General features: G+C 33.4%; 5 protein-coding genes across 7 annotated transcripts; 2 read left to right on the top strand and 3 right to left on the bottom strand.

Moving 5' to 3' along the window:
* The first annotated feature begins 6891 nt into the window (after positions 1 to 6891).
* LOC123308659 (homeobox protein H17-like) lies at positions 6892 to 7378 on the top strand. Its single transcript, XM_044891419.1, has 2 exons — positions 6892 to 7100; positions 7204 to 7378. The coding sequence occupies exons 1-2, from the start codon at positions 6966 to 6968 to the stop codon at positions 7369 to 7371; spliced, it is 303 nt and encodes a 100-aa protein (XP_044747354.1). The 5' UTR covers positions 6892 to 6965; the 3' UTR covers positions 7372 to 7378.
* A 454-nt stretch (positions 7379 to 7832) lies between these two features.
* Positions 7833 to 17763, bottom strand: LOC123308247 (O-acyltransferase like protein-like). 2 transcript variants are annotated; one of them, XM_044890836.1, is made up of 13 exons: positions 17650 to 17763; positions 14278 to 14587; positions 13630 to 13775; positions 12618 to 12835; positions 12156 to 12229; positions 11202 to 11404; positions 10896 to 11068; positions 10449 to 10617; positions 10202 to 10395; positions 9623 to 9770; positions 9390 to 9564; positions 8473 to 8615; positions 7833 to 8151 (listed from the first exon to the last, which is right to left on the bottom strand). In XM_044890836.1, exons 2-13 carry the CDS (start codon positions 14336 to 14338, stop codon positions 7972 to 7974), a joined length of 1884 nt encoding a protein of 627 aa, XP_044746771.1. In that variant the 5' UTR covers positions 14339 to 14587; positions 17650 to 17763; the 3' UTR covers positions 7833 to 7971. The 2 variants fall into 2 exon arrangements, with proteins under 2 accessions (XP_044746771.1, XP_044746770.1); XM_044890835.1 differs by lacking the exon at positions 17650 to 17763 and having other exon boundaries at positions 14278 to 14622.
* A 3185-nt stretch (positions 17764 to 20948) lies between these two features.
* Positions 20949 to 24344, bottom strand: LOC123307321. The gene is made up of 2 exons (XM_044889576.1): positions 24118 to 24344; positions 20949 to 22068 (listed from the first exon to the last, which is right to left on the bottom strand). Exons 1-2 carry the CDS (start codon positions 24269 to 24271, stop codon positions 21488 to 21490), a joined length of 735 nt encoding a protein of 244 aa, XP_044745511.1. The 5' UTR covers positions 24272 to 24344; the 3' UTR covers positions 20949 to 21487.
* A 575-nt stretch (positions 24345 to 24919) lies between these two features.
* On the bottom strand, positions 24920 to 26252 carry LOC123307573. Its single transcript, XM_044889937.1, has 2 exons — positions 26051 to 26252; positions 24920 to 25600 (listed from the first exon to the last, which is right to left on the bottom strand). The coding sequence occupies exons 1-2, from the start codon at positions 26193 to 26195 to the stop codon at positions 25029 to 25031; spliced, it is 717 nt and encodes a 238-aa protein (XP_044745872.1). The 5' UTR covers positions 26196 to 26252; the 3' UTR covers positions 24920 to 25028.
* Positions 26253 to 31677: 5425 nt separating this feature from the next.
* Positions 31678 to 58860, top strand: LOC123307588 (putative phosphatidate phosphatase). 2 transcript variants are annotated; one of them, XM_044889957.1, is made up of 6 exons: positions 31678 to 32023; positions 39123 to 39274; positions 46608 to 46921; positions 47684 to 47741; positions 47932 to 48108; positions 58491 to 58860. In XM_044889957.1, the coding sequence occupies exons 1-6, from the start codon at positions 31954 to 31956 to the stop codon at positions 58599 to 58601; spliced, it is 882 nt and encodes a 293-aa protein (XP_044745892.1). In that variant the 5' UTR covers positions 31678 to 31953; the 3' UTR covers positions 58602 to 58860. The 2 variants fall into 2 exon arrangements, with proteins under 2 accessions (XP_044745892.1, XP_044745893.1); XM_044889958.1 differs by lacking the exon at positions 58491 to 58860 and adding an exon at positions 55306 to 55488.
* The last annotated feature ends 447 nt before the right edge of the window (positions 58861 to 59307 follow it).

Genomic DNA, 59307 nt, shown 5'->3' with positions numbered 1-59307 from the left:
CAGAATAACTATCTGAATCTGTGACACTACACATCTGTGAATCTTTTAAAAAGAGTCGCATTTGGTCGAAGTACCCAATTTTTCGAATTTCACAGATATTTTTTATTTTTGAACATCAAATTACTCAATAACGGCGCATTAAACGACAAAATATGAAGAATACTTTTATTTCACAAAACGTCCAAATATTCATTAGATAGCGTACAAAGGTTCAAGAGTTTGACTCTTTGAATTTTTGGTATTTTTATGGTAGGTAATGGTCATAATGAGAAAACTGGAAGACGTGATATCTTGTGTTCGAAAAATATTTGTACGAGTCAAAGACTCAGCCTGTATAGTGATTAGGTTTAGGTACCACCCTCAATATCTCGGTCCACATGCATGCAAAATCAGAAAAAATGCAAAGAAGGTACATTTTTTGCGGTTGGTATCAAGCTCATAGGATTGATTGGAACCAACCTTATAAAAGGTGTTCCTATACGGACCAAACATTTGAACTCTTTGAATTATTATTAATTTTGCATGGTTGCCTAGATATTAAGGGTGGTATCTTTTCAGAATGACACTGTATGTTCTCTTATGAAACCACGTAAATAATTCAGGACAATTATGATCATCATAAATCATTTTCCATCACAATAATTACTAGGTTTATATCGAATTTTGATATTGCTCTTTTGGAAATTGATTGTAGAAGAAGTATCACATTTTCAAGCCTTGAGTTCTCCCAAAAAACTGTTAGTTCGATCAGAAATAATTAAAATGATACTCAGACTTTTCACATAAATTCACTAAAGGATTTTTGTTCTCGAACAATATCTAGCAAATGAAATGTCCATATAGAAAGTCATATAGATATCTGCCAATAATCCCGTTTTTTATATTCTACCAATTTATTTACATTAAAATTTGGGATTATTCAAATACATTCATTAGCTCTTTCGAGGGGTAATCCCTTTGATTAATGATCACAGTAAGCATTATTTTATGGAAAACGTTAAATGCTTTTCTTTACCACAATTTTTTCCTGAAGAAGTCGCAATGGTTCTTATGCGAAAGTATTATGGAGGGATGTATTTTTTCACCCTTGTGAATAGAAATCGCTAGATAGCTATTGATGTACCACATCCATTACTTGGGAGGTAATAGGCTCTATGTGTTTTTCTCAAATTCTCTATAATAGAAGAAAAAACTCATAAACCTGCAACTTGGAGGCCATGCTGTTTTTGCTAAAAAATTATACCATGAAATCTTTTGTATCGATGAACAATTTCCTGGCTTTTCATCCAGAGTTTTAGTTGGTAGATGAGTTATATAACAATATCTGTTCTGAAGCCCCGAAATATACCTATATAGATGAGGTTATCTTTATTCAAGCCAACACAAATGTAAACGGGTTTTTTCGGAATAGAACGATGGCTTTCTGGTTAAATGGACGGGAAAGGGACACAATCAGATCGATACAACTGTCCATCTTTTTCCACTCCTGGAAAGTCCTGTCTGGCTGAAGTGGCGTTTGCGATACAGTTTATTGAGTTCCAATGAGATAATGAGTTCCTTCGATTTGTTGTTCACTGGTGTTTGAAAACATTCTTTGTTCATGTTATCATAAACCAATCTGAGATGTTATCTAACCACATCTACTCTGGATGACGGCTGACAGCATTCAGCCGTACGTTCTCGAATCGTCAAACCCATGGACCCTTCTCGCTTTAAGGGACCATCTCAGTGACATTTTCGAAGGAAGGAATTTCCAGAATGAATTAAAATTTCATCGCACTGCCATCGCAAAACATTTAGAACATTGACATCATGGCATTAATAATAATAACCAACTGTAACCATCAATTTTTTTTATTGTTTTCTCGCTCTTGTAGATTGTCCGTTGAATTTTATTTCTGTCAGTTTTCTAGTTTCATTTAAAATTGCTTTTCTGGTGCCATCTTTAGGGAGCTGCAGATAAACAAGGAATGCTCAAAAATCATTAAATAAAAGACTCAGACTATTCTTTGACAATAGGAATCACCTCTTAAAGTTTTTCGCAACCATTCATTTACATCCTGTATAGAGTAGCTTCCTGATTTTGTAACTGGATTATCATGCATTCCTTGAAAATCGAAACCAAACGAGTTCAATTTTGGAGGACTATTTCTTTGGAAAAATTGAACCTACAGAACGGTAGAGTAGAGACCAGTTCACGCATTTCAAACCTTTCCCGAACCTCCCTGTGAAGGATTTAAAAGGCAGTCGTTTGTTTTGACCTACGCATCAACAAATGTGAAAATATTTCACATGTATCTATACAGTACAAAACTGCAACTCAATCATTCGTTAAACCGCTAGAAGCAAGCTTGAAAAGTATCGTGTTTCTCAACCCTTTCCTCACAAAGATCAATCCATTCTTCTATAGGGTTAACATTAATGCGCATTATGTTTTGTATAAAAGCAACAAAAGTTGGTCATCTGACAAGGCAATTATCTTACAGGAGCATCTCTGATTTTTCGGACCACTTAACAACAAGCTGTTCTGTGGTATGGGGATTAGGGCAGATTATGGCGGACTACTGAAAATTTCTGTGCAATGGATGCTTATGCGGATATGGTCCACTTGGTGGACTCTATGTAATTCGATGGATCCAAGAGAACAGTTCGAGGTCTTCTATTTGTCGATCAAAATTCTGTATGTAGCTTTGTTCATTCTCTATTATTTCTTCATTCCCGATTCAAAATAAAACTCAATCGAATTGATGTAGCCGATACTTGATGAAAAGCCATCTACAATTATTACTATATAGTTATAGTAGGTACAACTAATCATAAAGCAAAAATGATGGTACTCAGTTTCTAGTTTAATTCTTCTTTTGTTACGTTTTCTAATCTCTTTATTATATATTCTATTGACACTATGTTTATCTGTAGCTACATATTTCTCACCTTAATAAAAGGTGATTCTAAAATAGGGGATGAAACATTGAGAATATATATTTTTGAATGAGTAAAAATGAGGAAAAATGTTTCTCTCTTTCCTTCCAAGAAAGATACAGCCTCTTTAATATGAGTCTCAAAGAATGGTTTTGATTTACCACCTCCGATCCTTGATCCTTGATGAACTTGATAAAATGCAATAAAAATTATCACAAATAATCTAACAGTAGATTCTGGAGGTCAAAAGAAACACTTTTTTCCTTTACTATTTTTCCCGAATCGGCTCGGTTTAAAAGATACAGGCTGTTGAAAGACCTCATAAACGGTTTTATCGAATGAAATGAATTTCGGAATACAGTTTTTCATTTATTTGATGAATATTTTTCGAACATAAGATATACATTACCCACGTCTTCCAGTTTTCTTATTATAACCATTGTAATGTATCACAAAAATACCGAAAATTCAAAGAACCCAACTCTTGGAACTAAGTTGGACGCTATCTAATGAATATTTGGATATATTGTAAAATAAATGTATTCTTCATATTTTCTCGTATAATGCGCCGTTTTCGAGCAATTTGATGTTAAAAAATTAAAAAGTATCTGTGAAATTTGACACATTGGATACTTTGGCTGAATACAACTCTGTTTAAAATATCCACAGATGTGTAGTGTCAGAGATTTTGCTAATTATTCTTAAGGTAAATTCCTTTTTCCGGGGGTGGCAAAACAAAATGGCTGTATATTTTATCAGATCCGAATCGGAAAGAGTGATACTTCAAGAATCTACTGTTAAAATATTTGTCAAAGACTCAATCTGTATAATCAATGCCCTCTTATTCATAGTGTATCTATCTATATTCAATCGAATGAAATCATCACTATTAGACATTATGTGAAAACGCAACGTATAAGTGTCCTGATTTGGCTGAATGGATAAATGGTTTTATCGATCTTAAATAATATTTTCTACTTTTCAACATTGCCGCTTTTATACCTAAAACTTATATGAACTTTGGATGAAACACTGTGTATATTTAAACATTTTCGAATGTATCTTAAATTCCCAAGTTGATTTCATTTACTAGGTACTTCATAACATACCTATATCTGATGGTTTTCGAGTTATCCATCCATTTTTCTAGAAAAAATACAGATGAAGACTTGTAAGTTGTAAGAAACTTTTCTCAAGAATGCAATGTTGAATCTCAGATTTGTTTGAAGAAATTGATTACCAAAATAATACTCAATGTTGTTGGAATAAGAATAGAAAAATAGGTAGAGTCATCATTTTCATTTTGAAGATATTTGTGTTATTGTGTTACTTCAAGGCAAATTATCGATTTGTGTCTATGTTCATGTTTTATTTTTCCCTTTTTTATTTTTTCCCATTGTTTGAAATATCTTCTTATGCTTGCTTAACTATATGTTTCAACATGCAATATGTAATTCTAAAATTAAAGCCTGTGCATTTATAAAAAATGCCCCTAAAAAAACTCAAAAATACGAACTGAAACGAAGTTTGTCTGAAATTACATTTATATTTTATAAACAATATTATTAAATTATCCTTTCTGCAGGGGCAGATTGTGCAGAAAATCATACAGAATTGTCATATTACCAATGAAAATATCCTATCAACTAGTTTTTGAGTTTTTTTTTTATTGAAACGACATATATATTCTGAATCAAAAAAAGCTATGGAATTGGAAAATGTGAAGAAAACATAGGGATTTTAGTAAAAAAATAACTTCGACTATGCTGAATTCCACATAAAGAGGATAATATAGGGATGCGGTTTTAGCCAAATGGGATCGATTTTTTCCAAGCATTTACGATTACAGAGCTGCCATTCAATACCATCGAATTTTGCCCATCCTGTACATTCAAAATGTTAAAATAAACATGTCGGCTCCAATATCTATTCAAGTTTTCAAAATTTTCAGAACAATTTTACCTTGAATTTTCCCAAAACGCCTAATAGGCCATCCACACCGTCACAGCCTGTATATGCGAGTAGCCCCTTTAGTATTACCAACCGTGAACATAATCATGTAATGAGATACTACCAAAATACTTCATATTCCGCATTTAATAAATTGGTTTGATACATCTGTTCCCTATTCCCCAATATCAGTTTCACCCAATTATTCATCCCCTTCAGGCTTCACGAATGGCCGGTCTTTTTTCTGGGCGGAGTGTAAGAGCCCCTGTTCAACCAATCTGTTACAACAATAACATGATGCTACCCGATAGTGTTTATGTTGTGGGTAACCGAATTAGATCTTCTGGTTCTTGTTCTTCCGCCTAATTTCACCCAAGATCGGATCTGGCTCTAATCTTCGGACCACGCGAAGGGAGGGGCTATATAAAATTAGGCTAACCCAATTCGGGCAAGGAGAGTTCTTTTCCGGATGCCGAAAAGTCCGAACCATGACCACGAATAGAAGAAATAGCGAAAACGCGGATCGACCAGCTTCGACGAATTCGAATTTTACGAATTTCAGCATAGATCATATTCTGAACAGGGCGGGGGAGAATTGTAAGCCTAGGGGCAAAGTAGAGTTCAACGAAGGTGTTTTCGAGGGTGTGAAGTTGAGTTTTGATCAGTTTTCGTGGTTGCAATGTACGAGGTATTGTCCCCCCAAGATTCCAAGTAAGTTCGTTTTTCATCTTTATTTTTTGCTTGTAATCTGCTTCACCAATCTTCTCTTATTTTCATTTTGTTAGAAAATAGCTGAAGCCCATGATTTCACGCTCTCAAGAAATATGAAATTCAATCGGTTTTATGATTCTTGCTATTGCTATTGGATTGCATCTTTCATCTTTGTAATACAGCTAGTCTCCAACTTATCGATGATGTCATATATTAAATTTGGTACACGCTGTATAACATTTTCTTCCATCAAGAAAGGCGCAATTTAAAACACTAATCAACCTGTCCGAGTATATTTACTTTGATTTACTTTTCCAAGCTAGGGACTTGCAATATTATTGTTCAGGGTGATCTACTACAAATTTTGTGAACTAACGAAAACATTGAGTTGAAAATTCGTAACAATTTGGTCACTATAATCAACTGATTAATCTATATAACTAAAATATGCTCATCTTTTCGTTGATAAAATTGAAAGGCAAAAAGATGTTTCGTTAAAATTTTCGATATGTTGATATTCTTCTTCTATCCCTTACTAGTAGCAAAGAGCTGGTAGTGTTACTAGGGGTTACCAACACTTAAAACCACCTCAACTCATCGCAAAATGCAAATTCGTAGCTGAATCAGAAAACCTGCAAAACCTTGGCGTATTTGTCGAGGTACTCTTGGTCTTATGCTCTGAACTCTAAACCCAACCGTAAAAAAATTACCTAAAATTGAAAACAGCCTTGCACATTCTACGAACAGTAGGATGACCATATTTTCTTGATGATGAGATGAAACAATGCAACATGCAACCCCGTCTGATGAAAATTTCTGTTTCAATTTAGATATTCCTCAGAAAATCAGCTTTAGTTGAGATCTATATAAAAGTGTTTTGTGGTGCTGCCGTTTATTATTATTACCGATCTACATTGCTTGTATTTATTTCTTTCCCTGAAGCAGATTTCTGTCGCCTGGATCTTGGGAAACCGAGACCAATCATCAGAAGATCTCGAAGTCTTTCTGCTGGTAACGCTCACCCTGTAAACTAAACCCATTACAAAGCATTATGAAGGAATATGTGTTAACATATCGAATATCGAAAGTTTTAATGAAATATCTCTTGCCCTTTCAATTTCACCCAAGTGAATGTGAGAGAAGGTCCCATTTTGGCACCCCATATCGCATCTTCAGTGAACATCCTGTATAAAGTCATTGAGTTAATACTCAATTATATAGCGCAGTACTTCTAAAATTTATTTTAATGTGGCTTAAACGTGTCAAGGTAATGACTTGAATAAGGATGAGAATTCATTTCATATTTATTTCGTTTTCAACGATTGAATGAATGTCCTTTGTGCGTAGGAAACCAGAGAAAAGAAGCTCCCCAAAAGCGTCAAATGGGAAGACACCCAAGGATACCTTTCACGAGTCAGCAGCTGAATATTTTGGAAGAAAAATTTCAAAAAACCCCATATCTAACCGGTGATGAAGTAATGGAACTGGCAAAGCGATTAGAACTTGCAGATATAAGGGTGAGTTTTTTCATTCTGCTTCATCCTTATTATGGGTAGATATCTTTCTACAAATACTAATACTCAGATCAGATAAGATCAATCTTATTTTTTTATGTTGTAGGTGAAAATTTGGTTTCAAAACAGGAGAGCCCGTGATAGAAGAGAAAAATTCTCCTCTGGAGCCAATAACTTGAGTCCATCTGAGTCATCTGACTCAGCTAGATCCAGCAACTGTGATGTTCAAAATTTGCCTTCATTCTCAAGTGATTTTAAAATATCCCATTCGTAGAACAGAAAGACGCCAATTAAAAGCTGACTTTACCTACATTCTAATATTGTAAAAATGTTTATTTAAATTTGTAAATAACTGTAAATACTTTGTATATTATTATATCGACGTATGATGAGACTGTTGAGTGTATTAAATTAAATTATTTTAGCAAATTTTTTTTTAATTTTATCGAATAATATTCACCATATTTTGCGCCGAATGTTTACAATCACCTAATTACCCTTTGAAAATTTCATTTTTTTATAATACTTCACTGTCGCTATACTAAAATCAGGAAAATGCTCATAATGTTGAACAAAATAAACCTGGTGTATGATTGAATTTTAAATCATTTCAAGAAAAAATGTTTCGTAATATGTCTATTGAAGATTATCCACGAAAATATACTGGATCATGTTTTCTTTTATATTTCATATCAAGTTTCGCTTTGTATATCTCTGTTGAAAGATAAGACAGTCTTTGTTTAAATAATTTATTAATAAAATTCATATAACTACTTAAAATTAATTGAACTTGAATATGTACATAATGTTTGGTCAGACTGAAGCTACAAAAAAGTAGCCTTTCGATTTGGACTTCGATTATTTCCTCAAATAATCAAGCAGAAATCGTGTTTACAGTTTTCGTTGGTTTTGGCGTTTCTTCTATGCTTTCCTTTTTCGTTTTCACTTGCGGAAGTATCAATTTCTGTAGTTGAATAAAAGGATGTTCCACAGCCATGTACACCAATGCACCAAACGAGAAGGAGAGTGTGTAGTCGATTAATGTGTATTTTGCCTGAAAAATAAGAAGGATGAAGATCACAACTTCTGTTATAATTATATTTTATCAGTAATGCATCAAAAACTAATTAGCTATAAATTTTAAACCATATCTATGGATGAAATTATTCATATTTGCAATTTTTCTTTGAATCTTCAGAAAGGAGAAAGTGAAAATAAATTAAATGTTCTAATATCGGGAAAATATATTTCACCCAATGAATAACTCATTAGTTGGCTCACTAGAGCTGTTGCCGAGTGGGCTTATCATAAAAAAAAATGCTAAAAAAACACAAAAAGAGGAGGGAGATATAAATAAATATATGTATATACTCACTATATAAAACATGGATAAGTCTACAATCTCATCTTGACGCAATATCCTCACGAACACGAATGCGTAATGGGATAAATATACACAATAGCAAAAATTAGCCAGAAATACTAAAGGTTTCAGTTCTAAAATTATTTTTATCAGACCTGAAAAAAAAATTCATTACTCTGGAGTATGTAGCGCATCTGCAGAATTTCATGTAACAGAATAATTTGAGACTGTTACGACAATCATTAAAAAATTACTCTCCCATTGTTATTCAAAGTTCGATTTTTATGAGCTGGATTTATTGATAAATTTATTCATTTGAGTATTTAGTGACAATCATGTAATAGAGTTTTTACTATTTATTTTTAACACTGTTTTATTACTCTATTATATATGTTCATCAATTATCGGCCATATCCATTGAATACATAAGCAAATAGTGAAAAACCACAAAATCAACAATATTATGCAAAGTACATATGTACCAATATACCACGAATAATTTAAAACTATGGTCAATGTTAAGAACAATAATAATTCAGTTATATTCTAGAAATCTTAATGGAGGTGACGTCAAAAAATAATTCTGCGAATACCTCAGGAGATTTAAATGAATTAGAAAAAAGTTTATGAGCTGTTTTCAAACTTGTTTCTTTCGGTAATAGTCAACGGAGGATAACAGTAACGTAACGAATAGGAAAAACTCATTGGAAACAGAAGAAGTGAAGGCAGCTAAAAAATCTATGAGTAAATATGTGAAACTTTCATTTAAGACAGTTTTAAGCGGAATCAAATGAACAGAAAAACATATATTTATTTTTCTTGAAGAATCGGTTTGTCTGAAAAAACATAAAGTTGTAAAAATCCTTCAAAATATGAATACGAAATTTTTCATTTGATTTTCTTCAACTCTTTTGATTATAATCTCTTACCACCAGTCCTGGTAGCCATCCCTAAAATTCCAATGCCAATTCCAATGCCAAAGAGGGGCCTGGCAAGAATTGAAACCAAGATTTCATAGATCCTGGTTTCATATTGATAAGATGCGGCTACCAAAGCCAATATTGGGAAGCCGAAGAAACCCAGGAACCATAATATCTTCTTGTGCTAAAAGTTAATCATCATTGTAAAGTTCGAACAACCATAGTGTTAATATATGACTCACGTTTTCTTCGAACAATTTTTCTTGTTTGTGTTTGAAATATATTGTACCGAATATGACTCCTACCATGTACGTTATCGAATTGCACCAAACTGGGATGTACGACCAAATGAAAGCGTTTGACACCATCATGTCTTCCAGATTGGCAGTCCTATAAAATGAAAAAGTTTATAGCGTAGCCATAGGTAATGTTGAATTATCGTACATGGGTATAAAAAGAAATATATCCCATATATCACTCGCTTAATTTTACTGTTACATTGTTAGATTTTATTTGCTCTTATTACTTCTTGATGGATTTTATATGGCAATTTGAGGAGTAAGTCGCCTTTAGTAATTCTACTACTACTACTACAGATATCACATTTACAAGAATTGAATATCTTTTTTGTCAGCTATTCTTTATACCTCAGGTCTTTTATTATTTTAACTCTTCAGGGCCTTTATCATTTCGAGGTATCCTTTTTAAAATTTGTTATTGGGAATTATCCAATTTGGCAACCGACATTATTGAAGATAATCAACCGAAAATAAATTTTGTGTAACGGCAACAAATATTGCATGGAAAAATTAGAAACTCACCTTGGTATAAGCCTCATGAAGCCTTGAAAATTTGTGTTTGCTATTACACCAACTTGTGTTGCTACAGTTGTAATTATTGTGAGTCCAATCAAGTATTTTCTGGAAATTTTCAGTTTTTGGCCCACGTAAAACAACCCTAGAGTCAGAAGATAGAGTTGGTAATCGGTTGCCAAATACCAAGTGACACCTGAACACTAAAATAGAAGAAACATATCGAAAATGTACTTGGACCTATTGCACCACTCACAATTTTGTCTGATTCATAAAAATTTTGTATAAACAGTAAATTTTTCCACCAGTAGTATCTGCAAATTTCCACTTCTCTCTCTGCAATGTCCTCATTTATGTATGATATGACATCGAATGTGAGATTACTTCTTAGAGCCAATAGTAATACTATAATCACAGGTAATAGTCTGAAAAAAAAACACAATATTTTCATGTTGTTGACGTGAAATAATTGACGAAGGAAAATATGTAGGATGTATAATCCTGTTTATCTTTCACCTAATTGTTAGTGGGTGAAACTCAACAAAATTGAATAAGAAGGATATTGTAGGTATGCAAATTCATGGAAAAACTATTGTTGAATTTTTTGTTTCTCTAACTAGCATTCATCTGTTGAATTCAATAAAATTAGGGATCAAAGTAGTTATATTTGTTTCCTTTTGGATTGGTGTAGGGCGATTATTACCTGAAATATCTGTTTATTCCCAGGATGACTACATCCTTGAATGTGAGATCACCATTTTTCTTTATGATATTGCTCAGCTGAATCGTTAATAACCAGGCTGATATTAAGAAAAATGTTTGTACCAAGAAGGTGAAAATTGTTACCAAGCACCTTGTGATGATGTTGGAGTAAATCTAGAAAAATTAAAATTATTTTGCTTTCATAACATTTTTTTATAACGTCGAAGGACTAAATCGAGAAAAGCCTATATGGACGCTCGGTTAAAAAAATAATCAGCACATGATTCCTCCAACTGTACATACTTACGTTCTCCACATACTCGGGGTTGTTCAAAAATGTGAACATATTCCCATAAAAGGCGTGCATTGAAATTATAAGCATCATGGTCAATGTACGAAGTCCTTGTATGGACTTCAATTTCTGAAAATCCTCGTTCAATATAGGTTTCTTCAGTTCTTTCCATATTGTTACGAAAGAAAAGATCGATAATATTTTCACCAGAAAGTTATCTGGAAATAAAAAAAAACATTAATACGAACAAATAGTTTCATGTACCAAAGAAAAAATTTAAAAGATTTCACTAATTTTTTTAATGAAAGATAAAAATAATAATAAATTCATTTATCTTCTGTTTATTTTAGATAGAAGTTTTCTGACGGGTTTTTTCAGAGATCTCAAAAATCCCATGATTCTTTCATTATGGAATTCGATTATTTTCAAGTGTGCATACATGAATTTTCATGTAATTAAAGCAAAATAACCATGCAATAATATTGAAAATAAACAGAGTATATAGATGAATAGTTACGAAAAAATTTTAGTGATTGCTTGTCAAAAAATACTGTGGGTCTTTCATATAATTTTTTTAGCACCCCTGCTTAGATGCAGTCCCCTAAAGATGTTATCTGTGAAGCAATTTTTAAATCTCTTCTTAAAAACCTAGAACTAAAAGGAATTAAATTGAGCTGACCTTCTATGGCGGCGAGAAGGAAATCAAAAAAATTTGGTGTTTCCTATAATTTCAAGGGGTAGAAAAAGCCAACCCTAAAATTTGTTTCTCGAGAACCTTTTTTCCTCATTCAAATTATATTATTGAAAAAATTTTTTTTTATAGATTGATTCATTTGGAGCAAAAAAGGTCTCTTGTAATTTCTTGCGGAAAGTAACGGTTATTGAGAAGAAAATTTATTTATCATCCGGTTCGTAGAGTGTGTCGTATATTCTGGAATTTATCTATTTTCTACATGTGTTCATTCTTACCCTTCTCATGATCAGCCAGGTATGTATACGTGGTAGCACCAACCATAAACAATCCATATATAACGGCAATCGATCTGAAGATAAGAAAGCAAGGATAATGAAATTAAAAGCTATATAGGCATTTAAATTAGCTGAAATGAGCGGTGACCACAAAAACACTCGAGAAGTTCAGTAAATTATAATTACTAGAGTAACGCGATGTTGGATCTTGGCATTTATTTCTGCAATAGTAGTAATTTTTCAATCAATTGTCACTTTGGAAAATTTTCCTCTAATTGATTGGGATTTTCATTTTATATTGGAGCTTCGTAGGAACCAGTTTTTGTTGATTCGATCTTTTTTTTAACCATAATCAGATTTCTACGACGTTAATGTGGACAGTTTATATCGAAAAAGGTTTTCTACTTATTTGAAGGAGTAGTAACTTATCATAATTTGTGAACTGAGTGAAATAGAACATACCCAAAAAGTAGATCCCAGTAGTCTACATCGTCCAGTATGAGACGCCCTTTTTCGAAGCATCTGAAATTGTTCACAATTCCATGGAGACTTTCGTTTAGGTATCTGGTCGAGTATTCTTCCTGCAATGCCTGATTCAACGTTCTTATCTGATACTTTTTGAAACAACGACCATGAAGGAGTTTCGCTCTATCAAAGTAACGAAAATCTTGTGAAGTTTCCTGAAATAAAAATTTTGAGAAAACATCGAACTTTTGCTAAAAAATGCACGGAAGAATGGGAAAAAATAAATTGAAACACTCATGTGCAATAAGATGAAAAAATATAGAAAGAAAAGAATTAAGAACAATTATTGGAATAAAATAATCGTGAAATGAGCATTTTTCTTCTTTGGAATTCTGAAGGAAGATTTGAAAATAATCGTTGATTGAACGATTGCATAAATATATACAGGGTGCCTCAGAATTAGTTGTCACTATTTCACTACATGCAGTATTCTACGAATGAAAATATTGGCGGGGAATTCAAATTTTTATTTTATTTAATGATTCTAAAGGTGACAGAAAAATAATCGTAGATTCAAATGGGACACATGTTCTGAAAGAGCAATTCTTCTGGTAATAAATCTCAAAATTTGATCGAATTCGGCTACCGTTCGATCTTGACGAATTTTAAACTGAACCCATCTTTTTGGGAATTTTTCGAAAATCAAATTTCGCACGAGCAATAATTTTCATAGTATGCTATGCTCACATTTCTCACAGTTGTAATTTGAGCTTCCAGATGCATACCAAATTACGTAATTTCAACTGTGGTCGAAAATAAAATCAAGCTGAAGGGCTGTATTTCTGTAGGACATTAGCTCCGTCGAAAAAAATTATTCGAAAAAAATACTACATATTTGGTCTTCCCCGAATATTTTTGACCGTAGAAGGAGATTAATTATTGACCACTATTTTTGAAAAAAATTGACAGATAGATTTTCAAATTTAATTTCAAAAATAAAAAAAAATACCTCTACTATTTTCCAAGCTCTAGAGTCGAAGGTGCTGTTGTGTGGAACAAGGGTGACTGATATTTTGCAAAATATACCATTATTTTCGCTACACTTATCTGGGTCGTCCAGTTCATATTTTCTCACCACTATAGGAAAATTTTCCTCTGCAATAAAAAGGACAAGAGAATAATTTACTGCAGTGATAATGCTAAGAAGCTTAACTTGTTCACACAATCAGAATATCATTTCAATCTAATTCAAATGAAATTAAAATTTCTTCAATTTAATCAAGAGAGATTACCTGATGTTCAAATCATCCACAAAATCAATGATGCTAATCCATAAAAATCAATATTTTGATAATAGTTTTGATAATTCGATTATATCCGAGATGCCAAATTTAATAGTCAGAAGAGATGTTTAAACTCATTAAAATTAAAATTAAATGGAAATTTGAATACATGTATTGCAATTTTGCAATGTTTCACCCTAATACCATGAATTATTTGATTTTTATGGACTGAAATACAATTATTATTGTATTATATTTTATTATTAGTCAGTATCATTATCAACCTATCCCAAACACGTAGTTGAGTTCCAAATATTGTCGTGTATCATTGAGAAAATTGCCAATATCCAGCTAATAATCAAAGGAGTATTTACCACATTGCACGAGGGATGAGAGCGTAGACAGGAACAGCACAATTTTCAATTTCACAGCCATTTTCACTGTCCGCACCGGGATTCGAAAGCCTCGTTATTTATATTCACTATAAACTAGTTCAATTACTGCTAGTGTAAACATGAGGGAAATTAAGAGTCGAGCTGGTATAGCCCTCAAGAGTCCAGATGACGATTTTAAAAAAAGTTGCAGTTTATTTCTTTCGCCGGGGACACAAGTTAATGTCGATCTTGATCGATCGATGGGTTCGAGACTTGCGAGAGATTTTTCATTCTTAGCGCAGAACAAAAACTGGAATGTTAAACGATTAAAACTATAATTGAAGTAATTTCATCGTTTATATAGGTACGTAATATAGATGGGGTAAATTAGAACCGAAGGTTTCAATAAAAAACCGTCGTTTAATTGTTGAAGAAAGAACAGATTCTTATTTGAAATTTATATGGGTACAAAGGTACCTACAAGGTAGCAGAATGAGAATAGTGGTCTAGGGAAAAAAATTGAAAATTCAAGCTTTAAAGGAACGCCGAGATTTTAGTCCTATCATTGTAATGAGTTGTTCAAGAGATATATATTCTGTGAAAAATTTTTGAGAACCATTAGAATGCCTTCATTCTGGAAGATAAACTCCCAATAAAAGTTTTTTATAAAAAAAATCCAATTTCAAAAATCTGAAATAATTTCATTTATCCTACATCTCGGTTATTATCAAAAATTACGAAGTGAGGATATTATTAATTGATTTATCAATGTACGTAAGTATACAATGTATATATATATACTTGGAATCAATCAAAGACAGTTTGTTGTAAATATGTTCGGACAAATCGATTAGTGTTTTAGATGGAGTTCTTTTTGGTGTGAGAAAATTTTATACAGAGTGTCCCAAATTTCAGATATGACTTCTATGATTTCTTCAACTAGTTTTATAACTATTCTGGAAAGGTATATTATTTCACTCTGAAATAAATTCCTTCATTTCCGAATTAGTCAATGTTTGTAAAATATCTTTTTAACGACAAGGATTGAAAATTTGATATTTGGTACTAATGTGTAACTTGATTCTACAATAGTTTGATTTATTAAATTTATTTGAAGTTGCAGACTCACACCGTGGTTACATCAATTCATACTCGTCTTCATTATTCATTTTTTTTAGATTTTACCTTTATATACGGTGTTCATATACTTTTCATATGTTCTTTTTATTGAGGCTGTATAGTGTGCAATAATTTTATCTTGATACTGTCCGACAAAATTGATGTAAAATTCATCAAGCATTATTCTGAGGTATTTTTACTACTGATGATGAATGTCAACTAATTATGGAGAGTATTCTATATACATATTTGAAATATCTAATATGTATAATCCCAAGTTCTGTGGGGTATAATTCATTGATTCCCAAAAATTAATTAAAAGTTTGCGATAAATGCTTTTTTACCAAAAAATAAAGAAATAATTCGATGGAATTTGCTATGAAACTTTTATGATATACCATCGAAACTAAAGACGAATAATTCTCTTGCATTAGCTGACTAAGGTATCATGGTTCTTTTCAATATATTGTAATAAAAAGCATTTTACCTACACTTTTAAGTTCTTACAAGTATGAGAAGCTTCATTAAATTGTTTTATCATGTTTTAACCTTTGCTCTGAAATCTCATTTTCATTTCATAAAAACCTTAAAATGGGACAAAATTATTGGCCAATTGAGTACCTAATTGACACTGCTTTCACACAAAAATTCCCCGATTTTGAATAAAAATACATACCAGCAAGCACTTTGCTAATTTTTAAGAAGAAAGTTGAGAACACCCAAAAGTTTTTCATTTCAATTCACAAAAATTTACTGGATGTTCACTCCAGAAAATGAACAAGTAGAATGAAGAATCGGATTAAGCTACCGTATAAAAGTTATTTCGAATGAGAAATAATCCCGTTTATTCCTAACCAACCTTTAAGAGTTTTTGCGTTGAGTCAAATTAATAATTCACAAGTTTTTTTTTGAGTTCATCTGATCATAGTATAAATAATGTAATTTGCGAGATTTACGAGAATGATGCCTTCTAATTACACGCAGTCAGATTTAATACAATTTATTGTGCAACATAAAAATAATAATAAAGTATTTCTGTTAGGATAATTTCCGTCATATAAAGAACAAGTCCTCATTCTCATTCGGCTAATTATGGACATAGTTCATTGAAGTTACTCGGTACATACGCTGAAAATAATCCGGAAGTATTAGTTCCTCCCACAAAAAATTAGTGAAATCAAATCTATATAACATCGATCAATATACCTATAAATGTGTAGTTGCAAAAAAATTTAAGTGGTAAAATTGTGGCTAGTGGACTTTGATTATGAGAGAAGTTAATTGAACCCAGTTGAATTTTTTCGTTGTTTCGGACATTTATTGTTTGATATTCACTTTCGAAACAATGGGGTTAACGTAAATTTAAAGGGTGATTTCTTGTCAAGAAATACTGTGGATCTTTCATATAACATTTTATTTTGAGCAACCCCTGTTTGGATATACCCCCTAAGAGTTAAAAAGCAATTTTTTTCTTAGAAACTAGAAAACGCACAGAAATAATATCAATCATTTTGTGGGAGCAAAAGGGATTCGAAAAAAAATTACTATATAGGTAAATTTAAGATATTTCCAGCCTGTATACGACTTACTCTACGACCCTGTTGATGAATTGTTACAAGAGATGTTTTTTGTTAAATTTGACCTTTTCTACCCCTTGCAATTATAGAGGAACATCATAGAATTTTTTTATTACCTTCTCGCTCCTAAAGAATGGTTTGTAAGAAAAAAATATGAAAGATCCACACTATTTTTTGACAAGGAATCACCACTTAAATATTTTGAAAACTTTTAAGAGAATTTCATAAACACTTAAAACATTGCTCGCAACTAGATGAAACTTCACTAAAAGCATCTTATTCTTATTTCGTTTAAAATTAGTGTTTATTCTTTAATATTTCAATGGAGATCACTTGGGTTGATTCTTTAGCCCCTTGTTGCTTCAAACAGTGATCTAATAATCCTCAGAAACAACCATTATATTATCTGTAGTAATCTGCCAAAACATTAATTTAAATTTGTTCACAGTTGAGCTAATGAATGAAAAAAAAATTCCCTTATATTCAAAGGGCTGCAACTTCGAATTGAATGGGTTTTGACCAATTTAAGATATGACATTTTCTACTTTTAATTTCTTTCGCATTCATTCAGAAACATTCGTATTTCAAATATTTCGGTTATAATATATGCTTCGAAATTTTTTTTAGAGGCGATGAAATTGCCTCTATGATACTGGCCTAAGGAATCAATCAATACCTGAATTGATTGGTTATTCTAAAAGACACATCTCTATAAAAAATCAAAACCAACACGAAAATCACGGACCCATCGCAAAACGAAAATTCGACCGCATAATCGTGATCACATAACTTCCTCACTACCGGTCTCGACAGCAGCCACTTACTGTCTCAACCAGAGGCTCTATGGTTATACCCGATTCTTATTTACAAACATAACACTTGCAGATACAAGAATCCACTGCTATAACAGACTCACTTTCTATTCAACTTCTCGGAAGTGTCGGAATTCATATTCGTTACTCAGGAATCAGGAAGATCACATTCACTTTTCTTCGGTATCTGCTATCAGTATACGATGTGGTCTTACGAAACTGAATCAATTTATGGGGATTTTATTGTATCACGTTTTCAGAAGACCTAGTCGGCCGCATTTCTCGAGAATTTTTCCATTTGAGGCTCTGTCTGACACGGATACGTAAATATGGGGTATTCCTGCTCCACTTTCATTGTCAACCTGAGTCCAATAACCCCTAACCCAGAGATAAGAAGACCTGGATTAGGAGCAGAACCTATCTGACCCAGGAGTTGCTGCTTTTTGAAGCTTGAAAAATATAATAAACGAATAGAAAACAGGAAAGAAAACAAATGGATACTTGATAGAATGATTTTCAGAATAAGGACCAAATAGGCAAATGAAAGGTTCTAAGAACATGTGGAATTCAAGGAGTCTAATTATTTCCAACCAATATTTGATTAGATTCTTCAGTTTATTGTGCTCTAATCACAAAAAACAATTAGGTCAGGGAACGATTCAAAGGTTTATTATTCAACGCAGTGATACGTTCTTGATCGTCTGCGAAAAAAGCAGAAACATTAGCATCAGTGTTTGAAAACATCTTCCCACCAATTAGATTTCAATTAGAGCCATTACATCAAAGTTATGTTAGTTTTGAGTGACACGTTTCAATAAATCAAAGGAGAGTAAAGTAAAACGAGATGAATTCACTTCAATCACAGTGTTTGAAAATGATGAATATAATCAAAAAGTATAGTGGTCTAATTTTTCTATGGATTTCAAACTTAATTGTAGAGATAATGTATGACAACAGGTGTAGGAAGCTTTTCGTAATTGTTGTATACAGATAGGAAATGGAGCATTCTGTAGTTGAGACGTTGAGGGTGAAAATGGTGACATTGTTTACGTTTGAATTTCAGGAGTAGTTGCAGAATGGCGGAGGTTCGAAAATGAAGCGTTTTCTATAAATGGCCAACTGGGTATATATTTTTGTTTCGGAAAAATCAGGATGTGAATGCGTTGATGCTAATAAACTAATTTGATTTCTCACATATTTTCAGTTAAAGAGAGGGGAGGTTCTTTATTCATAGACTCCCTTTCCAAATAATATTACATATAGATGTATGTGTATTATTTGGAATTATACCAGAACTACCAACTAAATTCAGCATAAAAGATCATCATTTCATGCTAACGCTTCCAAATGCTTGTTTTCATGAAAGAGCACTTCTATGACTTCAAATAATACAGAAAACAGGTTCATGTCTCTGGGAGCTAATTGACTCTTTTTCACCGAAACGTACCTTATTTGCTAACGCAAAAATTTTGATATGACTGATGAGACATAAATCAGGCGGAAATTCCAATTGCGACTCCTGCTATAAACTGGAGAAATTTTTCAACAAGACGTTTATGAAATGTGTTGTTCATTTCGCGAATAGATTGGGAATTTGCCAATATATTATATACGGTAATTCCGTGTGAGTGTGGTTTTACTGCTTATGTAAATATCATGCAGTAAATGATGAAGAAGCTATCCATCTGTGAATTATAGGCATATACAGAGTGATTCAGCAGGAAGTTTCTCAACTTTTCATTGGATTACCAGTTATCAAATTCCACCTTGTATAGGAATGCCGTTTTGTTGCCCATTTCGTTCTTCTTTTGAACAGTTGTTACTATACAGGCTTAAGATGAAGTAACTGAGTAGGTACTTAAGTAGATATCTTCAAAACGGACGCTTTTCATAGAACTGTGCATGCAAGTACGATGAGGCATAAGAGTTACTTGTCACTAAGTCAGTATTGAATTCTGAATATACAGGTTGAGCGTACTTCCACTAAAACTTTGAGAACAGTAGCTACAAAAAATATCGAATCAGATGCGTTATGCGTTGGTGTATTTGCTTGCAAAGTTTCGTAAATATTGTGCTTCATCTCTTAGTTGTATATAAATATCAACAGGGTTCATCAAGTTCGAATTTTGCAATGTCACAATGATCTTTTTTACACGTTAATTCTGCTAATGATAGAATGAATTCTAATTGGTTTTTTTTCTCGAATATCTGAGGCACGCAGGAATTATTTATTTCCGGTTGCTGGCCACTGAGCTGTTACATAATTCTTCTGTTAGGAACATAAACATTGGACAACGTAAATAATCATATAAATCTTACTCATGAATAATTCAACAGGTCCTATTTATCACTGATATGACCGTTTAAATTCAAGAATCCTAGATTTTGTCTGTTTTGTAGGCGAGTACTTTCTCTGGAAAGTTAGTGGAACGTTCGTAGGTATATGGATCGACCCATTATGTAAGAGTAATTGGATCTGCATAAATTCATTCAGGTGTGATTTTTGTTCATGAGGACAGTTCGTTATTAGCGCTAATTGAGTGGTTGTAATGCAACGTTACTGCTATTTTCCTGGAGATTCTTTTCTACTTGGTGTTAAAAATAACGATAATGAAATTATTCATTAGCGTAGTTGGAAATTTCTCGCAGGTAGTTTGCAAGGTAACACATATAGATATTATATCTCCTTTGACTGCCAATGAAACAAACGATGTTCATTCAATAATTAAAAATAAACTACCTTATTCATGAAATAGTATTGAACAAAAATACTTATTATCCCCATTAATAATTCCCGAAAGTAGTAGTCATAGAGTAGTAGTAGTAGTGACTACGCTACTGACTATATGTATATAGATCTAAGTGAACGCCAGATTGTACTAATAACTAGTTTGTTACATAGTAGTTTCAATTAAAAATAAGATGCAACTTCAGAATTGATTATTATTAGAAATTAATGTTGTTTGTTGTTTCCCAGTTATATAAATAAGGTGAAAATATTTCAAAATAAGGAGACTTTTTATTTGTGATGAATCCATCTTAGAAAACACCCTAATGAGTGGGAGGTAAAAAAACACTTTCAGATTTGGGAGAGGTATACAGTTTGCAAGTTGTACCAATCTGATTGATATGTCAACCGATACAAGAAAAAAAAACACCGATCGTTTGCGAAAATAATATATTTCTGGTATCTACATCACAGAAGGCCATTCTAAGAAAAAAACTTAGTCCCCAAGCAATTTTCTTGCTTAGAAAAAGAGAAACACAGAAACAGATAATCCAACATTTCTTTCACAAAAAAAAACAGACAGAATGAGTGAAAAATAACGCAAAAAATTTACGCACCAAATTAATATCTTTTGGTATCAACTATTCTGTAGAAAAATGCTCTGTCAGTTTTTATTTGAAATTACACAACTTTCCATGCATACGTGAGAAGTTTGTCATGCGGAAATGTATAATCCTTTTATTAACGTACCAAATTCAAAATAAAAATTGAGCTATTCGAGCATTTTTCTACAAAATAGTAAATTCCGAAGATATGAATTTTGTGCGTTACTTTTTACTCCATTTTATGTATTCACTCTAGAAATAACATTCCTATTAATAAAAATTTTAAAAAGTTTCAACAATAGAGTATCGAAACGTTCAACATGATTTTGACAAAAAAATTTTCATGTTTATCCTACAGTATGTTCCGAATTACATGGGTGAGTAATTCGAGTTTTCTAATATATTCTGATTGTGGCCATCCAATATTTGCTCTACTGTCTCTAAAACGCACTTCTTAAAAAACCTCGTCTGCTGTCCATTCATCAAGTACAAATCCGGTAACAGGCTCATAAGAAACGATTTTTTCGCCTCTTCTTCCTGTTTCTTCCTGCTACTGATCAACTCCATCTCCGTTTCTTGCATTTCACAATGCTCCTCGGACATATTTCTATTTTTATTTTGTACCACTGTCTCATTATTGTATGTGTGGTCAATTAAAGATGAATTATTCTGTATTTCGAAACTAATGGTGGGACTGGAGCACTTCGTTGATGTTTCTGCTGTTTGAATTTGAGGTTCTGCTAAGAGCGGATCTTCATCTGTTGTGTTTTGTACGATATCGCTGACTGGTCGAGAAACGTATGTTTGGGGATCATTCACCTTCATGAAGGGTATAACAAATCTTAGGTAATCGTATAAGTAATACTTCCTTCTCCTTTTGATGACTCCTTTCCTGAGATGGCGTTTCAAAACGATTTTCATGTTTTTCCATTTCTCTTTGCACTTGTAGGCTGAAAAAGAATGGTTATTTCAATCAGGAATAATTCCATTATGAGTGGGTGGAATACAGTATTTGAGAAATTTCAAGTGGCAAACGACAAAAAACCAATACATAGTAGGTACATAAGGGATATAATTCTCTGTCACTAAATAGTTTTTATTGTAATTTTAAATCATTTGGATTTTCCATTGATTATATTTTTGTGATGAAACACTGTGGGTGTACCAAATCGAGGAGAGAAAGTGAGCATAATTCCGGGTTATTTCGAATCTGCAGGTCCGTACTAAGAAATCTTATCTTTTTGTTTAACGATTATTGGTACCACAGTTCTTCAGTGAAAAATTGGGGAAAATTTGTTAGCGAAATCCGCACTTTCACGTTAATTTTTTCATTCTTCTATTCCTTAATGAAGTTACTAATCAAAGGTGATGCATGAATATGAATAGCTTATTACAATGTTTGTTATTATTCTTTACAAACATCATATATAGGTAAGTAGCAATTGAACTCTGATCAATCAGTAGAAAGCATAAATTAGAGATAGTAAATAAAACAAAATTATCCACCTTCGACATTCCAGTGACGGACTGAGCAATAAATTAATTTCGTTAAGACTGTGATATACCAGTTTTACCACCCTGTATTTTTTTCGTTTGATAAGAATAAAATGAAACTAAAACCTTGACGAGCTTGACAACTTATAGATAGCCCATTCATATCGATATATAGTTATGAATGGTTTATTTCAAATTTCAATAGAGCAGATCAGAATCGAACTCGAATGAATATAGAATAGCGCATCCACCATAATATAATGGTATACCGAATTGAAGCCAAAAGAGCTAGATTCTTCCACAACTTACAGAGAGAATCTGTAATCTGTGGATTCTTCTAGATATTTCAAGAACAAGATTCTGACGTATAAGTCGGGATTTAATCATAAACATACATTATATATTGATATGGGATCTATTAGAAGAATTTCACAGCTGAATATGAATCCATTGGAAAATGGAAAAATGACATTTTCAAAAATAATTTCACGTCCTTTGTGACGTCATCGTGAGAATAATTCACCTCATATAACAATCATAAAAAATTGAGCTCATAGTTGAAATCTGAGAGAAAAATCCAAAAGTTGCTGACACCATTACGGTTATAACTGAATAAAATAAATAAATTATATGAAAAATAAATTATTATTTTCAAAGTTTTCACCCGAAGAAAGTATGAACCATGAGAAATGGTAGGTAATCAAAAAATAACATTGTTTTTACTTCAATTACTTCGTAGAAAAATTTCATAAAATACTCTAAAAACCGAAGATAAAATTCGAATCAGGACCGGAATGAACCTTTCTTATGTTGTACTTGCAAGAAAACTAATGATAACAATTACAAATACTAATCTGATCGCAGATTCGCAATCTGCGAAAAAATTGTATGAAAACTAGCCCAAAAAGGACAAAAAGGTCTCAATTTTTCGTAAAATATGTATATCTGCTTATTGAAAAATTTGAATTCATGAAAATACAACACAACGTACCATAATAATCTTTTGTACAATAATGGAAACAAAAATTCGTCAAAAGCTTTTACATTAGTAATATTAATAACAAAATGAAGTCCTAGTGAACACGAAGATACATATATAGGGACTAGTCACTGACTTTCGAATTATTTGGGGTGTACGCAAAAGTCTCAATAGTCAATTGATTATTTATCATGGAATAACTGAAATGGTGGCAGAGTCACCAGAAAATTTTACATGAAAAAATGTAAATGTCCACAACCGAAACGGTTGACAGTATTGGCACTAACGATAACCCGAATAGTTTCGGTTTGATCACCGGACACCCTGTATAAGGGATTGAAAATGAAATAATTCCGCGAACCTTCTACGATTTCGAAAAAAATTAACAACTCTTCGATGAACGACTAATTCAAGACCAAACAACATCGCTGACGAATCTGAAATCAATAAACTGGTTGTAGTCGAGTGTCTAGTCGGTGAAAGGTATTTGTTTGGTACGCCAGCGTCCATGATACGACTCACTTACCGTTCATGCCCGTCTCCTGTGCAACCTCTTCCCATGCTTGATCGGTAACGTACTTTTCCGAAAATTGCCCCAAAGTGTAGTCGTATAGACAAGGCCGTGCTTTAACAGCTCTGATCAATCTAACACAGGTCTGCTTATCTTCCATTGAAGACATTAGGCGTAAAAAATACCGAACTAAAAATGAGTATACTAGTCACTGGAACCGTAGCTTGGGAGTGAACTAGTCCAGTTCGAGTTTGCGTTTGCGCCTATTGTAGATCGTAGTGTAGTAAACAAACTGTCAGGTTTTTTCCATGAGCGTAGATAGCAGGTTGGCATCAGGGAAATTTATGAAAATAGTACTTCTAATAACGAGTATAATCATTCTGACCAAATTTCTTCGATGTCCGAATTAGAAGGCTGTAAGTAATCATTCATGAATAATTAGTGGTCAAATTCAAGTCTGAGTAAAACCTTCAACTTCCGAAAGAAAAAAGCTAGAGAAGTCGATAAAATTCCCAGATTTTTCACCAAAAGAGTTACATGTACCACTTTAAGCTCTACGATGATTTTTTTGGGAGATACGCGTGTCGAAATTTGAACTGTCGAAAAAGATGGGGTCCTTTAAAAATTCGTCAAGGCCAAACGTTTGAATTGAGATCTATGAAATTTTCAGAGGATATCCTTGAATAGCTTACCTAACTAGAGAAAAATCGAGAGTTCTCTGCGAAGATTAGTTTTCACGTAACGAAGTCGCAAACTTGGAGAATGCAGGTGCGTCTGTTCTTAGATGAAAATTTTTTTTAAGATCTATAACTGAAGGAAAAAAATTACTTTTCTATTATTTTTGTATTATACATAGTATTCGTCAATATATTAACAGCAGTTCTTCTGGTTTTTGTTCGAAAAATAACTGCCCGATGAAGAATCATCTATCCTGGTCCATGGCTTCTGAATATTCCATCTACTATTTCCAAGACGCGTTTTTTGAACCGGCGTGTCTGTTGGCGATCCATGAGATTGACATCAGGTAACAAACTCAGAAGGAAAGCCTTCTTCGAATCTTCCTCCAGCTTTCTTCTCTCCTCCGATATCTCTTCATCCGCAGATAAATTTTCATTCCTTTTTCTCTTATTTGTTGATTGTCCAACGCGTGGAGACTGCGTTGAAAAAGCTTCAGTTTGATAATAAGTTTGGAAGAGGTCGTTATGCTTCACATCTATATCGAGAGTATCTGAATGGATTAGTTCCGTTTTGTATACTATATGATTAGGTGGTTCCGCATCATTCAAGCTATCCTTTGGAGGTGAAGAGGTATACACGATTTGGATATCATTGCAGATGTTAGGTTTGTCCTGAACGACTACAGGTCTTTTTATGAAGGGCAGAAGGAACTTCAAATCTTCGTAATAGTGATAGCTTATGTTCGAGTTGAAGTTGGTTTTCTTCAGGTGACGCGTGAAAACGGTCTTCATATTCCTCCATTTGTCCTTGCAGAGTCCAACTGAAAATATAAGCAAGGATAAGTTTGCGTCTTTAGGCATTGGATCGAGGACAAAATACAATTATTATTGGAACAAAAATTTTATATCAATCATCCATCATCAACAGATGGTTTCTTGAAAAATCAATTATGTGACAGAAAGATGTTTGGGAGTTTTGGGACATCCCGTATTAGCCTTTATCATTCTATATATTTTAGATGATTCTGGTGCAAGAATTCCAAATCGTTTTTGAGTTACATCGTATTCTTTAACGCTTGAATCCCAAATAATAAATAAAATCAGTGAAATCAAAGATTAGATTTAATTTTTGATGAAGTGAAATCAATATTGTCCTTAGGAATACAAACGCTAAGCAGCGCCATCTATGGCTATTGGTAGAAAATCTCTTGTTCAACGCCGGAACAGAACACTACAGAGACCAGTCAGAATTGTTAAAAATGGAGACTCACCTTCTCCCCCTATTTCCTCGGCGACTTCTTCCCAAACTTTATCGGTTATATTCTTAAGCCCGTAATCTTCCTCATTATAATCGTATAAAACAGGTCTCGATTTCACTGCTCGTATCAATTTCAAACAAAATTCTCTATCGGTCATGGTGATACTAATACGGAACGTACGATTGCATCTGCGACAGTTGCAAACTGGTTGTTGGTTAGTCGATGCGATTGAAAAGCAAATATGCGACGTTGTCGGCGTAGAAGCAACGATCAATAAAAAAATGATAATATGATAATAACTTAATTGTTCTTCGGCCATTTCTTTGGTGAATGGCAGCGTAAATAATTGATATAGGTATATACGAAAAAATTGTAATTTTCTAATGTGTTCATCCATTTTTCAATTAGTGTCTTCAAAATGAGTTGATATTTGCGGTTTTTTTTTAGTTTAATTTTTTATGTCGTCAATATCACACTTATAATATTATTTAACATTTTTGAATACATTCTTGAAGTTGATCAGAGAGCCATCCATAGCTTACTAGAGTTCTTCGAACTTCTAGTAGGCTATGAGCCATCATTCATTCTCACGCATTTGTTCAGGCAACCGATGATTCACGTAGTTGTTTGACGTGTAGTCTACATTTACCTCACGAGGGGCACTGTGGCATCCAAACTACATTTTTAAATGATATATTTCCGTTACAATACAGTCAAAACAGTGAAAAACTACCTGTGGTGAATCAATTAGGCAATTACGACGTTGAAAATTAGTCACTTGGGTATAATTTGTTTATTTCCACTTTCAAATGCTCCCTACATCAAAAAGTTGAAGGATCAAAATATTCAGTTGGATCACTGAATTGTCAACGGTCATTGTACTAGTTAGTGACTAACTAGTATGAATAATAACAACTATAATTTCATGTAATGCTTGGCCAAATACCTTAAAACGCGTTTATGATTAAAATGTTGCTCAATAATGGCCTCATATAATTAATATTTCCAATCAGAATCCAAACCATAATCATTTTTGAAAGTCATTTTCGAAAACTTCGAAGGGTGACTTTGAAATCACAAAACATGAGGTCTAGGAAGGCAAAAGACTGAAGTTGTGAGTTATGACCAGTTATGAGCAGGGGTGGCTTGTGGAAAATGAGAGGAGAATATTTAAGGGAGATTTTCCTGATATAAAAAAAATATAACTGTACAGAAGTCTACAGAAGCGAAAATGAACCCAAACTCGCAAAGCGTAATCAAACAAACAGTAGGTACCCGAATCAGGTGCATTAGATTTAATAGATACTAACATTTACATACCTATAATATATAATACCATGGTGATAATGAATTATTATCAATTCATATTACATCATGATTTTCAATGTTTATCTCTTCGTAGGACGAAATATTTAGTCGATCATTCATTCCGTTTATCTAACACGAAAAATAAGATATCAAATTGTTATGACTTTTTCGATGGAACATAAATGGAATGCATTGACTTCTAGACGTATTAAACCCTTATCTAAACTTATTTTCACAGGATCCTCAACTTAGCGATTCTCATGTGTGATAGAAGAATATTGTTCATCAATAAAACAAACAGGACACGAATTGTTATGGCTATTATAGATTTAAATCCTTCCTTTCAGAAGAGACTCGATGAAAAAATTCGTAGTGACGATCTTTACATTCGAAATGAATGAAAGTATTGTTTGGGAATGGGAAGATTTGACAACAGAAGTCTTCACACATTTTGTTTCATGATTCGTGTTCGAAAATGTACAGGGTGGGCAAATTTCGATGTTTTAGCACTACAACTTTTAAACCAGTTGAGATAGACAAAATCTGTTACCCCGTTCTCTTTTTCTGAGAAACTAACAAGAGTAGTAGTAATTTTTGGCCACCTTCTTTTGTTTTCGAGTTATAAGCGAAAATTGAAAAAGTGGCGATTTCGAAATACATTTATATCTCCGCTAATACTGATGATAGAGCTCTGAAATTGAAACATTATACAGGCACTTTTTTACGTAGAATCCAGTGGCGTGCTCGCCTTTTTAGCAGGATTTTTAATTACGAAGCTATTACCCAAAGTTATGTTTTTTTAAATGGGAATACTAGATTTCTGTGCCATTTTTTTAAAGCTTAATTTTTACTGATTCCAAAAATATATAACATCATATGGTTTGTATCAATATAAATAATAGAAAACGGTCGAAAACCTTTTTTCTCAATATTTCTATGGTTTAAACTTTTGACGAGCACAGAAAAATAGAGCTTCCTATAACAAGAGCAGTCTCCTTCCGGCAATGTCATTTTTTCTATGCTTTTTACCAATTTTCACAAAATTTGAATCTTGAAGAAATTAAGTAAGAAGCATAGAAACGAAAGGACTAATAGAAGGAGACTGTGGTAATCATCAGATTCTACATTTTTGTATTCTCATCAAAAGTAGAAACCATAGAAATATTGAGAAAAAAGGTTTTTGACCATTTTCTTTTATTTATTTTGATACAAACAATATGATGTTATATATTTTTGAAATCAGTAAAAATTAAGCGTTCAAAAAATTGCACAGAAAACTAGTGTTCCCATTTAAAAAAACATAACTTTGGGTCATAGCTTCGTAATTAAAGATCCTGCTAAAAATGCAAGCACGCCACTGGATTCTACTTAAACAAGTGCCTGTATAATGTTTTAATTTCAGAGCTCTATCATTAGTATTAGCGGAGATATAAATTTATTTCGAAATCGCCATTTTTCCAATTTTCGCTTATAACTCGAAAACAAAAGAAGGTGGCCAAAAATGACTCCTACTCTTGTTAGTTTCTCAGAAAAAGAGAACGAGAAGTGGGTATCAGATTTTGTCTATCTCCTCTGGTTTAAAAGTTGTAGTGCTAAAACAACGAAATTTGCCCACCCTGTACATACCAAATTATACGGGGTGTATCTGAATAACACCGAAATAATGTAAGGGGAGATTCCGTATTAAAAATTAAGGTGGGTATTTGGTATAAACACCCTTCTAAAGATCAACAAAAAAAATTGTTGGGTCTCTTCAGTCACAGGAGGGCACGCACAGTCGTAAGTAGCCCTAGGAAGTTAGGGTTTGATAGCAACGATTTTTTTTTTCAATCTTTTTGTAGGTTTATTGTAGTTCCATATTGTTTTATTTGTAAAAGTCTTAGCATAGTAGTAGAATTATTCTTTGGTTTTCTGTTGTTCAATAAAATGCTATTTAACATGAGCTTGCAATACATTTATGTTTTTCTCGTAAATTCTTGATTCGTCAAAAAAACTTGTTGAAATCGAAAAGTGATTATACGAATTGGGATTTCCAGCCACGTTTTTTGAAAAGGAAGATTTCATCCAAAACAAAGTTGTGAGGAGAACTATCTTAGAGGTTTATTATTTCAACCCTTTCTGAGCATTATTCAGGGTTGAAAAAATTACAACCTGTGTACGTCAATCACACTGTATTTGACAAAAATTTTTCATGGCGATCCAGAATCCCTGGAAGTCGTCCATTTTCCTTCTTGAGGTTCTTGAACTTCTCCTCTAAAGAGGGGGCAATTCAGCCAAGACTTACGCTCACATAAAAATAACACCTCAAAAATTCCCTAGTCTATTCAAAACCTAGATTTTCTACTTGTAGATAACTTCAAGAAATAACTAATGGAACCATGTAGCAGGGTCGCCTAGAATTATTTGAATTCATTGAGCAAAATTAAAAAGTGAACCATCGAAATGATACTACATATTATATTTTACGGACTATCCAAATATACTGTCGGAAAAAATGAACACTAAATAAAAAGGTAGGATCTAACCAAATAATGTGGATGTCTTTCAATGACGGTGCCACTATCAATTGTGGATTAATTCCTTACGATAAATTTTATATTTCGTCATTTAATCACTACGTAAACGAGGCGTGAAATTCATGTCAGTAATATGTTGTAAATCAAGCCTGGGAAGAAGGGGTTAACGTCCCAACTGCAACCGAACAGTACTTAAGTAATTTGAGAGGTTCTTATCTATAGCGCCTTCATTATTATTTATCAACCGACTGTGATTCGGCCACTTGTAGATTTTTTCAACATTTCTCAGAAGGCTGGACGTGCCTTTACATCGAATTTTCGAGGAAACGGAGCTTCTGGGTTAGGCTAGCAGTCCAGATAATTCTGAAAAAAAATTATTTGGTTATCTGAACAGATGAGCGAGGTAACTCATTCGTTTCCAATAACGTGATCCTTGTTTTCTGCAGTGAAGGTATCTGGATATTTAAATTTTTTTCGCGAAAATTTCAGATACATACAGTTACAAAAAAATGCGAACGTTTTTAGGTGGTGATTCTCTGTCTAATTTCGAAATATGAAATACCTCAATAGGGAAAACTCCTTCTGACGAAAATGATTAATTTTTTATGAAATATCTTTGTAACGTCACATTTTGAAATAACCATTTCAACCGTTTCCCAAAAAAAATTATTTTAAGCACTTAAAAATTAAAAATAAAAGTGGGTATTTAAAATAAAGCGTTTCATTTAAATTGCATGAGTTGGCAACATCGACTGAAATATGCCTTGATAATAAAGGACAACAAATACATTATCTTGATGAGATAGACAAAGATGGCTGTCTATAAAGTCTGCGACGAACGAGAAAGGTCGTAAAATTTTATGGGATTTTTATGGCCGGTTGCAGTTGAGGCTCGCAAGTGAGTACGCGCCTGTGAATCAACAGCTGTTATTTTATAAATAAGCTGATCGGACATTGTTCTGTTTATTTTATAGTAGGCGCTGTTGCCAAATCGTAAACTTGAAACCAAGCGATTTAAATTTTGAAGAATGATTTTGAATAGTTTCCTCGGTGCATTTGAAAAAATCATCAATGAAACTCATAATTATTCAGTTTAAACTTGCATATGCAGTAATAACCCAAATTGAGGAGACTTCCCCATTGTCATAATAATTTATCTGTTTGTTTTTGACGTAGGGCACTTTTTCTGAAAAAAAAGTTGATGTTTTCAACTAGAGATCATATCCTGAAAACCGTTCGAGATAAACGTATGGTTTTTTATAGTGAATTCGCGAAGAGTTTTGCAGTTTTTCGAATCAGTCTACTGTTGGCGATTTTTAGAAAATAATTTCTAAGAAATGACAATAAATACCTACATTTTTTCAAATGGCATGCTTTGAACTTTTTTGTATGTTGAATATCCTGACCTTCTGGATAATCTTCTTGATATGGAAACATTTAAGACCTGAAATTGATAGTTTCTAAAGTTCATTTGAGGCCTAAAATGTTTGGTTGGGAAAGAACTAGAGACCCATTTTCCTTACTTTAAACGAGTCCACATAGGTATAAGTATACATTTGTTTCCATCCAAAAAAGTTGGATGGGGTAGCGGATAAAGGGTTGAAAAACAAGACATAAGATATAACAATTCATTGCCAGAAAATGGGGGTAATAAAAAATCATTTGAGGGCTCTAAGCTCTTTCATTTTGAATTACTGGTTGTAGGAATATTATTTTTAGTCCAGTCTTGTGTACATCAGATTGAGCACAGCATGAACTTCAGTTACAGAGAGCGCAAGTTTCGTCCACTTTCATTCAAAAAGATCACGGAGTTTACATTGATTCAGTTCCCGCTGTATCGCGGCCTGGTTTATGTGCACGTAGCATCATTGTCGTTCTGACAGCTGGCACAACGGGACAAGGTGTCACATCGGGAATCATCATAACTCTTCCTCACGTTCAGTGATTGCTTCCATTGGATAATTGATCACTTCATGTCCCTTGATTTATGCTACGAATGCCCGACACGATTCAGAGCGTTGACACCAAATGAAATCTGCGTGCCCTTTCTATTGCTTTATTGAATGACATGAATTAAAAGTAATTGGACTGATGGCTTCCGTCAATTCGGTGGAGGTGCCTGCGACCAAGGTGGTTCTGGATGTGGTCCTACTGTTGTGTGGTAAGTGCCGAGAGCGAATTTGCTAAAAGCTAGGTTAGGTTGTATTATGGATATCTGAGCCAAGAACTGGGTCACTAGGATCTCGTGTGACACTTTTATGTTGATTGTACCTTGATTTGGAGGATTACCTACTAATCTTTCCTACGTTTAAAAAAATCTTTCGGAAATTGCTCTAGCCTTTTCGTTTAATCTTCTGACGAAGTATACCTTTTATATAGATGTGCTCTATAGCATCAGTCCAATAAATGAATGGGTTGGAAAAGATATGTGGGATAGGGAAGAGTAGATTTGGTATGGAGATTTTGGCGATGAGGAGGTCGATGATTTGAAGAGTCTTCATTTTCTCATCCTCTTGAAAGGTTGAATCATAAAAAGGTAGCGAAATTGCTATCAAAATTTCCTCAGAAGTTGACCCTTGATATTATCCACACTCCCACACTCAAATAAGTAGTATCAGTCATATTTTTCTACTCCACGTTTTTCCTGCTCGTTTTGGACTATTTTTGGCTTACACGTTCGGTTTAAACCGCCACCTTTGATTGAGAAACATTTTTTCATGCCTCTTGCACTGTCTTATTGGAATTCACCTGGGACTGGATAAGGAAGAAAGTTTCTTGCGGAACAAATTTCAGAGTTGGCAGGGTTTGCATCATAGGAGAAAAATACCAAAGTTTATTCATTTCTTGCTCTCACAGAATTTCGTTTCTGTCAGTTTTCTAGCTTCTAAGAAAAAAATTGAAAACTGCTTTTGAGCCACCATCTTTAGGGAGCAGTATCCAGGCACTTTTTTTTGACAAGAAATCTTCCCTTGACTTTTACACCACGTATATTGAATCACATCTGTATTTTTCCAAAGACATTATCCAAGGCCTTTGAGATTTTGTGGGACATTCTTCAATTACTCACCATGTAATTGCAACCGTTTCCGATAATATTGAGAACTTTCACTCTTCATACCTTTAAATACGACATTAATATTACAGTACATACTTCGTTTGGGAATATTCAAATCATTAAAGAAATGTTTTTTCAATCATTTGGTGAAAATGATCAAAAAAGCAGAAAAGAGAACTTATATCTACATTTATAGTGGAGATACTTATGTACGTATGTGTAAATATACAGGCTGGGCAAAATTCGTTGTCTACTGAGGGGATCTCGAGAACTAGAGCAGCTAGAAGAAAGCGGATGGCACATTCTCGAGCTCTTTTTTCCTGACTAATCCAAATCTGAAAACAGAATCGGCCTATCAATTTTAGATTTCCAGTTATAAAAAAAAATTGAGATTTTGACGATTCCGAAAAGTTCTCATAACTTTTTTGTCTTTGAAATTACAGATATGAAACTTGAACCTTCTTAGGCACTTTCATACGAAGAATCTACTGACAAAAGATTTTGTTTCCAATTCAAAAATAACAAATTCAATGAAAGTTTGCATTTAAAAAAATGAAAGTTCACCTAATGATTCGAAATGAAAAAATATTTTGAGGTCATCAGTGAATTCTACGTAAAAAAGTGCCTGTAGAAGGTTCAAGTTTAAGATTTCTAACTTCAGAAACAAAAAAGTTATGAGAACTTTAGGAAGGTGTGAAACTCAAAAACAAAGTATCGTCTGCGGTTTCCAACATTCTTTGTTTCTCCGAAAAAGAGCTCGGAAATGTGTCCGTTTTCTTCTAGTTGTTGTAGTTCTCGAGATCCTCTCAGTAGACAACGAATTTTGCCCACCCTGTATACGTATGCAATATTGCATACAAGTGGACCAACGAAAATAGAAAAATTTATACTTACTCTTAATTTCCGACTGTAGAATGAAAATGAGGAAAAATGTTTCATGATATGGGATTTTTCAAACTCTCTTCACATAAAGTTAATTACAAACTGATTCCGTTTTGAATAGAAAATATCGCTCTGAATATTTTTCAAATATCCACGATTCTAAGCCATATTTTCGTAAATACTAACACTATGAAAATTTTCGCAGTATATAAAAAATCAAACCGCCAATACCACGAGTCGAAGATTTTACCGAAATGTGATGAAAGAATGTCAAAAAAAAATGAAATCAAGTGCTATAAACACAATTTTTTTTATTATAGAAAAAAAGACGCTGTAACAATAATATTATGTCCTTTGAATTCAATTGAAAAAAAACAGGTCTTCACTTGAAAATCACAACAGTGAATGCTGTAAATGTTTTTGAATGGAGACAAGATATTACTTCCCCTTTAAAATAATCTCTCTAATGCAACGCTTGTGCAATGAAAAATTGAAAGGGATGTGAATTATTGCCAACAGACGAATGAACTGTCGATTGTGCATTTCGCTAAAGAAGTGTGAAGAAATTGGTTGATCAACATTTAAAATTCACATTATGAATCATATTTGTCTTTTGACAGTTTGAAAACGCGTGGGGCTATTCTATTACCCTAACTTCAGCGTAATAATTAATCTATATATCGCAAATCCGTTGAATCAGAATCAGAAATCGACGAGGTGACTAAACCAAATAAATATTCTCCACTTCACCATTCTTCATGATAAAAACACGTATACAATTCAGGTGCCTCGCTAAGAGATTGGCGTGGGTTGGTATTTCTACCTGTTCGCGAAAAGTAAATAGTTTATATAGTTCTTGTATTCAATTCAGAAGTCAAAGAAAACGAATATCCTTTAGGTTCTCTCTCAAGTGGAGTAGAATTTGTGCCACTCATATCTTTCACCGCACTCCCTAAAAAACGAGAAAATTGTTCAAATCTATTAATTATAAATTGTCTTAAATTCAGGACCAATACTGCTTGGCTCTCAGAAAAAATATTTTGTTAACGTATTCAAACGTATAATATATAAATTCTATCAAGTTCAAAACTGATGCGATAGGTACTTGACTCTAAAATCTTATCTTATCGACAAAAATATTTCAGACTCTGAAATAATCCAACAAACTGAGAAACTGGATAAGACCAAAAACACATTTTTATTTTTTCCATCATATGCTTACATTAAATTATAGGTATTATTAGAATTAATTGATAATTTATACATGAAATTTTTTTACTCATTTTCAGCATTTATTTTTTTCCACATTCCCAAAATACACTATTCCTTTCAATTTTCTTGTCCATTATCTCTGTAAACGCTCCTAATATATGGGAATGTCAGTTGGAAATCCATGATGTAGGTCAATAAATTTGGCCACCCTAATACCTGTGACTAATTCAAATTTCCTCAATCCATTCATGTTTATCTTCCCCTTCGTGATTCTTTTGTCCTTTACCCATGCAGTCAATCTAGTTACCTATGTCCGGTGGGAATGAATGAGGCTTTCAACATACAAAACGTTACATGTGTAGAACGTTGATAGTGTTGACAAAGAACTTTCGATATGATAATTTTGAAGTTCTGAAAAAAAATTAAAATCGGTCTTCGATGATGGCAAGGATACTTCTGAATCATTTCTTCATCTGGTTCCTTTTTTCCTTTGTTCCATAAGTTATTATACAGGATATCCCAACGGAAACACTGCAACTGTCGCAACTGTAGTCACACAAATGATTTTTGCATGATTTGATGAAATTTCACTTCCCAAATGCCCTTAACAAGCTTTTTCGTCCAATGCCACCCTCTTTAATAAAAAACATATCAACCAAAATCTAAAATCCCGATAAATAATGTTGATCAATAATTTCCTAAAATTGAATAGGTTCTTTATATTGGAAAGTGCATTTCTGAAATGTAAAGAGGAAAAATGTTGCTTTGCTGTCAATTATCTGTTTCCATTTTTGATATTTCTCCATGGAAATTCCGAATCTCCCTATAATAAACAAATAATTATAATTTTGCCACCTTGGCTAGATCACACGAAGTTATAATGATAGTTTTAGTTACATTGGACAATAATGTTTTGAAACTACGGAATTTTCAGCAATTGAGTTTCCTATTTAATTTAAATCTGTTCTAAAAAAGCTGTGCAAAAGTAAGTGGATCATGTTACCTAATCGAAAAAATATCTGATATCATTCAATGTTGAGGAGGTGATGAGTTCAAAATAAACATAACGTAGCTTCTCTAAATGTATATAGGTAGGTAACAATTATACACCGTTAGATTATGGCAATACTCGATCTAATCATCTCTCTCTATAAATAAAAGCGTCATCATCCGAAATTGTCGGTTTTGAATCTGAAAATGTGTGATTATCCCATAAAATTGAACATGGAAGTGTGAGAGCGTTAATGGACCAAATAATAATGGAATTGATTGAAATCTTACTCAAGTTACCTTAAAAAAGTTCATGAAGATTTGTTTATATTTTCCAAAAGGCCTGTTTTTTGTTTCTCTTGACTGGTGTTTCTACAGCAGTTATTTCACCAGAGTGAAGAAAGATACCAATTTAGTGTCACAAAATCTAAAATCTGCATTATTTCATAGAAAAATTTCGGACGCAAAAAACTTCCTGGACGCTTCCTTATTAAATGAAAAACGCCACGAATTTCATTTTCACGAATGATAAACGAAAAATTCGAATCCTTTTCGATTCTAAAGATTTGAAGAGAGATTGGAAGTTTCTTCCATGTTGCTATTGAATATCTCGTTCTAGGATTCCTATAATTCCGTACCAAATTGATTCATATCTCTGTTGCTATCTCCGAGAAAAAAAACACTTAAATTTGAGGGTTACGCAATAGAATTTACATTGAATGGAATATGGTAATGGACAACTGATTTATCCAATGATAACCGAATATTGGACCAATTTGATACGGAAAATCCGATTTCCGTGATGTCAACGTAAAAAACTTTTAGGAGAAAAATTCTTTTCTTCTTCTGCTTCTCAGGTAGCTTCCACTCATGCTTAGATGGTTTTTCTGTTTAATTGTTTCCAAGAACAAATGTTTTCAAGCAAGGACGAACAAAATTATAACATATCCTCAAATTTTGTCAGCTTAAAAATTAGGAAAAGTATACATTTCATAAAACGAATTGAAAAAAATATACTATAGAGGTAACTCGATAAAAATTGGCAGAAAACTATACAAAGTATACCATCCCACAATGGTGTGTTATTAATTTAAATTTTGATTTGGAAGTAGTAGAAGAAATTTTTGGCTGGCTACTACATTATTACAGAGAATCAAATTATTTAGTTGAGTGCGAGATATGGTTAATTATGACAAATGAGAAATACCAGTATCCCTTTCCATCTACAATGGTGTTCTCAGGTAGTCAATCCAAAAATCCAATGCATTCTTCCATTCGAATCCTTTTATTTCTACATGCTAATACGGAGATTGTACTGACCTTGAAGAGACCTAGCTTTTTGCCAGAACAGCTCTTGTAGAACCTTGAATACCCAAATCAAGAAAAGTTTTCGCTAACGATTTAATGAAAAATAATTGTGACTTCATGAATCACACGAGGAACCTGTACAAGTGAAAATACTGTAGATATTCAGAAGGGAATTGTGATTTTTTTTCACTGAAATTCATCAAGATACATATCCAAAATTATGTTATCGCTTGCCATCTTTTGCTCATTTCTACAATTATATTCGGAAATAATTCATTGTTTATACACGATTTTTGATAAAAATTTAGATTCAAACTACAGACACAAAATTTCACAAAAGAATAGCCGAAAACTATAATCAAAATGAATTTTGTCTTATGGTCTTCCTATGAATTTGTTAAGTTTCATTTCGAATAATGGCTGATCAACATATGCTAACCATGTTTGGTAATTCTATATTCTGTATCATTGTCTCTTTTTCGCAATTGATGTCATAATATGACGTCAGGGCATTTATCTATGTAGTCTAAATTGTCAACACCTACGATAGCGAGAGCAAAAACCATTTAGTTACACAACTTCAATAAAACCCAGTACATTCTTAGATTTTATTTATTTCTAAGGTCACACAATATTAATCAACCTCATTTTTATTTTATACTCTTGATGTTTACTATAGCATACGTCATATTACCTACGTTCATAAAAATGTCAAAGACTCACCCTGCATATACATATTTGATTTTGTTGTCTATTCGAATGTCGAATGAAATATAGTGTGTTCCATTTAAAAAAAGGTAACTCTGTACACAAATGCGATAGTCGTATTGTATTAGCGAATGATTGAAGACCTATTTATGCAGAACAAATTTTACTAGAAAATTTTCCCTGTAGCTGCTATAGATTCGTATTTAAGGTATAGGATCTTTTTCTGGCGAACACCCTGTACATATTCTGCATCACAACCTTCGAATATGTTTGGGGATTATGTCGTTCTCCATCATCGTTTCTGATCTTTTGATTCCAGCAAGGAAGCAGTCCTGTTCTTCGAATGATTCCGAAATTATTTTCACACACTCCTCCAAGAATTTACATAACTATCTGACAAACACCAATCGCCCCATGTGCCGTCGTTAAAATGTTTCGCCCTCGATGTTATATTCGATTTCATTGTTCGTTATGTTGATTAGGCAAAGGCGATACATTTTACTTCATTATTTTTTATGTGTAATCCAGAAGCCGACTGAGCAGAGCCTTGATCTTTGTTTTGTTTTCGATGTAAACGTTACTTCTCTGATTTATGACGAGGAAGTTGCATCCGAGTTACGTATTTGTTTATTTTCCTGTATTATCGATCATATCGGATTATTTATGTTTCGGTATAAAGAGGATTTTATTGATGTTTTATTTGTTGTGATATTTCGGTAGCTCGTGGCACTACAAAATAATGATATGACAAAATAAACAGAAGAGAGAAAATACTGGGATTCATAAACTTCGAATGGCAATTTTCTTTATTAAATTTTTCTTTTCATTTCGAACTGAATACTACACTAATAACCCTGTTCTTTTCCTTTAATCTACTGAAAATTTGAAATTTCAAACGATTTTCGTCGATCTATAGCTAGCAAAAATGTCTAACGATCTTTTCAAATTGTTTCAACTAATCAATTCTCATACAAATTTCCTCCAATATAGCATAAACATGTCTTTTTGCGATATTGTTGATATACTTGAATAATTAATTTATAACGTACATTATGATGTATCGATAATTTGCAATTTTTCCCATTTTTATTTTTTTCTGTTTCAGTTGGATTCCCTGTTCTATTCCTGTATCTTTGGGGCACCGCCTACCAAAGAGGTTTTTTCTGTGATGATGAAAGTTTACGACACCCTTATTATCCTTCAACGGTACCGAGTGCTTATCTTTACATAGTGGGCATTGGAATGAACTGCACGGTGGTGAGTCAACTTTTAATTCTTCCAACTTTGCCTGTCTCAATTTTGGGGATGGCTCATAAATTGGAGTGATAAATTTTTTTACCTGGTTGGCTTTTAAAAATAGTGATGATTATCTTTACTCACATTCATCTGGCACCAATATCTCGGCACACTGGATTAAAACCTTTTCTTCAATCAACATAGTGGAATATTATAAAAGGCCTTTTATAATATTCATTTATGTCCTTTTTACTAACGTGTTATTGTATTGTAGTTCTCCTGATGAAGAAATAAAAAATGAATAATCTCGAAAGCTCGAGCAAAAATGGTATAATTCAATATTATTGTTTGAAAACATGTCTCTGGGGAGAAATAAATATAGTGAAAGGGTTAAAAATTGCTGTGTCCAATCAGAAGCTGCTCAAAAAATTTATATGAAAGACCCACCCTATTTTTTGACAAGAAATCACATCTTGAACTTATTCTTCTCTATCAACATGTATCATGAGTTTTAAATTGTGCCATTCAAAGGGGGTTAAAATTTTTTTCCCGTTATCGATTTCAATTGTTTGTTATCGGAAATAATACTCCGAAACCTTCTGTTTTGAGTCCAATATCCCACGATCGTTGTTTAGGCCAAGTGTATACATCGGGAGCACGAACTCTTTATCGCCAACGAAACTCGTTGCATTGTTTGCGAATAAAACAATATTTTTTCGGGGAATTAAGGGATCATGTTCACGGTCATATTTATTCCATTTCTTAAACTGACTGGCGACTGCGTGCCAGAGTGCTAACGAACTCTTATTGAGGAATGTTGGCGCCAAGTCCAACATTGCTTCGATTCTTCGAGGTTGTTCGATTGTTTGTTCTTTTTTGTCGAGCAATGGTTGAGATTTAATTGAGTCAATAAGCTGTCACTGTTTTGTATGATCATTCGATGGAGTAACCATACTTTTATGGGCGTTTTTTCGAATCATTCACCTCTTATATGGAAATGAAGGATGCGATAAAATATTCATTCTTCCTATGGAAAATGTTTGTCTGAAAGTGAAGTCTTGTCATTAATTTCGTAAAGTAGATGGTTAAAAGTGGCGCTTCAGAGTCTATAACTTTGATCAGACGATTAGGTCAGGCTACTTTGACCGGCTAAGGCCCCCATTGAAAAGATTGATGGATGAAGTTGATATTTCCAGATTTTTAGAGTTTTGAATCTAGTTATGCAAAAAATATTAAAGAGTATTGCCAACGTAACTTCTCTGCACAAAATTTGACGTGAATAATTTGCCGACATTGAATAATATACATGTACATGGTGAGTTTTTGTGTTTTACACAAAAAAAAACAAAATTACCTTCAGAATAACAAGCTAAATCTATGAAACTACACATCTGTGGATCTTTTAAACAGAGTTGTATTCAGCCAAAGTAAACAATTTTTCAAGTTTCTCAGATACTTTTTAATATTTCACCATTTCAAATTACTCGAAAACGGCGCATTATACGAGAAAATATGAAGGATACTACCGAGCTGATTCGAAAGAAATGGTAAAAGAAATCTACTGTTAAAATTTCTGTACGAGTCAAAGACTCACCCTATATAAACGGAAATAAAAGAACGATTTTGTATATGTACCAATATATTTAAGTTAGGTGTCTACATACGGTTAACCTGCCTGAAAAGGCAATAGTAAGCCCTGACTGCTCTAGAGCGACAACATGGTAGAAAAATGAGGATAATGAAGATTCAACCTGGTGGTATAGTAGCATAGATGTATAATACTAACCTACTACTAAAGTTGGTATTATAGGTACATGTATAGTAGTAGCTCATCTTGAGCGACGGTTGCAGCTCTTTCTCTTCCACCCTCATGAGTGTATGCAGGATAGCTATTCCGCATGGCATGTAAAGCAATACTGAAAATTTGATTCAAGTGCAAAGAGTGCCTCTTTTCTCGAAATTGACTGGGCAGTGTACTCATAATCTTAATTAAATTGAAGGTTACTTGATCTTGTGTTTAAATTTTTTTTCCATTAGGAAAAATATGTCTTTATAAAACTTTTCTTCATAATTGTTCCCATAATTCTGGATAAGAACATATTATATGAGAGTTTATCTAGCTTTTTACTGGATATCTGTTTTCGTTAAGGCGCCAAAAATAAACTACTCAATATAATTGAAGGTAACTGCTCAATTACGAATGCTATCTTCAAAAGTCCATTTTCCACAATTATCAGTAGTCCCTAGTCAGTAGGAATTTCCATTTCGATAATTTGCTTTTTTAAAGCTACTCCAAGTGATAACACGGAAAGTAAAGTGCGAAAGTCGACCTTAAATGTTAGTTAATTGCATAATACAGCACAAATTCTGATATATTTTCCGATCCGTTATATCGTTCGTTCATGTTTGTTCCAATATTGTTATGTTTGAAAAATGTCTCGTTACAAATAATGTTTAACTTCTAACGTAGGAGCATTTTCTACAAACGACAATTTTAAATTTTATTCCTTCTTTTTCACATGATGGTACAGAAAACCCATAAAAAGTTTCCTTCTAGAGAAACATCCCCTAATTATAATTCAAGAAAAAAATATATTCGTATTAGTTAATCTAATATTTATAGGAAAGAATTTAAAGGATTTATAAGAAGAAATTTTTTTTTTCTTGAAAAGTAGGTACATACTTCATTAGAAAAATGAGAAGCGGATTAATTCAGTCCTTCAGAAATCCCAAGTGAAAACAATAGTGAGAGGCTTTCAAAGTTTATGCCTCGATTTGAGAAAATCGAAAGGAAAAACCGAAAAATTGGAGCGTTCTGGATCAACAAATGATATCGGATATTGGTTCAAATTATCGAGATTAATCTACCTTATTCTGGAGTTCCCATACATCGAACTTATTATCATCATCAGGATACGTGGGTATTTTTCCGACTAAATTCCGAGGCCTGTAATCAGATTTTATATGTCTTGTTTCGCTCGGAATCTTATTTATAAGCGACATTAGAATAAGGATTTTGCTTCGCGCAAAGGAATCCTGATTTATCAGATACAACAGTGTGAAATTCAAGAATAGAAGAGAACAAGATTTACTCACTATTACGTACGCATCTGTTTGTTCTCGTTTCTGGTAGGGACCCTGTTAATTTAATTGAATTGTGGTGTCCTGGAGATTTCTCGCATACCTTTTGCCCAGAACCTGGAATCCAGGATTTGCTGGACTATTTTTATGCAGAGATGTTCAAGAGTGTATTTCGAGACTCATTGAGAGGGGGGTAACTAGCCCCATTACCACCCCTTCAAAATTCCATTTGTTCATCTTGCTCCTACTTTTGTATAAATCTAAAGCTTCATCTTTGAAGCAACGTAACCCTCCATGGGAACATTTCGTCTTATTTTGAGGTTCTGAAACGATATCCAAATTTATTCCCATTAATCCTGGGACACCCTGTACAGTTATGTAACAAATAGTACAGGGAGTTGAAGTGTCCCTATACCTTATTGTGGAAACCAAAGGATCTAGAAGGAAACGTTGAATACAAAACTTATCTCTAATCGTTTTAACTTTAATTTTTTATAGCCCACCTTAATACAGGGTGTTTTTTCCCTGTTGGTATCAACTTTCTTATTATGAATGGAACAGCCTGTATATTTTTGCATTTTTCAATTTCTTGTCAAATTTTAAGGTGACTTTGTTATGACAACCATGGGTCTATATAGCACCGATTCTGAGATATTCGACTTTTTCCTAAAATATCAACAGCTATAGGTGCTCACTAAAATAGCTGATATTAGTTTTCTAATGAATATATCAAAACCAAATTTTGCCCAGCTCTTGCCAACATATTGGATATGCTACATCCCTATTTTTAGCAATCTGATATGCAGGGTCTTCAACAATTGTTAAAATTCAAATAGAAGTTCAAGCAAAATTTGATTATTCCGAATGGCAACCTATTTGAATTTTAACAATTATTGAAGACCCTGTATATCCGACTGCTAAAAATAGAGATGCAGCATATGATCCAATATGTTGACAAGAGCTGGGCAAAATTTTATTTTGATACATTCATTAGAAAACTAGTATCAGCTATTTTAGTGAGCATCTACAGCTGTCAAATTTTTAGGAAAAAGTCGAATATCTTAGAATCGGTGCTATATAGGACCATGGTTGTCATAACAAAGTTACCTTAAAATTTGACAATGAATTCAAAAATGCAATAATATACAAGCTGTTCCATTTAAAATAAGAAAATTGATACCAACAGGGAAAAAACGGAAAAGCCTGTATTAAGGTGGGCTTTGAAAAATTAATGTTCAATCGATTACAGACAAGTTTTGTATTTACTTTTTTCTTGTAGCTCCTTCAGTTTCTACAATAAGGTATAGGGACACTTTAACACGGACACCCTGTACAGGCAGATTTGGTTAGTGTAGTTTCAAGTCAATGAACAAGCAACAGACATAACATTGATGAAGTCTCCTCCTAATCATCCTTCAGCTGTTGAATCAGAAAGATGTAGACAGATAACACATGGCTGCAGGAATCGATATTGAGGAAAAAATCGATACTTGGAAATACGCGAACCTCTCGCAATTCGCCACATTTTCACGCAATTAACAAGTTGCCTCCCATCGGTCTCGAAGAATGGTATGGGTTATAATCTTCACAAGAAGTAGGCATTCTTTTATTTATCGCGAACTGAAATATGTATGATTATCGCAATACCTTTTCGACTGAAAATAACACCAATTAACAATTTTCACGAGTCTGCCCCTATGGATATTCGGTATTTACACGGTCTATTGTGTATAATTTAGCAGGCTGCTTTTTTATTAATGGCGGGAATGTTCGTCCTTATCTTCCACGAAGGAGTATCTTCGAATTGTTGACTTCGTATATGCACATTCTGCTGATAAGTTTCTTTGTCTGGAATTGTTGAGTTCTCAACGCAATTTGAAGTTTCTGTAATGAAAAAACGATCTACACGTAACCAACAATACTTATTTGTAATACCCAATTCCTACTTTTCGTTATAAACCCTTTGATATAGTATATATAGTATAAGCTATTAATATTGGAAACATATGAAGGAGGCTCCACCAATTAATATTTTTTTGTACACTACTTCGTATTCGTTTTTTCTATCGCACTCTAATCTAATGAAATTCATTCGTTATAAATACAAGTTTTGAGTGATCTTTGAGCGTTTGCTCAGTTAATATACTTTGAGAAATAGGAATTTAATCTTAAAATGAGACTGTTGAACTTTTTCAGCTGATGTTCGATTTCATTATTGAAAATAACAAAAAAATTTCAGATGTGAGTTAAAAAGGAATAAAAAGAATGATAATCAAGAAAACAGAACCAACTTCATTCCCATAATATCTCATAATATCTTTTCTTTTAGGAAAATTTGAAGGTATTTTTCCACTTTCAATAACTCACCGATGAACATACAAAAAGTTCAGCTAGGGTTGATATAATGATAACCTCGATTCTGGTGCCCTGGTTCGTCTATTACTCTGTTATATTCCTTCCAGAAGATGTGATCGTAATTCAAGTGATCAAGGTTCGGTTTCTAAAGGGAAAGGTAAAAGGAAATAATGTTTCGTTTATATACAAAGAGTGGTCATCAATTGAATACATTCACGTTTTATAGCATAACCAGTTTGCATTTCGCGTTCGTTTATTATCCGAGATGTGCATCAATTTATATCCATCAGGAATCCAGGATGGGAATTTCATGGAAAGGTGGGATTTATAGGTAGTGCTGGATGAAATACCTCTAGATTTGTGGGTGTGCATGTTTTGGTGACGGGAATTGACGATAGTTTCTTAGGATGTGACTACCCTTGACACTAGGGGTTATATGAAGCCGAAGGTTTAGGTCAATAAACCCACGATGACAGGAATTCAAGGTCGAAATGATACTATGTATCAACGAACTTACAGTTATTAACAATTGTTGAAAATATTTCATGGATGACAATGGGTACAGTTTAACCAACAAAAACTGAATTTAGCAAAACACGACTATCCATCAATAATGAAAAAAGTATCCACTTCTAACAATTCTAGCGTCATTTGTATTTCATGAAACATTTCTGAATATCATAAATTCTAGTACCTAGTTCTCGAAACTTTTGGCTCAAAAATAGCTGCTTCGTTATTCGTTATTGCCAAAATAAATTGAGTTTATTTCAGGCAGTTCAGTTCCTCCTAATCCAATCTTGAGGAAAGTTGAAAATTAAAAATAATGGTTGTCTCATGAGTTTCTGTTCGATAACTTTTGGGTCACATATTCTATCCCAAAATAAAGTATTGGTTGACTAGCTCTCTTACATCCGAACTTTTAATTCAATGCTATATCGTGGGAGTTACTCCCATACTGATTTGTCACAAGTATTTATGTGGACTGCATCAACTCTCATCTTAAGGAGAAATGAGTCTCATATATAACCATCCTACGTGGACTGTCTATATCCTAATTGGATAATCTTTTCAGAAAGTGATGTTTTAATTTATATTCCATTTATATATATATGAGTCATTCATAATGGTAGAAGGTTTTTACCTTTAGCAGAATGCATGTTCTATATTCATCTGAATTCACCACTTTTTGAAATGAAATTAATGTTTACTTTTTGTCAAACTGATCCCCAACAGACCTCAGAAATTACATCTACTTTTCAATGATCAAGAATTTACTATCTACCTATAGATTCTGGAGACTTGGGACAGTTCTGTAACTTGGGGACAATTACCCCCTTGCAGATTTCTTTTTTCTTACCATTTATGAGTGAAGGGACAAACTAGGAGATTGTGTAGCGCCTTTTCTGTTAGTTTAACAATTAATTCCTGTTGAGTTTGCCGTGACCAGAGCGTTTGAATTGACAGGAGAGTAACGGCGCATTTGTGTAGAAATCTTCAAAGGATTCTGTTGTATGCAAAGCAGTAGTTGAATGTCGACCTTGCCCCGTGAGAGCTTTATCATAATATGAGGTAGTTATCAATACTAGCAAATTGATACTTTGATAAACTGACTCATTTACATGATGTAAATGACGCCGAAGAATAGATATATTACAATTTATTATTAATACGTGATCATGCTTTTTTATCATACTAGGAACAATGGCATAATGAAAAAATCATAACGAACGATCACGTTTTTCCGTTTTCATTGTTATTTGTTTCAAGAAAATACAATAACCGAACCTAACCTAACCTTTTCCCCAACTATTGAGTGCTGATATATTCCCCCAAATTTTGTTCGCTTGTATTGTAGTATAAGATGATTCATTTTAGTACATATAATAGCTACATATTAAGTATCTCGTTTTTTTTTCAGATGATCCTAACAGAATACTTCAACTGCCCCAAAACCAACAAGGAAGTACGATTTCTAGGTAAAATCATACCAAACTGGCTGGTCAACACCTACTGCGTTCTCGGCATCTTCGCTTTTGGCATGGCTTGTTCTCATCTGATGACCGATATCATGAAATACACTGTTGGAAGGCTGAGACCGCACTTTTATACCGTTTGCCAGCCTAGTATTGATTGCACGAGCGATTTTTTGAACCACAATCATACGTACCACACGGTTTTCACTTGTACGAACGAGCTTTACAGACATAACAAGCACATTATGAAAGAACTAAGGTGAGAAGTGCTTTCAAGTGATAATTGTAGAATAGCTTCTAATTCACTCTGCTAATGGCAGAGTGCAATTTAAGAATCACATGATTTTTGCACTGATGCATGAGGAAATGCAAGGTGTTTCAGGAAATGTTCAATTATTACTTGTTGGATATGATAAAAATAAGTATACTTTCTCTAAAAGCAGCTTTTGTCTCACGAATGCGAACAAAAAGAGCGTATGATCATCAACATTATGCCTAATTTCCGATGATATGAGTGTACACTTTCACCCTAATTGAGAATATACATTTTAAAGCTAATGAAAAGCAAAAAACATTCATTCAAAAGGAGAAAAAGATTTGAAATATTATGAAGATTATAAATGATGACCTTTGCTGTATAATTTTTTCCGTTTGCTATTCGTTTTCCTTCAACATTTCTGCAATAAACTTTTGAAATTTAAGGTCTAGTTGAATTTTTGTTATAATGTTAGTTTTCGACAGTTTATTATTTTGATTGAAAAAAAAATTTAGAGAAAGGTTGTTCATTTCAAATATCATCCTTTTTTTGTTCATATAATCAAACATTCAGAGCAGGAGTAAATTGAAAAATTATGAATAATAAATCGAAAACTGAAATTTGTGGTATTTTCCTATAAAGTTTTTGAAACGTACAGTGTGAATATTCTAGGGGGGTTTTACCCCCCTTTTTTTTCCTTACTTTGAGAACTATTATTTTCTGATGTCGAGATCAATTTCCCTAAACCACTTCTCTTTCTTTCAGATTATCCTTCCCATCTGGGCATTCATCATTTTCCATGTTCACAATGACATATTTTGCGGTAAGTCTGCGTTTTCCTCCATCAATTCCATATATAGGGTTGTTCTTTCTCAATCACCCAGAATTATGAGTAGAACTACAAGAGATATATTCATGAAATTCGTTTGAGATTTTCATTGCCTTATTTGGCAAAAATTGTCTTAGACAGAATCAATATCGCCTGTAATAATTTCTAACTTGTTTCATCGCAGATTTACCTACACAAGCGAATGACCTGGGACGGTTCCAAACTGTTGAGGCACACCCTCCAGTATCTGGCAGTATTGGCGGCTATTTTCACCGGAATGACCAGGATATCCGACTATAAGCACCACTGGAGCGATGTATTAGCTGGACTCAGTTTAGGGTGTGCTGTAGCAGTAATAACGGTGAGTATTGATCAGAGGGCCATTCATATACCTGCCATTCACTCTCACCAGCCTGTGAAATGTTACGTGGTTAGCGTGACGAATGATTAAAGGGCTGCGATTGCAGGGAACGCGAATTTCTTCATCGTTTGATATGTTCGATTAATATTTTTTGCGCGATATGGGTCGATTCATCACGTCTGAATGTGAAAAAGCATCAGTAAAAGCTAAAATAGCATTATCAAACTATACCCAAATTCGATGTCCAGTGAGGGGAACTCGTAAACTAAGAGAGTTGAAGAAAAACGATACGATTAAGGCAAGTTCACATAACTTTTTTGTCTTTGATGTTGAGAACTGAAACTTCTACAGGCACTATTTTACGCCAAATCCATCGGAATTGAGAGAAAAATCTTTCTTCTTTTGGATTTCGTATTATAAAGTAATGTTGGATATATTTTTTAATACAAACTCTGAATCGAAAAAAAGCAGAGATACTTATATAAATTACTGCTTTTTTCTTCTGAAGGTGACATGAATTATTGAGTGACTTATCATATTGGGACAATTCCATCCAGTCCGCTGTGATTTCATCAACAGCAATGAAGTGAGCATAGAATTTGATGCGTAGAAAGAAGAGTAGAATTCGGAGCATAGATATAGTCAAACTGCAAAAACTGAAAGATAGTGAATAATCATATTTTCTAAACCGAGATCAAACCATGGAGGGGAGAATCAAGTATTCAAACGCAAAATAATAATTAAACCATGCGTAGAGACATTTTATTCTGTGATTCAGCCTACTTAATACTTAATCATTTAAAATTCACCTACAAACTATATTTTTCTTAATATTTGAACGAATCTGAGGGCGATGTATGACTTATGGTACATTTCTGAAACGGGAAAAAAATGGCGATTCCTTCTAGGTCATTTTAAACGACTGTTTCCATGAGAAAAAACACAACTTTATGTTATAGCTCAGCAAATATACCTGTTGGAAAAAATCATAGTACGCCACTAGATTGCTATCAAAAAAGTGTCTGTATAATGTTTTCATTTCAACATCCTAGCACAAACAGGAACGGAGATAAGAGATAATGACCAAAGTTGAAATCGCCCAAATTTCAATTTTGGCCTATAACTTGAAAATAAAAGAAGATAGAGGAATGTCGTTGATGGCATAATTAATTTCTCGAAAAAAGACGAAATGAATGGCACATTCATTTTTCTCTATCTCGTTGGGTTGAAAAGTTGTAGATCAGGTATCACCAATTTTGCCCACCCTGTACAACCGCACTGAATTTATATTTCGAAATGTATCCCTGAAGGAGACGGTGCAGCAAAAGTTCAGTCGGTTAGGAAATAATTTCGGGTTTTTTTCGGTAATCAGCGCGATATTTACCATTTTTCGAAGTTTTCCAATTCTACAATTTAATAATTATTAGGAAAATCTGTGCTTCGAATTCTACATTCTCCTTTTTCATACAACTCTATGCCCATCTTATTGCTTTCGAATAAGGCTTGATCAAAATATTCCCATATGATTAATTATTTCAATAATTCCTGCTTTTTAGCCACATTCTGAAGAGTCAACATATATATTTTCTGAAAAATGGTTTTTCTTCATTCAAAAATGAAAAACTCAGTATTAGTTTGCATTAAAAAAAACCATTATAATTATAAAACTAAAAGGAAAAAATCTTTTTCAGAATGCCAGTGGATTCTATGCAAAAAATGTCCGTAGAAGGTTCAAGTTTCATATCTCTAACTTCAAAAACGAGAAAGTTATGTGAACTCTCGAAATCGTCAAAAATCTTAGTTACTTATTTCCCTTTTGAAAAATAAAGCGTCGTAGGAGACTACTGCTTTCATCATTCTTTGTTTCTCTGAAAAACAGCTCTGAATGGCGCCATTTGTTTTGGCCTAGCGATGAACCAAGAGAACTCTTACGTTTTATTAGCATCAAATTAGGTGGAGAAAAGCTCTTATAATACCATGGAATCTCTACCACCACTCCAATGATTTCGAATAAGATGCAAAAAACAGCTATTAACAGAGGAACTCTGTCTACAGTCCAGTAGTTCACATGGTTCTTAAACTAATTTTGTTGTACACTCTGTATCTCAACAACGAAAAAATTTTGGATTGCACATGAAAATGTGCAATCTAAAATTTTCAGTTGCGACACTTAATTAGGAACAGCCTGTACACGCAGAAAAAGGGAAAAACTCGAATGAAGCTAGTCATGAATAATTTGGAATAATTTCTTACGTCTCGTTTCTCAACTCTGGATAGAACCAGCCACAAACATCTCAAAACTTACGTCCTGAAATCCTCGTTTATTACACCTGTATTTTCCCTTAATCCTTTACGGCCTCCTTCATCATATTATGTCACCTGAAGTAGAACGAAATCTGTGATAACACATTATAATACCACTTTTGAGAGCATCCCAACAACAATTCATTTTTTTTTCCGACTATTTGAACGAAACCGGATCGGAACTTTTATGGTGGTAGTCTGGGAATTATGCTGAGAAATGAGCTACCTGGAGCCTTCAAAGGAAACTGAGAATCTTCCATACAAAGGTACATTCACGGCGTCACATATCCCACCAGTAATAAAAGTTTTTTTACTGCGGGGGTATTTGCAGGTGAAATAAATCCCTTCTTGAGTTATTTTAGGAGTGTTAGATCAAGACGCACCTCGAGATTTTGAAAACTGGATGCGCTGTGCTGTAGTCTCGCCCGAAAATAGAGTGCCTTTTATTGAGATGCTCCTATCAATGTTTCAATCGTTGACGTTAATTCGGTGGATTAGTTGGACCGCAAACGAGCATCTTTCTTTCATATCGTTCCTTCGAGCTTGATTTTGAACAATGGAGTGTTGATGGCTCCATGTGAGTGAGATGATGGCTTGTCATTTGGTCGATGAAAAGCTCTCTGTCTTTTTTACGATTATGGCTCATCATTTCTTTCTACAATTTTTTTTTCTATTTCAAGATCATGGGATCTTGAATTAGATTTAGATTATTTGAGGGGTTACATTGCACTGCGACCTTAAGCTTTGTTCCAACTAGGCTAGATATTTAGTCGAATAGCGAGTAATATAGTAGCTTCAACACCCGATACTCTCCTTCTCGATTCAATTCTCCACACAATATTGCTATTCTCGTCTAAACTACTAGTCTCGTCTAAACAAGGCATTAGGGCCCAATCTACAGATTTCCAAAGCTATACTCCATTCACTTTTATTTTAGCAGTCCGTTGGCCATGGAAATTTGACACATTTCACTCTGTATAGTACGAAAATGTGGGGTTGTGACGCTTGTCAAAACATTTTTGGGTTTTAAATCAACGCTATGTTGCCCGTTCTACGTAAAAGTTTCTGTTATTACGTATTTTATCACAATGTCGAATCTCTTCGGAAAATATGCGACGAACATAATTGAAGTTTATACAAACTGATTGAAGGCATACCAAATCCAGTTATTTGCATGGAAAATACAAGAGATCAGTATAATATCATAATATGCACTAGCATGAGGAGAATCAATGTTCGCTATCTTCTTTGGCTTACATCATTTGTAGATTTCAAAAATATTAACTCGAAGATGAAATGCATATGATGCAGTGGTTGGGAATGGGTATCTCCCGAAGAAATTAACAGATAATTACAAGAATGTTAAATTCTTCAACAAAAATCATCTTGCATCAATATAAGTAAAATGAATTGAAGGAAGTTTCAAGTTTAGATGAACTTCACCTTTGAACAAAAATTTCACATGAATAAACAACAGGGCAACTTGCGCGTATTTGTGGCTATTCATCTTAATACATTGATGTAATAATAATAATTATGGGTATTTATTAGTACCTTAAGACATTTACATTGTATTGGACTAGTCAAATGAAAAATAGAAAAATTCATTTTAGGGAACTTATTCTCCGATGACATTTATCGAAAATCCAGTAGTAAACTTTTCGCATTAATTCACTCAAACATAAAATTCTCAAATGTCACCACTTTTTTGGGTCTCCCAATAGAAGAAAATTCTTTGTCATCCTCTTCATTCACAATCTTTCTGATTGTGGAAATATCCAGCTGAAATATATGTCGTTTAGATTCAGATGAAACAGTATATAAATTCTCTATATTCTCTTACATTGAATATGTTCGCTTCCGTCTGATGTATTGTGGATTTTAGAATATCAGGGTATAACTATTTGAATGAGCGGACCTGAATTCTAAATAGCACTTTCTGAAATCCTGTCTCTTTTTTCAATCACTTTCGGCATTTTCGTAATAAAAATTGATGTTAGTTGTGGCAACGGCGTTATGACATCAACGACATTTCATGAGTGCCAACCTAACTTCGTTCTAGTTACAAAAACTTGAGAAAATTATTTCATGGCCAACCGACTGCTAAAATAAATTTGAATGAAGTATAGTAAACTTTTCGCATTAATTCACTCAAACATAAAATTCTCAAATGCCACCACTTTTTTGGGTCTCCCAGTAGAAGGAAATTCTTTGTCATCCTCTTCATTCACAATCTTTCTGATTGTGGAAATATTCAGCTGAAATATAAGTCGTCACTTTCGGCATTTTCGTAATAAAAATTGATATTAGTTGTGGCAACGGCGTTATGACCAAAGATTATAGAGTAGAAAGATAGGAAACGCCCTCATATCGCTAGTACTAAAAACCGACTACATTTTGGCCAGTGAAAACACATTTGACAATGAGATGGCGCTGAAAACGTATTGTCAATACAGAAAAACTGTTTATTAACAGTTTTCTCTTTTATAATTGAGGGGCGCGAAATTCGAATTCTATTCCTTGTATTCAATTTCAATATTGACCTTGTTGAGACCAGAAAACAAACATGCTGAGCAACAAAACAAAAGTATGGTTTTGTTTTGTGACCAAGATGTTAGTTTTCATCTGAACATTGTTTGGAATCGATTGATATCAATGAAATACGCTGTTGGATGTGATAAATTTTTATTTGCAATCTATAAAAAATTCACAAAAATTTGAAATTATGGACAACGAATAGAGCTTTGACTAGGATACAAGAGTACATGGTTATCTGTTATAGTTACGTCAAAGGTGTTTTTTCTGTGAAAACGTTTCGAATTAATAAACTGAGTTGAATTTTTACAATTTATATCAGCAATTTATATGAACCAATATTCAATTTACCGTCATAGGATACACATTTCCGTTACTTACATATTATTTACAAAATTTTCAGAACCACAATTGAAAAAAACCTTACAGAGGTATACAAGCCTTGTATTCAAGCCCGTCAGTATAATTTCTTCATGCTTTTTCATGATTTCTTCATGGTATGGTCTCTTTATTATGACACAATATACAAATTGATTGACGAATGAACACTCACAGAAGGTTTCATAAAACTTTGACTTTCCAAACAACAATTTGACAGTCACCCGATTCCCAAATCGAAATCCATAAAACTTTTGCATTTCTGAATATATTGAGGGCAATTGACGTATAAAAGTCATAATTTCCCCTAAATGAGCCCTTCATGTAAGGGATGCTTCCTGCATACAACAATTTTCGTGGATGAACAGTTCTCAATCGACTTGCAGTAAAATGTTCATTGCACATGGTGTAGTCAGTAGTGTTTGCAGACCTTTACGCCTGAAAATTTTATCCACTTCGTAGCACTGCAAATAAAAATCAATGAATGACCGAGTCACATGTTACCAGTTTTAATACTTACATTCCCATTTTCCTTAGTAAAATTCGTTTTATTTGATCCACAGTTCTTCACCATACAATAATTTTCGAACGATATTCTGAGGTTTTCGCCAAGAAATCAGACAAAAATTTCAATAATCAGCAACTAGAACGGGCTTGAAAAACAAAAGCCTATACGAGGTTGTATATGGATACGAGAATCAAAACATTCAAAACCTGTTTGATCAAAATGGCCATATGACTCTGACATCTCGCAAAATTTCATATGTCCCTCGAATGGATATTTTAACCAGTCTTAGGGCCTTAAAAACACATTTGAAACACAGATGGCGCTCACATCACTCTAGTCGCTTCGTTTCCTATCTTTCTACTCTATAATCTTTGGTTATGACATTAACGACATTTCATGAGTGCCAACCTTACTCCGTTCTAGTTACAAAAACTTGATAAAATCATTTCATGGCCAACCGACTGCTAAAATAAATGTGAATGCATAGAACTACATCCTTGTTACCATGGCTTTTTCCGATAATAATGGATATGCGTTATCAATTTTTCGCCAAAATATTGGTTTACTTTGGGAATCTATTTTCATTGTTCAATCCAAACAATTGTTTCTTGGTTACAATTTCGGTATGAGAGAGCAGTGCTTCATTCAATGAAGAGGGTTTTAGTGACCAAGTCTTTACTTATAGCCAAATCTCCAAATTATAAAATAAAATGCTCAAAAATTGGATTTTCTTTTTACTCTTGAATCAGATGCTCAGTAAAGCTGTACATACCTCGTGGAGAGACGTATGTTTTGCCACAAATATGGTCCTCCTACGAATTACAAAAAACTCATTTATTTTATGTGTATGATACTTTTTGTGGTCCATGGTCCATATGTGCGACAATGGGCTATTGCAACTTTTCTGGTGTTGTGTAGTATCAATTGTCAATTGTTTCATATCGAACTATTAATGTATTGGTTTGACGAAGATTCAATTCAACGAGAAGCTGCTAACCATCTTTGAGTTTTGCAAAGTGTAGTTAGTAGAGCGTGGAATCTCTATCGTACTAGTAAAAGTGCTGCATATATTCGTGGTGGTGGAAGAGCAAGACCTAAAACCGTCGCACAAGATCGGTTAATACGGTTAACTGCAATCCTTCTTTACAGCATCTCGAATTAAAAGCTCATTACGGCTAGCTCTTCGTTTATGTTTTCTCCTTTCATCGGAAAAATTCCTAAGATAGTTGTTGATTTAAACTACATATTACCATTGGGTATTTTCATATTAGTTTCTGCACTCTAGCGCAAATAATTCATCTACTTAACCTATTTTAATTATACAAAATAGGATCTTCATTTCACACGATGGTAAACATGCATCATCACTACTAAGTACCCATGAGTAAAAGTGAAGCATCTCATCATCTATCGTTTCATTGTTCCGCTTCAGATCACAGCGATTTTTTTTTTTTAAACACAGCATGTTTCAGGGACGTTTCATTGATGCACGCAAACCATTCACTGCCTTATTCACCAGGGGTACACATCATGAATACAAAGCAATTGTTTCTTAACTTTGTAACTTGAATATTATATGTAGATATTTATTGATAAAAAATATTTCGGAGCTTGTTCATAGATATTGATATTAAATAAAGAATGATCAATTGAAATGTTGCTTTGTTATATTATACTGCCCATCTGATCATGCTGATCCTGATGAGATTCATGTTGTAGTTATTTTGCGTCGAGTGTCATATCCATTTTTTTTTCAATCTACATACGATATGAAATTATATGAGAACCAAATGAAACACATTTTCGTTTGAGAAATAAAATTAAAAGTATTTAATAATGAGAATTAATTCGGATGCATACCATCTGCTGGTATGAATATCAACAAATATTACTATTTGAATTGAACTCGCCAATTTGCCATCATCAGGATCACTAAATGGAGAACGTTGCAGCGAAGAACAGCTGCTGACTGTGGTTTTGGTCTCACTTCTGACCCATTTGGCCATAGTCGGTATTGGCTCTTCTTCGGTGGAACGTTCTCCATTTAGTGGTCCTGACGATGGCAAATTCAGATAGTAACACTTGACTATCATTATCCATTTTCACTATTAAGACGTCGTATAGGGAGGGAGCACACGATGCTGATTGTGGATATACTCGAGAATCGTGAAGACTAGATGGTAGGAAGAAAAAAATGTTTTTGAGGAATGCCCTTCCATAGGTGAGGTGAGCGTCTACAGATGATCGAACATATTAAAAAAGAAAAGTCAAATGGTCAGATTTTGATAGGGGTCACGAGACACATGTCTCCAAAAGGCACTCAACTGACTTAAACATAGAATATTATAATCAAGAATGATCACGCCTAAACGGGGAGGCAATGAATACAATATTAGGGAAAATATGGGACATATGCTATTGTCTTCGTAACACTTGTAAAGAATTTCATTATATACAACTTTCATAATGAATGAAAAAATCATTCAAGGCTCGTAAGGTAGATATTTCGGAAAAACTGATTTATGTGACTCTAATCGACGTTTTTTCTTGCTTCGTCTTCTGTAAATGGCTCGATTACACAGATGCGAAAAAATTCAAGGAGTGATTTCTTGTCAAAAATAGTGTGGGTCTGTCATAGCAGCCTTTGCTCAAAATAGCTTCCTGAAGATGGCACCTGAAAAGCAATATTTATCTTTTATTTCCCCAAATACCGTCACTTTTAGCAACAAATTTCAGAAACCCTTATTTGCTCAAAGTGAAAATTAATTCTTCAATGGTGTAATATGAAATGTCTCATCAGAACGTCGAATATTCAACAAAAAAAGGCAACTTGTAATCGATTGCTTTTAGACGAAACAAAACCGTGGAAGTCATCAAATTCTGAGGTACTTAATAAATTATTGATCGCGAAATAGTGTGCGTAGGCTAAAACTATACGGCTTAAACAATGAACCATTAAATGGGAACAAGTGGAATATTAGGTACTTATACGAACTCATACGTGCTAAGGTTTGTTTCAATTCGTCCGCCCAACGATGTTTATGAACTAATTGCTTCCGTGATATGATGAATGTATTATTCGATGTAAATTTAAAAGTAATAGGTGCTTTTATTACTGTACGGGAATGCGGCTGTTGGATTATTGATAAGGTACACCTGAACATGAAATCAATCAGAATATTATAGGACCATGCAAACTTCGAATCATGATTGATGTATGGAATAATTTTTTGGGACACCCCACAAAATTTGTGAGAAATTATATTCACAGTAATTTTCAATGTGAAATATAAAGAACCCTGTAGATCTCAGGCAGAGAGATCTTATACAGGGTTGGGTTTAGTCTGGAATAGAATTAATATTTCCAATAACTCAAAATGAAACTTGATTTTTAATGACCCTCATTTCATGGCTTCTAAATCTAGTGTTTTTCTTCAACACGTCAGCCTCAACCCTCGGGGTCGCCAAGTTCTTGAAGATTTCAAGATCTTGTCTCGATTTCGAGACAAGAAGAATTTCAGAATAGGGAATTCTCCTCAATTTGGGTTATCACAGCATATGCAAGTTTGAACTGAATTATTATGAGTTTCATTCATGAATTTTTCAAATGCACCGTGGAAACTATTCACAATCATTACTCAAATATGAGGTTTTAAAATTTAAATAGCTTCGTTTCCAGTTTACGATTTGGCAACAGCGCCTACTAGAAAATAAAAAGAACAATAGCTTGTTCATAAAATAACAGCTGTTGATTCATAACAAGGCGCGTACTCACTGGCGAGCCTCAACTGCAACCGGCCATAAAAATCCCATAAAATTTTACGACCTTCCTCGTTCGTCGCAGACTTCATAGACAGCCATCTTTGTCTATTTCATCAGGATAGTGTATTTGTTGTCCTTTATTATCAACGCATATTTCAGTCGATGTTGCCAATTTGTGCAATAGAAACGAAACGCTTTGAATTTTGAATACCCATTTTTATTTTTCGTGTTTAGGTACTTTTTTTTGGGAAACGGTTGAAATGGTTATTTCAAAATGTGACGTTTCAAAGATATTTCATAAAAAATACATCATTTTCGTCAGAAGGAGTATTCCCTATTCAAAGACAAGACAAGAAAACAAGAAATCTTGAAATATCTTGTCTAACCAGGAAAATCTACGTTTATTTGTGAAAAAGATATCATATTTCAAGATTAAATACCTATTTCTATTATTTAACGCACACATTTTTTGCTAGAGAAATGAAAATTTCGATCTCCTATTGAGCCTTCCTTCTATATTTTCTTGGTAATAATAATCTTCGCTTTGGATAATCTGTTCATTCATTTGTTCTGAAAAAAATGAAAAAACTGAATTGTAAGATTCAACCACGACACGTGTTTTGCTATCACAATAGCATCTTCAGGTGGGTGAAGGTAAAATGTCAGGATGAAATAACTCATGTTAGGGAAAATCATACAATTCAATTCTAATTAAGGATTTTCATCAAGTATCGGCCACATCAATTCAATATAAAAACGAAATAGTTTATGACCCCAATATTATATTCCTATGGGTATAAGTTTTTGAGTCATTGTAATTCTTTTTGTTTCTTCAAAGTCATCTAAGCAAATGAGCGAGTAGTTGGACAATAAATCATTCTGTTCAATTTTTCAGGCAACTTGTTTCTCTACACTCTTCCCTAAGAGAAATGGGAAATCCATGTTGGAGAACGATTCATCAGAACTGTCGAATTTAAATGGGAACAGGGCAGCAGCTGGAGTATGAGTGGAAAATTGGTTACTTTTCTAGAGCAATAGTAAGATTGCCAACTACTTTTCATAAACGTATTAATGTTTACTCTTATACTGGTACGTTCTATTCGAAATTCTGAATAGTTTTACTCAAAAGTATTATCTCTAAACCTATATGATGTTGAAACTCTTTAAAATTTTGATATTCTCGATTCTTAATACTCCAAAAAATTGTAGTACTTCGGAGCAGCTATATACAGGGTACCAATTTCGAGCACTTGTTCGATAAATGGGAACAGACCGAAAAAATTAGATTATATTGTCCGTAATTTTTTAGAAAAATGATGATGATGTAGAGCTTAATAGATTTATCCATTACAATATTCAGTAATGAACGCCTTTCAGGTGAACATGACAAAAAATTCCAATTTCATGTCTATAAGTTTATTGTTCATTTTAGAAACCCTTGAACTGATAGTAGTGCCAAATTGAACCATTTACTACTTTTTAAAGAAAACCAAAAATTTTTTACTATTTTCACATAATCCTGGAAATACTTCATTCTCGAAATGTATGAACTAGAAAATTGTTGAATTTTCCCAACGCTATTTTAATTGAACATCAAATTTCCATCTTGAATTTTTCCGTTAACACCAACAACTGAAACTAACGATTATTGTAGTGTGACAAATAATGTCCTGTAGTGTATTTCAATTTGATGGAACCTTTTTCTAGACCGA

Source organism: Coccinella septempunctata, chromosome 2 (assembly GCF_907165205.1).
Source record: "Coccinella septempunctata chromosome 2, icCocSept1.1, whole genome shotgun sequence".
In the NCBI taxonomy this organism is placed as follows: Eukaryota; Metazoa; Arthropoda; class Insecta; order Coleoptera; family Coccinellidae; genus Coccinella; species Coccinella septempunctata.
This window is presented reverse-complemented; position numbering and strand designations above follow the sequence as displayed.

Excerpts from the sequence above, each read along its gene's own strand:
- LOC123308659 (XM_044891419.1), top strand. The coding sequence starts at position 6,966 with ATGGGAAGACACCCAAGGATACCTTTCACGAGTCAGCAGCTGAATATT. Across the intron at positions 7,101-7,203 it reads TAGAACTTGCAGATATAAGG|GTGAAAATTTGGTTTCAAAA; the intron begins GTGAGTTTTTTC and ends TTTATGTTGTAG.
- LOC123308247 (XM_044890836.1), bottom strand. The coding sequence starts at position 14,338 with ATGGCTGTGAAATTGAAAATTGTGCTGTTCCTGTCTACGCTCTCATCC. Across the intron at positions 11,405-12,155 it reads CCTGGCTGATCATGAGAAGG|ATAACTTTCTGGTGAAAATA; the intron begins GTAAGAATGAAC and ends TTTTATTTCCAG. Across the intron at positions 8,616-9,389 it reads GATGGCTACCAGGACTGGTG|GTCTGATAAAAATAATTTTA; the intron begins GTAAGAGATTAT and ends TTTTTTTTTCAG.
- LOC123307321 (XM_044889576.1), bottom strand. The coding sequence starts at position 24,271 with ATGTCTTCAATGGAAGATAAGCAGACCTGTGTTAGATTGATCAGAGCT. Across the intron at positions 22,069-24,117 it reads ACAGGAGACGGGCATGAACG|CCTACAAGTGCAAAGAGAAA; the intron begins GTAAGTGAGTCG and ends ATTCTTTTTCAG.
- LOC123307573 (XM_044889937.1), bottom strand. The coding sequence starts at position 26,195 with ATGACCGATAGAGAATTTTGTTTGAAATTGATACGAGCAGTGAAATCG. Across the intron at positions 25,601-26,050 it reads CGAGGAAATAGGGGGAGAAG|TTGGACTCTGCAAGGACAAA; the intron begins GTGAGTCTCCAT and ends TTATATTTTCAG.
- LOC123307588 (XM_044889957.1), top strand. The coding sequence starts at position 31,954 with ATGGCTTCCGTCAATTCGGTGGAGGTGCCTGCGACCAAGGTGGTTCTG. Across the intron at positions 32,024-39,122 it reads TGTGGTCCTACTGTTGTGTG|TTGGATTCCCTGTTCTATTC; the intron begins GTAAGTGCCGAG and ends TTTCTGTTTCAG. Across the intron at positions 46,922-47,683 it reads CACATTATGAAAGAACTAAG|ATTATCCTTCCCATCTGGGC; the intron begins GTGAGAAGTGCT and ends TCTTTCTTTCAG.